The sequence below is a fragment of the Sebastes fasciatus genome, chromosome 4 (genome assembly GCF_043250625.1).
Source record: "Sebastes fasciatus isolate fSebFas1 chromosome 4, fSebFas1.pri, whole genome shotgun sequence".
Classification (NCBI taxonomy): domain Eukaryota; kingdom Metazoa; phylum Chordata; class Actinopteri; order Perciformes; family Sebastidae; genus Sebastes; species Sebastes fasciatus.
In genome coordinates this window covers 18,869,531-18,924,223 of record NC_133798.1, presented here as the reverse complement: position 1 = coordinate 18,924,223, position 54,693 = coordinate 18,869,531, and the positions used below count along the sequence as shown (strand labels likewise).

The following is a 54,693-nucleotide window of genomic DNA, read 5'->3' as shown; positions in this document are numbered from 1 at the left end:
AGGCCTAATTATTGTGAATTTCCATGATTTTGGCACAGTGTAGGTGTCTAGGATATATAATTAATTAGGCTTTTTTAGGTACAGTATGTATTTATTTAGCCTATTTATCTTCTACTGTTACCTCGATCATGTGCTTAAATAATCATACACTTTTATAATATGACCACACTATCTTCTTGGCTTTTATTTTGACATGTTTGCCTTCACTTCCTGGTCACGTGACTGCCGTTCTCCGCTCCTCGATTCAAAAGAGAAAATGACAGAAAGAAACTTGAAGAAACTAAATCGGATCGTTTTTTTAATTTGTTTTTTTCGTTTTTCGTTTGGAAACAAAAAACAAACAGAGCACCACGTGATTCCGTTTTTCGTTTGTGGTTTAAAACGAAAAAACGAAAAACCCACGTGACTTCCGTTCTTCAATTAAAAACGAATAATGAGAAAAGGAATTCGCAAAAATAAAAAAACGGCCCGGTTTGGGTTCGTTTTTCATTTTTTGATTCAGAAACGAAAAACGAGAAAACGTCCGTTTTCTGGTTTTTGGTTTAAAACGAAAAAATAAAAAAAGTTTTTTCCTTTCTGAATTCCAAAGGAAAAACGGATTATCCGATGATACCCAGACCGTTTACCCAATGGCTTCCGTCCACTGGGAAGACCAGGATTTTGCCCCCAGATGCACAGGATAGTTGAATCAACAGTAGAGCAAAGTTGATCAGTGACGAGTGAGGCACCTTCATACTGACGTCCCTCAGAGACCTTAAAAATGCACAAAAACAAACCAATAAGAGAGTACTGCCCGTCTGGTTTACATGTTTTGGTGTTTACAGTCATCTTATAATTTGAAATGCAGTGGCAAAAAATAACATAACACAAAATCATAATAGTACATTAACTCAAGTACTGTACTTGATTACAAGTTTGAGGTACTTATACTTTGATGCTACTTTACGGTATTCTTCTTCTCCACAATAATTCACAGGGAAATATCACAATTTTCACTCCCTACATTAATTGAATTTCCCTCGGGATCAATAAAGTTACTATCTATCTATCTATCTATCTACTTGACAGCAATAGTTATTTTCTACAAATAGAAATTTTGCATAAGAAACATATGATTATAAAATACAGTGTATTGTTAAAGATTAAACAGTGGCTGGAGTCTCATGTCATGTTTCAGATGTCTAAGATTTGTTGAACAGTTCTACCAAAAAGATATTTCCCCTCTAAACTTCTCAGATGGTCTCATTTAGTTAACAGTTTGAGGCTAAAAGACACAACACAAAAACTAATTAAATACAATTTTAAAACATAAGGTGGTTGCAATAACGGTTTGCAAGCATTACCTTCTGTTAATCTTTTCACATATAGTACACCTAACTACCAAGACTTGCACAGACCATGTTTCAACAAAATGCACAAGATAACAGAACTTTTTATTAACATTTACCCAAATCCACAGATACAGGAGAGACAATCCAACTTCCAAGTGTCCGTTAAATGACAGTATTAGTTATTTGATAAGATGGTAGGTTTTGTCCACAGATGGAAAGAACAAAAGAACAAGAGTTAATGTTTAATTTTAATCATTATACATTAACCTGTTGTACCATCTAAGGTCAAGACTGTGTGTTCACTGGTAAATTGCTCATGAATGTTTACCCGAACAGAGCAGTAATATAAACCAGGTTTTCACAGCTGCGGAACGCTATGTCCTTAAATAACACTGAGCCATAAAAACTATACTTCTCAGATACAATCTTGGGTTTTAAACATTAAGTTATAAGTATATATATATATAACTGATAACTATGATGCGAATACTAGCTAACATTGATGTTAGTCAGTGTTTAGCTGGTGGGTTTCACAAGATAGCTAACGTTACAGTCCTTTACAACAATAAATATAAAACCACATGTTGCTCTCAGTGTTGATATCAATATGCTGATTAATTTGGAAGTTAGGAAATGTTAGAAAATTAGTCTTACGGTGTACATGTTTTTGTCGAGGTGAATATCCGTGACTATCACTACAACCGGCGGCAGCATTATGAAGCTAAAGTTACTGCTGAAAGAGCACATCACCAGCATATCTTTAAAGGTACAGTGTGTAGGATTTTGTGGCATCTAGCGGTGTGGTTGCAGATTGCAGCCAACTGAGCAGCCCTCCGCTCACTCCTCCCTTTCCAAGATGCGGTAACATGAGGTGCAGAGTGCAAAAACGTGGTAACGCCGTTCGCCTCGCCCAGAGGCCATCCTTACCATAATAACACTGACACTCTAATCCAATATGGAGGCTTTAAAATGTCTACAAATTCTAATAAAAACAAATCAAACCAATAAATAAAGTGAAATAATAATATGCAATTGAAAAATGTACTTCTTTGTCATGTAGGCATTTACTGTGTCATAATTAAATAAAAACATGTTAAATGACAAATATTTAGCATTTTGTCTTTAATAAATGAAGGCATTGTTTCTAATTAATACATTAATATTTACTGGAAATTCATATTTTGTTCCTTAATGACAAACCAGGCAATAGAATTTTGCAAAAAGCGTTTAATCATCATATTCAGATCATGTTTACATTAATATTCACAACCATGAGTCATATATTAGATAACATACATTCCTAATCTATGGTCTGTTAAGAAAAAACCTTTACAGTTAATAAACTGAAAAAGCACAAAGCCATCATAAATTTGCGTATCTGGAGCGCCTACTGTGAAATTAGATAACCCAGTCATTTTTATTGTGGGCTGCCTACATTGGAAAACATGTGATTCAACAAGCCATTCAGATTTGGCTCCCCTTCCTATCTAACATGCAGTCTCCTTCAAATATATTTCCCAAGGCTTGAGAACTATACCTTTGCAAAGGTACTTTGGTATTTTTCCTAATGCTGTCAACTTTAACAACATCAGAGAATTGTTGGGTTTGGTAAATCTTGAATTCCGCCACAAGAACCAACCTGTTTAAGTTTTCATGTCATTCATGTTTAACTTTTTTCCCAATAAAAATAATTCTCCACAGTAACCTTACAACCGAAATGCAGGTGAATGTTACTAGCAAAACAACTGCCAACAGAGCAGCGATGACATCAACAGAGTTGTAAACAAACCAGGACATTTTGTTGGATTGTGTCTGCAGGTGACGGGCTCCTTTATGTCTGATGACATATTCTATCCAAAACACTGACTTGTCCAGTGGCTTCATGGGCTGATCTCTGTGCAGCCTTGAGAGCCTCTGCATGTTTTCCCTGTAAGAGGAATTGTAAAGAGCTGTCTTCAGGGCATCTGCAAAGATGTGTCTGTCAAGCTCGGCAATATCCACAATCACAGCTCCTCCCTTTGCTCTGATTCTGGAGAGATTGTCAGGCTGATCAAAGAATAAGGGAAGTCCAACTACAGGAACTCCATGGTAAATCGCCTCCTGAACCCCGTTAGTGCCTCCGTGGGCCACAAACACTCTAGTTTTGGGATGTCCTAAGAGGTCGTTCTGTGGCAGCCAGTTGACCATTAATGTGTTGTTGCCCAGGTTGGCTGGCCTTTGTCCAATATACCTCCATACAACCTTCTGAGGCAGCTGGGCAAAGGCTGCAGCAATCTCCTCAGCAACATCTTGAGGAAGCTCCCCGACTAAAGTCCCTAAGGTCATTATAATGACCCCATGGTCTCCAGAGCTCTGGACAAACTCCTCCAGGTCCACAGGGAGCGGCTTTGAGGGCTTGCACTGAAATCCACCCATGTAGATTATATTTGGCATTGTTGGACGTGGATAATCAAAGACAAAATCATTCCTCATAAGCCATATATCTGCATCCAGGAAAAACTTTGAGTAATCCACATCGGGACCAAAATACTTCTTAACTACTGGTTTGTAATGAGTTTCTGAGATGTATGACATTGTGTACATCCCAAAAATATAACTTAGTACATTCTTTATTCTTTGAGGGAAGGTCATCTTATCTGTCAACCCTGTTGTCGTGTAAGGAATGTATGACAGAGGTGAGGGGGCAATAAGGAAATGAGCTTCACCTTGAATGGTCCATCTGACATTAAAAACAAGAGGAACTTGGAGCCGACGTGCCAGCATTGCCCCTACACCGATGCCGGGATCAGTCAAAACCACATCATATTTGGCTTCATGGAAAGACTGCATCAGGTTTTCATCTTCAAACATCTGAATAACAATTTCACTCATTCCTTTGTGGAACAGAGAGAACATGTCCACAAACAGCCGTTTGAGTTGAATACGAGTCCAGATTTTATACCAAAAAGAGGCATGCTTATCCTGAAACCGGATCTCTAGCTGTCGAGACAAAAAGGCTTCAAAGTAGTTTTTCTCAAATCCACCAGAGTTGAGAACAGTGACAGAGGTGTAGAGAGGAGACTTTTCACTGATGTACCAGCTATCGGATGCCCGAACCACAGTGACCTCATGGCCTTTGGCATGCAGTTCCTCTATTAGTACTTTCATGTTTACCCAATGGCTTCCGTCTGCTGGGAAGACCAGGATTTTGCCCCCAGATGCACAGGATAGTTGAATCAACAGTAGAGCAAATGTGATCAGTGACGAGTGAGGCACCTTCATACTGACGTCCCTCAGAGACCTTAAAAATGCACAAAAACAAATTAATAAGAGAGTACTGCCTGTCTGGTTTACATGTTTTTGTGTTTACAGTCATCTTATAACATGAAATGCAGTGGCAAAAAATAACATAATACAAAATCATAATAGTACATTTACTCAAGTACTGTACTTGATTACAAGTTTGAGGTAATTGTACTTTTTCGCTACTTTACTGTATTCTTCTTCTCCACGACATTTCACAGGGAAATATCCAAATTTTCACTCCCTACATTACTTGAATTTCCCTCGGGATCAATAAAGTTACTATCTATCTATCTATCTATCTACTTGACAGCAATAGTTATTTTCTACAAATAGAAATTTTGCATAAGAAACATATGATTATAAAATACAGTGTATTGTTAAAGATTAAACAGTGGCTGGAGTCTCATGTCATGTTTCAGATGTCTAAGATTTGTTGAACAGTTCTACCAAAAAGATATTTCCCCTCTAAACTTCTCAGATGGTCTCATTTAGTTAACAGTTTGAGGCTAAAAGACACAACACAAAAACTAATTAAATACAATTTTAAAACATAAGGTGGTTGCAATAACGGTTTGCAAGCATTACCTTCTGTTAATCTTTTCACATATAGTACACCTAACTACCAAGACTTGCACAGACCATGTTTCAACAAAATGCACAAGATAACAGAACTTTTTATTAACATTTACCCAAATCCACAGATACAGGAGAGACAATCCAACTTCCAAGTGTCCGTTAAATGACAGTATTAGTTATTTGATAAGATGGTAGGTTTTGTCCACAGATGGAAAGAAAGAGCGGTGAATACACCTCCTAGTCTATTCTGCAAAATCATGAGTGGTTAGTATATATATACTGTATAAAAGAACAAGAGTTAATGTTTAATTGTAATCATTATACATTAATCTGTTGTACCATCTAAGGTCAAGACTGTGTGTTCAATGGTTAATTGCTCATGAATGTTTACCCGAACAGAGCAGTAATATAAACCAGGTTTTCACAGCTGCGGAACGCTATGTCCTTAAATAACACTGAGCCATAAAAACTATACTTCTCAGATACAATCTTGGGTTTTAAACATTAAGTTATACGTGTATATATATATATATATATATATATATATATATAAAACTGATAACTATGATGCTAATGCTAGCTAACATTAATGTTAGTCAGTATTTAGCTGGTGGGTTTCACAAGAAATCTAACGTTACAGTCCTTTACAACAATAAATATTAAACCACATGTTGCTCTCAGTGTTGATATCAATATGCTGATTAATTTGGAAGTTAGGAAATGTTAGAAAATTAGTCTTACGGTGTACATGTTTTTGTCGAGGTGAATATCCGTGACTATCACTACAACCGGCGGCAGCATTATGAAGCTAAAGTTACTGCTGAAAGAGCACATCACCAGCATATCTTTAAAGGTACAGTGTGTAGGATTTTGTGGCATCTAGTGGTGTGGTTGCAGATTGCAACCAACTGAGCACCCCTCCGCTCACTCCTCCCTTTCCAAGATGCGGTAACATGAGGTGCAGAGTGCAAAAACGTGGTAACGCCGTTCGCCTCGCCCAGAGGCCATCCTTACCATAATAACACTGACACTCTAATCCAATATGGAGGCTTTAAAATGTCTACAAATTCTAATAAAAACAAATCAAACCAATAAATAAAGTGAAATAATAGTATGCAATTGAAAAATGTACTTCTTTGTCATGTAGGCATTTACTGTGTCATAATTAAATAAAAACATGTTAAATGACAAATATTTAGCATTTTGTCTTTAATAAATGAAGGCATTGTTTCTAATTAATACATTAATATTTACTGGAAATTCATATTTAGTTCCTTAATGACAAACCAGGCAATAGAACTTTGCAAAAAGCATTTAATCATCATATTCAGATCATGTTTACATTAATATTCACAACCATGAGTCATATATTAGATAACATACATTCCTAATCTATGGTCTGTTAAGAAAAAAACCTTTACAGTTAATAAACTGAAAAAGCACAAAGCCATCATAAATATGCGTATCTGGAGTGCCTACTGTGAAATTAGATAACCCAGTCATTTTTATTGTGGGCTGCCTACATTGGAAAACATGTGATTCAACAAGCCATTCAGATTTGGCTCCCCTTCCTATCTAACATGCAGTCTCCTTCAAATATATTTCCCAAGGCTTGAGAACTATACCTTTGCAAAGGTACTTTGGTATTTTTCCTAATGCTGTCAACTTTAACAACATCAGAGAATTGTTGGGTTTGGTAAATCTTGAATTCCGCCACAAGAACCAATCTGTTTAAGTTTTCATGTCATTCATGTTTAACTTTTTTCCCAAGAAAAATAAATCTCCACAGTAACCTTACAATTGAAATGCAGATGAACGTAACTAGCAGAACAACTGCCAACAAAGCAGCGATGACATCAACAGAGTTGTAAACAAACCAGGACATTTTGTTGGACTGTGTCTGCAGGTGACGGGCTCCTTTATGTCTGATGACATATTCTATCCAAAACACTGCCTGGTCCAGTGGCTTCATGGGCTGATCTCTGTGCAGCCTTGAGAGCCTCTGCATGTTTTCCCTGTAAGAGGAATTGTAAAGAGCTGTCTTCAGGGCATCTGCAAAGATGTGTCTGTCAAGCTCGGCAATATCCACAATCACAGCTCCTCCCTTTGCTCTGATTCTGGAGAGATTGTCAGGCTGATCATAGTATAAGGGAAGTCCAACTACAGGAACTCCATGGTAAATCGCCTCCTGAACCCCGTTAGTGCCTCCGTGGGCCACAAACACTCTAGTTTTGGGATGTCCTAAGAGGTCGTTCTGTGGCAGCCAGTTGACCATTAATGTGTTGTTGCCCAGGTTGGCTGGTCTTTGTCCAATATACCTCCATACAACCTTCTGAGGCAGCTGGGCAAAGGCTGCAGCAATCTCCTCAGCAACGTCTTGAGGAAGCTCCCCGACTAAAGTTCCTAAGGACATTATAATGACCCCGTGGTCTCCAGAGCTCTGGACAAACTCCTCCAGGTCCACAGGGAGTGGCTTTGAGGGCTTGCACTGAAATCCAGCCATGTAGATTATATTTGGCATTGTTGGACGTGGATAATCAAAGACAAAATCATTCCTCATAAGCCATATATCTGCATCCAGGAAAAACGTTGAGTAATCCACATCGGGACCAAAATACTTCTGAACTACTGGTTTGTAATGAGTTTCTGAGATGTATGACATTGTGTACATCCCAAAAATATAACTCAGTACATTCTTTATTCTTTGAGAGAAGTTCATCTTATCTGTCAACCCTGTTGCCGTGTAAGGAATGTATGACAGAGGTGAGGGGGCAAGAAGGAAATGAGCTTCACCTTGAATGGTCCATCTGACATTAAAAACAAGAGGAACTTGGAGCCGACGTGCCAGCATTGCCCCTACACCTACCCAGGGATCAGTCAAAACCGCATCATATTTGGCTTCATGAAAAGACTGCATCAGATTTTCATCTTCAAACATCTGGATGACGATTTTACTCATTTTCTTATGAAGCTGAGAGCACAGGTCCAAAAGCAGCCGCTCGATCTGAATACGATTCCCAATTTTAGACCAAAGAGATGCATGCTTACCCTGAAGCTGGATCTCCATCAGTCGAGACAAAAATACTTTGTTTTTCTCAAATCCACCAGGGCTGTGAAGAGTGACAGAGGTGTAGAGAGGAGACTTTTCACTGATGTACCAGCTAGTGGATGCCCGAACCACAGTGATCTCATGGCCTTTGGCATGCAGTTCCTCAATGAGTACTTTCATGTTTACGGTCTGGGTATCATCGGATATTCCGTTTTTCCTTTGGAATTCAGAAAGGAAAAAACGTTTTTTTATTTTTTCGTTTTAAACCAAAAACGAAAAAACGGCCGTTTTCTCGTTTTTCGTTTCTGAATCAAAAAATGAAAAACGAACCCAAACCGGGCCGTTTTTTTGTTTTTGCGAATTCCTTTTCTCATTATTCGTTTTGAATTGAAAAACGGAATCACGTGGTGCTCTGTTTGTTTTTTGTTTCCAAACGAAAAACGAAAAAAACAAATTAAAAAAACGATCCGATTTAGTTTCTTCAAGTTTCTTTCTGTCATTTTCTCTTTTGAATCGAAGAGCTGAGAACGGCAGTCACGTGACCAGGAAGTTAAGGCAAACATGTCAAAATAAAAGCCAAGAAGATAGTGTGGTCATTCTATAAAAGTGTAACATTATTTAAGCACAGGATCGAGGTAACAGTAGAAGATAGATAGGCTAAATAAATACACAAATAAATACATACATAGATATTTTTTCATTAACACATGAATGTCTTTTATCCAAAAAGTGTGTGATAAATTACAGGGAGGGTCTCTACAGATGTTATACAGAACTCTCACATAATTGACAATTTTCTCTCTCACACTCTTACTATGGGCTGTTTCTTTATGTCGGCAGGTGAGAAGCACTATGTGGCTACTCCTTTCAACACACCTGACACTTCCACCTGATCCCTTCACTCCATTAGGAAGGCTTTAGCCGAGTAGTTCTACATCATGATAATGCTAATTTTTCAACAAGCAATTATGACATTAATGCCAGCTAGTGTTGGATTTATTATGTACAAAAGTGCTTACAATGACCTGAAATAACCTGATTGTTGGATTTGTTGTGCATGAAGTGTTTGCGAGGACAGGGAGGAGGCACGTTCTGTTCTTTTTGCAAGGTCAAAGAGAGAAAGGAGTCAGAAGGAGAAACAAAGAAGAAGATATGCAGCAAAAACATCACGTGCCATAATCTCATGAATATTACTATTGTGTAAACCATGAATAGGCTGGATCAGGGATAGCTCGGGGTTCAGACTTCGCGAACTGACCCATGCACTGTATGTTGTCAGGGACACGTTGATTGGATCCAGATATCTGTAAACTCTTTTATTTTACTTATGCAACATTGATTGTTCGGAATAAATTGAATCATTATGCTTTAACTCATCTGTTTGGAAATTCTCTTTGTCACACAAGATTAACCAACACGTAACTGGGCCTTGACCTCTTGGAGGTAGAAGGTTAGTTCCTTCACTAGACAGAATAAAGCTCTGTCTGTCATGACAATAGTACTGTACTGAAGGCCACTTCATCACTCCAGATACTGTAGATTTAACAGATACCTGCTGTCTTCAGACGGCTGTAAAGAGTCACCCGAGTAAAGGAAAGGCTTTCAGTACAGTTCTATTGTCATGACAGACAGAGCTTTATTCTGTCTAGCTGGCATTAATGTCATAACCACTGGTTGAAAAATCAGCCTTATCATGATGTCGAACAAATTAACTAAATTACATACACTACCAAATAGACTAGAAATGATTGAAAAGCATCATAAACCACCAAACAGAATACAGAAAGTTAGTGATTTCAGTTTTTTAGTGAACTCAGGCTGATTAATCCTCATATTAGACTACGATGTCTGAAGGTTGGCAAACATGCTGATCAACCATACTTCTCTATCATTGATCATGTTTATTGACTTGACTTTTCATCTATTAATGCGTCAAAATTCAAAATTTGACTGAAAAGAAAATCCTTGGGGATTGAGGAGTGGTGACCTCTGACCCCTGTGGTAGGTAACGTCACAGAAGGCCTACTCATAAAATGCACTGACTTCACTGATACCGAATCTCCCTCCAAACTAAATTGTAAAGCTGACGGCCCCTCAATATGATCTGATCAATACAATACAATACAACCTTATTGTCCACCAGGCTGGAAATTTGTCTTCAGCTCACAAAACACAGAAAACAACAGACATTAAAAACCAGACAGCAGTTAGTAAAAAACAGAGACAGGTTATGTTACACATTAAAAACAGTTCATGTCAGTGTCTGTGGCTCAGATCTGCTCAGTCACTGTGTTGAGTTAAGAGTATTGATGGCATTTGGGATGAAAGACTTTTTAAACACATGTTTAGTTGCCAGAGGGGCTCTATAGCGCCTCCCGACTGGCTGCAGAGAGGATGGGAGCTATCTGCCAGGATGCTCCTCGCTTTCTTCCTCGTCCTTTCTGTAAAAAGTTGAGTCAAGGGCTTTTGGGGTTTACCACCTATTTTGCCTGCCATTGACACAATCCTAGACAGTTTATTCTTCTATCTACAGTGTAGGTGACCGTACCAGGCAGGAAGGTTAAAGGTTAAAATCCTCTCAACAATAGTTTTGTACACTAATTCTAAAATCTGCCGGCTGACACCGAGGCCACTAAGTTTCCTTAGAAGATAAAGTCGCTGTGAGCATCTCTTGAAGATATACTCTGTATTTTCAGAGAAGCTCACCTGGGTGTCCAGGACTGTACCGAGGTATTTAAAGTGTTCCACAGTTTCAACATGTTGGCCATCAAGTGAAACTGGCTCTGTGATCAGATGTTGTTTTGTGCAGCATGTTGGATTTATTATTTACAAAAGTGCTTACAATAACCTGACTGTTGGATTTGTTATGAATAGAGTGATTGTGAGGAAAGGGAGGAGGCAGGTGCTGTTTTTCTTTTGCAAGGTCAAGAAGAGGAAGGAGTCAGAAGGAGATAACGAAGAAGACATGCAGCAGAAACATCACGTGCCATAAGCTCATGAATATTAATATTGTGTAAACCATGAATAGGCTGGATCAGGGATAGCTCGGGGTTCAGACTTCGCGAACTGACCCATGCACTGTATGTTGTCAGGGACACGTTGATTGGATCCAGATATCTGTATACTCTTTTATTTTTACTTATGCAACATTGATTGTTCGGAATAAATTGTATTATTATGCTTTAACCCGTCTGTTTGGAAAATCTCTTTGTCATACAAGATTAACCAACACGTAACTGGGCCTTGACCTCTTGGAGGTAGAAGGCCAGTTCCTTCAATTGGTGACCCCGACGTGATCTTCGGCATTGAGAAGCGTGTCCAAAGGACGGACAGACCGGCGAGAGAGAGAAAGGGATCCCTGAAATCTTAAAGGTAAGCAGAACCTGTTGTATCGAACTCTGCAAATTGGCTTACTCTAAATTATCTCTCTTGTTGTGCTGAATCTCCTTTGTAGTGATAAATGTTGCAGAAGTAAAGACTTTCTGTTGAAAACTGAAAGGAGGAAAGCTGCCCTTTTAGTAAAATTGAAAGGAGGAAAGCTGCCCTTTTAGTAAAACTGAAAGGAGGAAAGCTGCCCTTTTAGTAGCGTGTAAAACTAAAAGGAGGAAAGCTGCCCTTTTAGTAAAAACTGGAAGGAGGAAAGCTGCCCTTTTAGTAGCGTGAAAACTGAAAGGAGGAAAGCTGCCCTTTTAGTAAAAACTGGAAGGAGGAAAGCTGCCCTTTTAGTAACGAAAACTGGAAGGAGGAAAGCTGCCCTTTTAGAGTTTAGTGTTGAAAACTAAAAGGAGGAAAGTTGCCCTTTTAGTAACGTCTGGGACGTTAGAGTTTAGTGTTGAAAACTAAAAGGAGGAAAGTTGCCCTTTTAGTAACGTCTGAGTGTTGAAAACTAAAAGAAGGAAAGTTGCCCTTTTAGTAACGTCTGGGACGTTAGAGTTTAGTGTTGAAAACTAAAAGGAGGAAAGTTGCCCTTTTAGTAACGTCTGGGACGTTAGAGTTTAGTAAAAATAGCGCTTGGAGCGCCTGTATGAGTGTACATTAATAACTAGTATTCAGAGGAAAATTAAAACTTACTGTTGATACTTGGCCAACATCGCTGGAACATCAAAGTGTCCAGTAGAAACTTATGTTGGTAGGATCACAGCGAGGGGCATAGCGACCCATTTACTCTGAATCTAGTTACTGTCATAAACTGAATAAACCTGTGTGAAATAGTACTGGACAGAATGGACGGAGAATTTGACAAAGACTGTGAGGAACGGGGTGGCTGTGGGCCTCCCCGTTTATCATTTGGACAGCAATGGGTTAAAGTCAGGACCAATGTAATCTGTACATTTGATCCCAAGACTAGAAATAAAGAGACTCAAGACCTAGATGAGTGGTATAACATGACAGTGAAGGAAGGGCATTTTCCAGCCACGGGAAGTGAAGCCAAATTCATGCCAGTGATGAGAGCATTAATACAGGTGGTTCATAGAAAGCTGCTGCAAGCAGGACAAGACAAAGAAAAGGGACATATGTTTGTAAGGAGGAAATTGAGGAAGAAAGAAGACGAGTTGGCAAGTAAATTGGTAAAATATAATGTGATACAGATGGCTGCACTATCAGCCTTAGGCAGCCAGACGAAAGCCATCCACGCAGAAACCGCTGAAGCAAAACCACTAGTGAAACCCTCACCCAGTCCTAGCGCACCCCCACCACCAAACCCACATACTAGCCAGCCGCCACATTACATGTCCCTCCATCAGCAGTACCCACCTGGCCCACATCCCAACCCCCCTCCTTATCCTCCTCCTACCCCTAGTCCGGTACCAACCCCACAGGACAGTGATTATACAAACGAAGTTATGGCACCATTGTTTCAAGTGTTAGGTGGTACTTTGGAACTAGAAGAGGAAATAGAAAAAGAACAAGGAGCAGGTTCAGCCTCAGAGGCGGGTAGTATGTCTGATGTAGCCAGAGAAATAGACAGGCTAAGGGAAGAACTGAGAGATCAGGCTGAACAGTACAGGTTAGGACAAGCCATGTTACCACCAGACGTGCGTAATGGAGACGTAAGAAGGAGAGCTCAATCTACCCCTAAACCCCACACAGAGAGTCCAGACATAAGTGATTGGATGCAGAGAACTGAGAGAGACACAGAGAGATCCCGTGCAGAGTATCAGGATGTTCACACTAGTGGAGAGGTAGATGAGGACGCTGATGACGAGGCTGGTAGAGCAGTAGAGGAGGGTGATGATGATGAAGACGAAAACATTCCTATCACTATAGAGGGAACCATGAGAACGCACTCCAAAAGAGGGATACATAGGAGACGGGAGGGTGGGGACGAAGAGGCGAGACCATATACACCCCCAAAACTAGGTCACATAAAGTTTATGGAAAGTACGAAGACAAAGGTGACAAACAGAGGAGTCAGTGTGTTGGCATGTTTCCCATTGTGGCCAAAAGCAACGGTAGAGACGAATATCAGCCGTTCACCTTAGGTGACATTCAAGCACTGAGTGAGCTCCTCCCAGGAATTCAAGAGGGAGGCGGAGTGTGGCTCACGAGCCTGTATAACAAGACCCGAGGGAAGACTTTAGCTATGGGCGATCTCAGGGCTATTTTGGGTTTCTCGGTTTCGGACTGGGCACTGAAAGAATTAGAAGCAGCGGCCGGAACAGCCCAGGTGTTAGATAGGAGCCCCCTTAACCCCTACGCTACCTCCTTCGGTAATGCTATTAGACAAAAGTATCCCATACCAGCGGGCAAGCTCCACAGCCTGGTGTTTAAGATTAAGAACGGGGAGAGTGGACGCACGTTCATAGAAAGAGCAAAGACAGAGTGGGCGGGGGCTACGGGGGTGAACCCAGATAAAGAATCACAGCAGCCTCTGTTCAGAATAGCTCTGTTAAAACATGCTTCGGAAGGAGTTAAGAGAAAGATGCAAGAGAATCCAGATATGGCAGGGGCAAAATCATCAAGATGGGAAACACATTTCTGCCATCATCAGGATGCAGAAACCATGGAGGAGGAAGAGGAAAATGAGTCATTAAAAGAGATGGTAGCTCAGTTGACAAAGGGAGGGAAAGAGAAAGATACCCAGATGGCTCAAATTTTAACACCAGCTCCAGCCCCGCCACAGAACCCTTATCCACTGCAGGGCCCGCCACAGGCTATATATCAACCCCAGTATCATGTTCCTTCCCAAGCTGCCCCATATCAGCAGCCCCCTTATCATGAAGGCCGGAATAGAGGCAGAGGGAGAGGAGGAGGAGGCAGGGGGAGGGAGTATGCCCAACCAAGAGGAGGCAGTTGTAACATCTGCGGAAACCCGGATCACTGGGCACGTGACTGTCCTCAGAAACAACAACAGCAGATGAGAGGGCCTCCACAGCAGTCATATCAGCCAGCAATACAGACTCCACCAAACCAACAGCTAGCTCCAATGCAGGCATACAGCGGGTACTCTGCGCAGGGACCTCCACCTGGTCCATATACACCAGGAATGTTCCCATAGGGGGTGCCCGACGGAGATGGAGGGGCAGGGGCTGGCAGAGCCCTGTCTCCAGTTGACAGTGAACGGAAAACGAAGATGGTTCATGGTGGATACGGGAGCACGTTACTCCACCTTAGCTGAACCTATGTGTTCCCTTTCCTCTCACTATGTTTCCGTTTTGGGATTTTCCGGCACTGAACAAAGACTGCCTTTTACTGTTCCCCTTCCTGTCCGGCTTGGGAGACAGGTGATGGAGCACCCCTTTTTGTATGCACCTGATTGTCCACGTGATCTCCTGGGAAGAGATGTTTTGGCAGCACTGGGGGCTTCTGTACATTGTTCACCAGAAGCTGTGATAGTGAGTTTCCCCAGAGGAGAAGAAATGGTGTGCTCCTCCCCCTCCAGTGCTGATCGCATGTGCATGTTGAGTCCTGATACCTCACCTGATGCCCCACCACCCTGTGCAGACATATATTGGGCCCTGCTAGCCGACAGAAACCCTCTGATTGACTTTTACAACATGTGGCAACCATGGATTAGGGCTCTACACCCTTACCTCCCTGTTCCCGATCCTCCCCACTGCACTCTGAATTATGACAGAAATAATGATCTTACGTATCAAGATGAGTTCCAACAAAATCTGTTAGATACAACCTGGGGGGAAAAGATTCCTCCTAGTAATTGTGGACGCATTTTCACGTTGGGTGGAGGCCTACCCTACGGGAAAAGAGGACGCAAAATCAGTCATTAAATGTCTGGTGAATGAGTACATTCCGAAACATGGGTTTCCTAAATTGATCAGGTCAGATAATGGTTCACATTTCAAAAATAAAGACCTGCAATCTGTTGAAAAGGCTCTGGGACTACAACACAAATTTGGCACTGTGTATCATCCACAATAACAGGACTCACACCATTTGAGCTTACGTGTGGCCGACCTTTCCCAGGGCCGTCCCAAAACCCCTCTCCCCTTCCTGACCTCGGTTACAGACCATACTATTTGAAGGTTAATGCTCTTGTGTCAGCTCTCTCCTATACAGGTGACAAACCTGTCACCCCTGTCACAGAGGACGTTCCAGGACCTGACCCCGGACCCCCGGAACACCTTTGGTTGAAGGTGTTAAAGAGGAAGTGGTCGGAGCCACGTTGGACAGGCCCACACAAGGTTCTGGCCAGAACTGCAACAGCTGTGCAGCTTGAAGGAAAAGGACTCAACTGGTGGCACCTAACACAGTGCTCCAGCAGCAGGACAGGACCTGAAGCAGAGGAGGCAGCCCCACAAGGAGCCCAGGCTACGTGAAAAGAGGGTCACGTATAATTTTTTATTTTTCATATACTGTATAAACTGTGACTGTGATGAGATACACATAAGGGAAAGAAGGTTACAAGGTCTTGCCTGTATTTACAGTTAAATCAGGCTAACATGGTTGTTTAGGTGGACTCATCTAGGTGGTTTTTGAAAAACATTATATATCACATTGTATTAAAACTTGTTGCTTAGAATAAATGCTAAAATAGATAAAAAAAGAAACCAGGGGGTGGGGAGAATCCACCAGAGAGAAGTTTCACTTCCTTTCCCAAACCAGTATAAAATAGGACCACCCAGATAAAAGTTTTTCAGTTGCGCGCAGGAAAACAAACTAGAAGCATCATGCAGTGCGGCAACCTGCTAGTGGCGTTTGCTGTAGCATTTGTGTTTACCTCTCTTGTCCTCGTTCTTCTGTACAAACTTTCTTAATGTGATTTGTCATGTATTTTAAATGTTTTCAGCTATAATGTTTTAATATTATATATATCATATATGTTTAATGTTTTCATTTCATATTACTATCTTAATGCAATTCATCATGTATTTTCGTGTTTTCAGTTACCATTTTAGTTATTCATGATAAAAGGAGGGAATGTGAGAGAAAATACCATGACCCTTGTGTAGAATTTGTGTGTACTCAGATAAATCTGAATAACCTGGGAAAGCACAGACTGTACTAGTTTAGATACATTACTTATCATCCTCGCCTCTGCACTCTGCTAAAACTAGCTAATCACAAGTAACTCTTTAACAATAGACAATGCTTTCACTCAGAAGCAGGGTGGAAGGTGTGGGCTACAAGGGGGGGAAGGCTAAACCAAGATTATAAAGAATGATGTAGTGAGGTAGCTCCCCTAATGAATATAAACTAGCTGACCAAATAGCTGCAGGCTTTGAAAACATACCTGTAATAAGTGCTCTGATCCCTATCACTCCTAACAAAAATGTTGACCGCATTAACTACATCCACTATAATGTTCTCCGTTTGACTAATCTAACCCGTGATGCAATTGCCGGACTAGCTGAACAAATGGCTCCTACGTCACTGATGGTAATCCAAAATAGAATGGCATTAGATATGCTGCTGGCAGAGAAAGGCGGTGTATGCTCAATGTTCCAAGACTCAAGTTGTATTTTCATCCCTAACAATACAGCGCCGGACGGGACTGTAACTAAGGCGCTAGCGGGGCTCCGGACGCTGTCTGAATTGATGCACGATGACTCAGGTATCAACAGCCCCATTAACGACTGGTTAGACCATACCTTTGAGAAATGGAAGTCCATGGTGGTATCTCTATTCTCCTCAATCCTTGCTGTGTGTGCATACTTAGTATTATGCAGTTGTTGCTGTATTCCATGTATTCGCCACCTCACTGAGCGTGTGATTATTTCTGCTGTGCAACGAAAGCATCCGGATGCACCTCCTTCTTATCAGATGGCCATGTTCCAAGCTGAGAGACAGGGTCTCCTGGAAATGGTGGGGGATAGTGAAGATGTTGATCCTGAAGAGGTTGTGTGAAGATGCTTATAATTAATACATCTGTACGTAACATGATGATGCTTATAATTAATACATCTGTACGTAACATTATCTATGCTTATAATAAATATATCTGTATGTAACATTATCTGTAGGTGAACTTAGTTAAGTTCAAAAGAGGGTCTGTTGGATTTATTATGTACAAAAGTGCTTACAATAACCTGACTGTTGGATTTGTTATGAATAGAGTGATTGTGAGGAAAGGGAGGAGGCAGGTGCTGTTTTTCTTTTGCAAGGTCAAGAAGAGGAAGGAGTCAGAAGGAGATAACGAAGAAGACATGCAGCAGAAACATCACGTGCCATAAGCTCATGAATATTAATATTGTGTAAACCATGAATAGGCTGGATCAGGGATAGCTCGGGGTTCAGACTTCGCGAACTGACCCATGCACTGTATGTTGTCAGGGACACGTTGATTGGATCCAGATATCTGTATACTCTTTTATTTTTACTTATGCAACATTGATTGTTCGGAATAAATTGTATTATTATGCTTTAACCCGTCTGTTTGGAAAATCTCTTTGTCATACAAGATTAACCAACACGTAACTGGGCCTTGACCTCTTGGAGGTAGAAGGCCAGTTCCTTCAAGCACATGATTAATTCTTTCTTTTCAGCCACATTGATTTCTAGCTGGTTAGTGTGACACCATGTCTGAAGGGCTGTAGCGTGGGTCAGATAGGCAGCTTCACCTAGTGGGCCTGTTTCCTGTAAAAGGCCAACTAAGGCCATGTCATCCGCATACTTAAACAGTCTAAAATGTTTCTCATTGATCATAAATTCATTAGTAAAAAGAGAGAATAGCACAGGGGAAAGAACACAGCCTTGTGGGCAGCACGTCTGATATGTTCTCCCTGACACAGACCCTCTGATCCACACAACTAACCCTGTGTTGATGTTGAGATCAAGGAGCCTTTTCAGGAGAATATGCGTCTTCATTGAGTTAAAAGCTGAGCTAAAATCCGTGTATAAAGCTCTGGCATAACCTTTAGGATGCATAAGGTGTTTTGTGACTGTGTTAAGCAGAGTCAGCACAGCGTCGTCTGGGCCTCTGTTGCTCTTATTTAAGCGAACTGGAGCAGATCTAGCACTGTGCTGGTCAGGTGGCTGGCAAGAACTCGTTCCATGGTTTTACACAATATGGAGGTTATTGCGATAGGCCACAGATCATTTGGCTTACTTGCGTCGGCTTTTTTAGCACATGTCTAATTATTGTGAATTTCCATGATTTTGATGAAGTGGCCTTCAGTCCAGTACTATTGTCATGACAGACAGAGCTTTATTCTGTCTAGCTGGCATTAATTTCATAATCGCTGGTTGAAAAATCAGCATTATCATGATGTAGAACTACTCGGCTACAGCCTTCCTAACGGAGTGAAGGGATCAGGTGAAAGTGTCATGTGTGTTGAAAGGAGTAGCCACATAGTGCTTCTCACCTGCCGACATAAAGAAACAGCCCATAGTAAGAGTGTGAGAGAGAAAATTGTCAATTATGTGAGAGTTCTGTATAAAATCTGTAGAAACCCTCCCTGTTGTATAACATCTGTAGAGACCCTCCCTGTAATTTATCACACACTTTTTGGATAAAAGACATTCATGTGTTAATGAAAAAATATCTATGTATGTATTTATTTGTGTATTTAATTAGCCTATCTATCTTCTACTGTTACTTTGATCCTGTGCTTAAATAATGTTACACTTTTATAGAATGACCAAACTATCTTCTTGGCTTTTATTTTGACATGTTTGCCTTAACTTCCTGGTCACGTGACTGCCGTTCTCCGCACTTCGATTCAAAAGAGAAAATGACAGAAAGAAACTTGAAGAAACTAAATCGGATCGTTTTTTTAATTTGTTTTTTTCGTTTTTCGTTTGGAAACAAAAAACAAACAGAGCACCACGTGATTCCGTTTTTCGTTTGTGGTTTAAAACGAAAAAAAGAAAAACCCACGTGACTTCCGTTCTTCAATTAAAAACGAATAATGAGAAAAGGAATTCGCAAAAAAAAAAAACGGCCCGGTTTGGGTTCGTTTTTCATTTTTTGATTCAGAAACGAAAAAATAAAAAAACGTTTTTTCCTTTCTGAATTCCAAAGGAAAAACGGATTATCCGATGATACCCAGACCGTTTACCCAATGGCTTCCGTCCACTGGGAAGACCAGGATTTTGCCCCCAGATGCACAGGATAGTTGAATCAACAGTAGAGCAAAGTTGATCAGTGACGAGTGAGGCACCTTCATACTGACGTCCCTCAGAGACCTTAAAAATGCACAAAAACAAACCAATAAGAGAGTACTGTCCGTCTGGTTTACATGTTTTTGTGTTTACAGTCATCTTATAACATGAAATACAGTGGCAAAAATAACTAAGTACATTTATTCAAGTACTGTACTTGATTATAAGTTTGAGGTACGTTGTACTTTAATTTGATGCTACATTATACTTCTTCTCTACTACATTTCAGAGGGGAAATATTGCACTTTACACTCCCTACATTATTTGACAAAAACAAATTAATAAGAGAGTACTGCCTGTCTGGTTTACATGTTTTGGTGTTTACAGTCATCTTATAATTTGAAATGCAGTGGCAAAAAATAACATAACACAAAATCATAATAGTACATTAACTCAAGTACTGTACTTGATTACAAGTTTGAGGTACTTGTACTTTGATGCTACTTTACTGTATTCTTCTTCTCCACAATAATTCACAGGGAAATATCACAATTTTCACTCCCTACATTAATTGAATTTCCCTCGGGATCAATAAAGTTACTATCTATCTATCTATCTATCTATCTACTTGACAGCAATAGTTATTTTCTACAAATAGAAATTTTGAATAAGAAACATATGATTATAAAATACAGTGTATTGTTAAAGATTAAACAGTGGCTGGAGTCTCATGTCATGTTTCAGATGTCTAAGATTTGTTGAACAGTTCTACCAAAAAGATATTTCCCCTCTAAACTTCTCAGATGGTCTCATTTAGTTAACAGTTTGAGGCCAAAAGACACAACACAAAAACTAATTAAATACAATTTTAAAACATAAGGTGGTTGCAATAACGGTTTGCAAGCATTACCTTCTGTTAATCTTTTCACATATAGTACACCTAACTACCAAGACTTGCACAGACCATGTTTCAACAAAATGCACAAGATAACAGAACTTTTTATTAACATTTACCCAAATCCACAGATACAGGAGAGACAATGCAACTTCCAAGTGTCCGTTAAATGACAGTATTAGTTATTTGATAAGATGGTAGGTTTTGTCCACAGGTGGAAAGAACAAAAGAACAAGAGTTAATGTTTAATTTTAATCATTATACATTAACCTGTTGTACCATCTAAGGTCAAGGCTGTGTGTTCACTGGTAAATTGCTCATGAATGTTTACCCGAACAGAGCAGTAATATAAACCAGGTTTTCACAGCTGCGGAACGCTATGTTCTTAAATAACACTGAGCCATAAAAACTATACTTCTCAGATACAATCTTGGGTTTTAAACATTAAGTTATAAGTATATATATATATATAACTGATAACTATGATGCTAATACTAGCTAACATTGATGTTAGTCAGTGTTTAGCTGGTGGGTTTCACAAGATAGCTAACGTTACAGTCCTTTACAACAATAAATATAAAACCACATGTTGCTCTCAGTGTTGATATCAATATGCTGATTAATTTGGAAGTTAGGAAATGTTAGAAAATTAGTCTTACGGTGTACATGTTTTTGTCGAGGTGAATATCCGTGACTATCACTACAACGGCGGCAGCATTATGAAGCTAAAGTTACTGCTGAAAGAGCACATCACCAGCATATCTTTAAAGGTACAGTTTGTAGGATTTTGTGGCATCTATAGGTGTGGTTTCAGATTGCAACCAACTGAGCACCCCTCCCCTCACTCCTCCCTTTCCAAGATGCGGTAACATGAGGTGCAGAGTGCAAAAACGTGGTAACGCCGTTCGCCTCGCCCAGAGGCCATCCTTACCATAATAACACTGACACTCTAATCCAATATGGAGGCTTTAAAATGTCTACAAATTCTAATAAAAACAAATCAAACCAATAAATAAAGTGAAATAATAATATGCAATTGAAAAATGTACTTCTTTGTCATGTAGGCATTTACTGTGTCATAATTAAATAAAAACATGTTAAATGACAAATATTTAGCATTTTGTCTTTAATAAATGAAGGCATTGTTTCTAATTAATACATTAATATTTACTGGAAATTCATATTTTGTTCCTTAATGACAAACCAGGCAATAGAATTTTGCAAAAAGCGTTTAATCATCATATTCAGATCATGTTTACATTAATATTCACAACCATGAGTCATATATTAGATAACATACATTCCTAATCTATGGTCTGTTAAGAAAAAACCTTTACAGTTAATAAACTGAAAAAGCACAAAGCCATCATAAATTTGCGTATCTGGAGTGCCTACTGTGAAATTAGATAACCCAGTCATTTTTATTGTGGGCTGCCTACATTGGAAAACATGTGATTCAACAAGCCATTCAGATTTGGCTCCCCTTCCTATCTAACATGCAGTCTCCTTCAAATATATTTCCCAAGGCTTGAGAACTATACCTTTGCAAAGGTACTTTGGTATTTTTCCTAATGCTGTCAACTTTAACAACATCAGAGAATTGTTGGGTTTGGTAAATCTTGAATTCCGCCACAAGAACCAATCTGTTTAAGTTTTCATGTCATTCATGTTTAACTTTTTTCCCAAGAAAAATAAATCTCCACAGTAACCTTACAACCGAAATGCAGGTGAATGTTACTAGCAAAACAACTGCCAACAGAGCAGCGATGACATCAACAGAGTTGTAAACAAACCAGGACATTTTGTTGGATTGTGTCTGCAGGTGACGGGCTCCTTTATGTCTGATGACATATTCTATCCAAAACACTGCCTGGTCCAGTGGCTTCATGGGCTGATCTCTGTGCAGCCTTGAGAGCCTCTGCATGTTTTCCCTGTAAGAGGAATTGTAAAGAGCTGTCTTCAGGGCATCTGCAAAGATGTGTCTGTCAAGCTCGGCAATATCCACAATCACAGCTCCTCCCTTTGCTCTGATTCTGGAGAGATTGTCAGGCTGATCAAAGAATATTGGAAGTCCAACTACAGGAACTCCGTGGTAAATCGCCTCCTGAACCCCGTTAGTGCCTCCGTGGGCCACAAACACTCTAGTTTTGGGATGTCCTAAGAGGTCGTTCTGTGGCAGCCAGTTGACCATTAATGTGTTGTTGCCCAGGTTGGCTGGCCTTTGTCCAATATACCTCCATACAACCTTCTGAGGCAGCTGGGCAAAGGCTGCAGCAATCTCCTCAGCAACGTCTTGAGGAAGCTCCCCGACTAAAGTCCCTAAGGTCATTATAATGACCCCATGGTCTCCAGAGCTCTGGACAAACTCCTCCAGGTCCACAGGGAGCGGCTTTGAGGGCTTGCACTGAAATCCACCCATGTAGATTATATTTGGCATTGTTGGACGTGGATAATCAAAGACAAAATCATTCCTCATAAGCCATATATCTGCATCCAGGAAAAATGTTGAGTAATCCACATCGGGACCAAAGTACTTCTTAACTACTGGTTTGTAATGAGTTTCTGAGATGTATGACATTGTGTACATCCCAAAAATATAACTTAGTACATTCTTTATTCTTTGAGGGAAGGTCATCTTATCTGTCAACTCTGTTTCAGTAAAGGGAATGTATGACAGAGGTGAGGGGGCAATAAGGAAATGAGCTTCACCTTGAATGGTCCATCTGACATTAAAAACAAGAGGAACTTGGAGCCGACGTGCCAGCATTGCCCCTACACCTACCCAGGGGTCAGTCAAAACCACATCATATTTGGCTTCATGGAAAGACTGCATCAGGTTTTCATCTTCAAACATCTGAATAACAATTTCACTCATTCCTTTGTGGAGCAGAGAGAACTGGTCCACAACCAGCCGTTTGAGTTGAATATGAGTCCAGATTTTATACCAAAAAGAGGCATGCTTATCCTGAAACCGGATCTCTAGCAGTCGAGACAAAAAGGCTTCAAAGTTGTTTTTCTTAAATTCACCAGAGCTGTGAAGAGTGACAGAGGTGTAGAGAGGAGACTTTTCACTGATGTACCAGCTAGTGGATGCCCGAACCACAGTGACCTCATGGCCTTTGGCATGCAGTTCCTCAATAAGTACTTTCATGTTTACCCAATGGCTTCCGTCTGCTGGGAAGACCAGGATTTTGCCCCCAGATGCACAGGATAGTTGAATCAACAGTAGAGCAAATGTGATCAGTGACGAGTGAGGCACCTTCATACTGACGTCCCTCAGAGACCTTAAAAATGCACAAAAACAAATTAATAAGAGAGTACTGCCTGTCTGGTTAACATGTTTTGGTGTTTACAGTCATCTTATAATTTGAAATGCAGTGGCAAAAAATAACATAATACAAAATCATAATAGTACATTTACTCAAGTACTGTACTTGATTACAAGTTTGAGGTAATTGTACTTTTTCGCTACTTTACTGTATTCTTCTTCTCCACGACATTTCACAGGGAAATATCCAAATTTTCACTCCCTACATTACTTGAATTTCCCTCGGGATCAATAAAGTTACTATCTATCTATCTATCTATCTACTTGACAGCAATAGTTATTTTCTACAAATAGAAATTTTGCATAAGAAACATATGATTATAAAATACAGTGTATTGTTAAAGATTAAACAGTGGCTGGAGTCTCATATCACGTTTCAGATGTCTAAGATTTGTTGAACAGTTCTACCAAAAAGATATTTCCCCTCTAAACTTCTCAGATGGTCTCATTTAGTTAACAGTTTGAGGCCAAAAGACACAACACAAAAAACTAATTAAATACAATTTTAAAACATAAGGTGGTTGCAATAAGTGTTTGCAAGCATTGCCTTCTGTTAATCTTTTCACATATAGTACACATAACTACCAAGACTTGCACAGACCATGTTTCAACAAAATGCACAAGATAACAGAACTTTTTATTAACACTTACCCAAATCCACAGATACAGGAGAGACAATCCAACTTCCAAGTGTCCGTTCAATGACAGTATTAGTTATTTGATAAGATGGTAGGTTTTGTCCACAGATGGAAAGAAAGAGCGGTGAATACACCTCCTAGTCTATTCTGCAAAATCATGAGTGGTTAGTATATATATACTGTATAAAAGAACAAGAGTTAATGTTTAATTGTAATCATTATACATTAATCTGTTGTACCATCTAAGGTCAAGACTGTGTGTTCAATGGTAAATTGCTCATGAATGTTTACCCGAACAGAGCAGTAATATAAACCAGGTTTTCACAGCTGCAGAACGCTATGTCCTTAAATAACACTGAGCCATAAAAACTATACTTCTCAGATACAATCTTGGGTTTTAAACATTAAGTTATAAGTATATATATGTATATATATATATATATATATATACATATAAAACTGATAACTATGATGCTAATGCTAGCTAACATTGATGTTAGTCAGTGTTTAGCTGGTGGGTTTCACAAGATAGCTAACGTTACAGTCCTTTACAACAATAAATATAAAACCACATGTTGCTCTCAGTGTTGATATCAATATGCTGATTAATTTGGAAGTTAGGAAATGTTAGAAAATTAGTCTTACGGTGTACATGTTTTTGTCGAGGTGAATATCCGTGACTATCACTACAACGGCGGCAGCATTATGAAGCTAAAGTTACTGCTGAAAGAGCACATCACCAGCATATCTTTAAAGGTACAGTTTGTAGGATTTTGTGGCATCTAGTGGTGTGGTTGCAGATTGCAGCCAACTGAGCAGCCCTCCGCTCACTCCTCCCTTTCCAAGATGCGGTAACATGAGGTGCAGAGTGCAAAAACGTGGTAACTCCGTTCGCCTCGCCCAGAGGCCATCCTTACCATAATAACACTGACACTCTAATCCAATATGGAGGCTTTAAAATGTCTACAAATTCTAATAAAAACAAATCAAACCAATAAATAAAGTGAAATAATAATATGCAATTGAAAAATGTACTTCTTTGTCATGTAGGCATTTACTGTGTCATAATTAAATAAAAACATGTTAAATGACAAATATTTGGCATTTTGTCTTTAATAAATGAAGGCATTGTTTCTAATTAATACATTAATATTTACTGGAAATTCATATTTAGTTCCTTAATGACAAACTAGGCAATAGAATTTTGCAAAAAGCATTTAATCATCATATTCAGATCATGTTTACATTAATATTCACAACCATGAGTCATATATTAGATAATATACATTCCTAATCTATGGTCTGTTAAGAAAAAACCTTTACAGTTAATAAACTGAAAAAGCACAAAGCCATCATAAATTTGCGTATCTGGAGTGCCTACTGTGAAATTAGATAACCCAGTCATTTTTATTGTGGGCTGCCTACATTGGAAAACATGTGATTCAACAAGCCATTCAGATTTGGCTCCCCTTCCTATCTAACATGCAGTCTCCTTCAAATATATTTCCCAAGGCTTGAGAACTATACCTTTGCAAAGGTACTTTGGTATTTTTCCTAATGCTGTCAACTTTAACAACATCAGAGAATTGTTGGGTTTGGTAAATCTTGAATTCCGCCACAAGAACCAATCTGTTTAAGTTTTCATGTCATTCATGTTTAACTTTTTTCCCAAGAAAAATAAATCTCCACAGTAACCTTACAACCGAAATGCAGGTGAATGTTACTAGCAAAACAACTGCCAACAGAGCAGCGATGACATCAACAGAGTTGTAAACAAACCAGGACATTTTGTTGGATTGTGTCTGCAGGTGACGGGCTCCTTTATGTCTGATGACATATTCTATCCAAAACACTGCCTGGTCCAGTGGCTTCATGGGCTGATCTCTGTGCAGCCTTGAGAGCCTCTGCATGTTTTCCCTGTAAGAGGAATTGTAAAGAGCTGTCTTCAGGGCATCTGCAAAGATGTGTCTGTCAAGCTCGGCAATATCCACAATCACAGCTCCTCCCTTTGCTCTGATTCTGGAGAGATTGTCAGGCTGATCAAAGAATATTGGAAGTCCAACTACAGGAACTCCGTGGTAAATCGCCTCCTGAACCCCGTTAGTGCCTCCGTGGGCCACAAACACTCTAGTTTTGGGATGTCCTAAGAGGTCGTTCTGTGGCAGCCAGTTGACCATTAATGTGTTGTTGCCCAGGTTGGCTGGCCTTTGTCCAATATACCTCCATACAACCTTCTGAGGCAGCTGGGCAAAGGCTGCAGCAATCTCCTCAGCAACGTCTTGAGGAAGCTCCCCGACTAAAGTCCCTAAGGTCATTATAATGACCCCATGGTCTCCAGAGCTCTGGACAAACTCCTCCAGGTCCACAGGGAGCGGCTTTGAGGGCTTGCACTGAAATCCACCCATGTAGATTATATTTGGCATTGTTGGACGTGGATAATCAAAGACAAAATCATTCCTCATAAGCCATATATCTGCATCCAGGAAAAATGTTGAGTAATCCACATCGGGACCAAAGTACTTCTTAACTACTGGTTTGTAATGAGTTTCTGAGATGTATGACATTGTGTACATCCCAAAAATATAACTTAGTACATTCTTTATTCTTTGAGGGAAGGTCATCTTATCTGTCAACTCTGTTTCAGTAAAGGGAATGTATGACAGAGGTGAGGGGGCAATAAGGAAATGAGCTTCACCTTGAATGGTCCATCTGACATTAAAAACAAGAGGAACTTGGAGCCGACGTGCCAGCATTGCCCCTACACCTACCCAGGGGTCAGTCAAAACCACATCATATTTGGCTTCATGGAAAGACTGCATCAGGTTTTCATCTTCAAACATCTGAATAACAATTTCACTCATTCCTTTGTGGAGCAGAGAGAACTGGTCCACAACCAGCCGTTTGAGTTGAATATGAGTCCAGATTTTATACCAAAAAGAGGCATGCTTATCCTGAAACCGGATCTCTAGCAGTCGAGACAAAAAGGCTTCAAAGTTGTTTTTCTTAAATTCACCAGAGCTGTGAAGAGTGACAGAGGTGTAGAGAGGAGACTTTTCACTGATGTACCAGCTAGTGGATGCCCGAACCACAGTGACCTCATGGCCTTTGGCATGCAGTTCCTCAATAAGTACTTTCATGTTTACCCAATGGCTTCCGTCTGCTGGGAAGACCAGGATTTTGCCCCCAGATGCACAGGATAGTTGAATCAACAGTAGAGCAAATGTGATCAGTGACGAGTGAGGCACCTTCATACTGACGTCCCTCAGAGACCTTAAAAATGCACAAAAACTAATTAATAAGAGAGTACTGCCTGTCTGGTTAACATGTTTTGGTGTTTACAGTCATCTTATAATTTGAAATGCAGTGGCAAAAAATAACATAATACAAAATCATAATAGTACATTTACTCAAGTACTGTACTTGATTACAAGTTTGAGGTAATTGTACTTTTTCGCTACTTTACTGTATTCTTCTTCTCCACGACATTTCACAGGGAAATATCCAAATTTTCACTCCCTACATTACTTGAATTTCCCTCGGGATCAATAAAGTTACTATCTATCTATCTATCTATCTACTTGACAGCAATAGTTATTTTCTACAAATAGAAATTTTGCATAAGAAACATATGATTATAAAATACAGTGTATTGTTAAAGATTAAACAGTGGCTGGAGTCTCATATCACGTTTCAGATGTCTAAGATTTGTTGAACAGTTCTACCAAAAAGATATTTCCCCTCTAAACTTCTCAGATGGTCTCATTTAGTTAACAGTTTGAGGCCAAAAGACACAACACAAAAAACTAATTAAATACAATTTTAAAACATAAGGTGGTTGCAATAAGTGTTTGCAAGCATTGCCTTCTGTTAATCTTTTCACATATAGTACACATAACTACCAAGACTTGCACAGACCATGTTTCAACAAAATGCACAAGATAACAGAACTTTTTATTAACACTTACCCAAATCCACAGATACAGGAGAGACAATCCAACTTCCAAGTGTCCGTTCAATGACAGTATTAGTTATTTGATAAGATGGTAGGTTTTGTCCACAGATGGAAAGAAAGAGCGGTGAATACACCTCCTAGTCTATTCTGCAAAATCATGAGTGGTTAGTATATATATACTGTATAAAAGAACAAGAGTTAATGTTTAATTGTAATCATTATACATTAATCTGTTGTACCATCTAAGGTCAAGACTGTGTGTTCAATGGTAAATTGCTCATGAATGTTTACCCGAACAGAGCAGTAATATAAACCAGGTTTTCACAGCTGCAGAACGCTATGTCCTTAAATAACACTGAGCCATAAAAACTATACTTCTCAGATACAATCTTGGGTTTTAAACATTAAGTTATAAGTATATATATGTATATATATATATATATATATATACATATAAAACTGATAACTATGATGCTAATGCTAGCTAACATTGATGTTAGTCAGTGTTTAGCTGGTGGGTTTCACAAGATAGCTAACGTTACAGTCCTTTACAACAATAAATATAAAACCACATGTTGCTCTCAGTGTTGATATCAATATGCTGATTAATTTGGAAGTTAGGAAATGTTAGAAAATTAGTCTTACGGTGTACATGTTTTTGTCGAGGTGAATATCCGTGACTATCACTACAACGGCGGCAGCATTATGAAGCTAAAGTTACTGCTGAAAGAGCACATCACCAGCATATCTTTAAAGGTACAGTTTGTAGGATTTTGTGGCATCTAGTGGTGTGGTTGCAGATTGCAGCCAACTGAGCAGCCCTCCGCTCACTCCTCCCTTTCCAAGATGCGGTAACATGAGGTGCAGAGTGCAAAAACGTGGTAACTCCGTTCGCCTCGCCCAGAGGCCATCCTTACCATAATAACACTGACACTCTAATCCAATATGGAGGCTTTAAAATGTCTACAAATTCTAATAAAAACAAATCAAACCAATAAATAAAGTGAAATAATAATATGCAATTGAAAAATGTACTTCTTTGTCATGTAGGCATTTACTGTGTCATAATTAAATAAAAACATGTTAAATGACAAATATTTAGCATTTTGTCTTTAATAAATGAAGGCATTGTTTCTAATTAATACATTAATATTTACTGGAAATTCATATTTAGTTCCTTAATGACAAACTAGGCAATAGAATTTTGCAAAAAGCATTTAATCATCATATTCAGATCATGTTTACATTAATATTCACAACCATGAGTCATATATTAGATAATATACATTCCTAATCTATGGTCTGTTAAGAAAAAACCTTTACAGTTAATAAACTGAAAAAGCACAAAGCCATCATAAATTTGCGTATCTGGAGTGCCTACTGTGAAATTAGATAACCCAGTCATTTTTATTGTGGGCTGCCTACATTGGAAAACATGTGATTCAACAAGCCATTCAGATTTGGCTCCCCTTCCTATCTAACATGCAGTCTCCTTCAAATATATTTCCCAAGGCTTGAGAACTATACCTTTGCAAAGGTACTTTGGTATTTTTCCTAATGCTGTCAACTTTAACAACATCAGAGAATTGTTGGGTTTGGTAAATCTTGAATTCCGCCACAAGAACCAATCTGTTTAAGTTTTCATGTCATTCATGTTTAACTTTTTTCCCAATAAAAATAATTCTCCACAGTAACCTTCCAACCGAAATGCAGGTGAATGTTACTAGCAAAACAAATGCCAACAGAGCAGCGATGACATCAACAGAGTTGTAAACAAACCAGGACATTTTGTTGGACTGTGTCTGCAGGTGACGGGCTCCTTTATGTCTGATGACATATTCTATCCAAAACACTGCCTGGTCCAGTGGCTTCATGGGCTGATCTCTGTGCAGCCTTGAGAGCCTCTGCATGTTTTCCCTGTAAGAGGAATTGTAAAGAGCTGTCTTCAGGGTATCTGCAAAGATGTGTCTGTCAAGCTCGGCAATATCCACAATCACAGCTCCTCCCTTTGCTCTGATTCTGGAGAGATTGTCAGGCTGATCATAGTATAAGGGAAGTCCAACTACAGGAACTCCATGGTAAATTGCCTCCTGAACCCCGTTAGTGCCTCCGTGGGCCACAAACACTCTAGTTTTGGGATGTCCTAAGAGGTCGTTCTGTGGCAGCCAGTTGACCATTAATGTGTTGTTGCCCAGGTTGGCTGGTCTTTGTCCAATATACCTCCATACAACCTTCTGAGGCAGCTGGGCAAAGGCTGCAGCAATCTCCTCAGCAACGTCTTGAGGAAGCTCCCCGACTAAAGTTCCTAAGGACATTATAATGACCCCGTGGTCTCCAGAGCTCTGGACAAACTCCTCCAGGTCCACAGGGAGTGGCTTTGAGGGCTTGCACTGAAATCCAGCCATGTAGATTATATTTGGCATTGTTGGACGTGGATAATCAAAGACAAAATCATTCCTCATAAGCCATATATCTGCATCCAGGAAAAACGTTGAGTAATCCACATCGGGACCAAAATACTTCTGAACTACTGGTTTGTAATGAGTTTCTGAGATGTATGACATTGTGTACATCCCAAAAATATAATTCTTTGAGAGAAGTTCATCTTATCTGTCAACCCTGTTGCCGTGTAAGGAATGTATGACAGAGGTGAGGGGGCAAGAAGGAAATGAGCTTCACCTTGAATGGTCCATCTGACATTAAAAACAAGAGGAACTTGGAGCCGACGTGCCAGCATTGCCCCTACACCTACCCAGGGATCAGTCAAAACCGCATCATATTTGGCTTCATGAAAAGACTGCATCAGATTTTCATCTTCAAACATCTAGATGACGATTTTACTCATTTTCTTATGAAGCTGAGAGCACAGGTCCAAAAGCAGCCGCTCGATCTGAATACGATTCCCAATTTTAGACCAAAGAGATGCATGCTTACCCTGAAGCTGGATCTCCATCAGTCGAGACAAAAATACTTTGTTTTTCTCAAATCCACCAGGGCTGTGAAGAGTGACAGAGGTGTAGAGAGGAGACTTTTCACTGATGTACCAGCTAGTGGATGCCCGAACCACAGTGATCTCATGGCCTTTGGCATGCAGTTCCTCAATGAGTACTTTCATGTTTACGGTCTGGGTATCATCGGATATTCCGTTTTTCCTTTGGAATTCAGAAAGGAAAAAACGTTTTTTTATTTTTTCGTTTTAAACCAAAAACGAAAAAACGGCCGTTTTCTCGTTTTTCGTTTCTGAATCAAAAAATGAAAAACGAACCCAAACCGGGCCGTTTTTTTGTTTTTGCGAATTCCTTTTCTCATTATTCGTTTTGAATTGAAAAACGGAATCACGTGGTGCTCTGTTTGTTTTTTGTTTCCAAACGAAAAACGAAAAAAACAAATTAAAAAAACGATCCGATTTAGTTTCTTCAAGTTTCTTTCTGTCATTTTCTCTTTTGAATCGAAGAGCTGAGAACGGCAGTCACGTGACCAGGAAGTTAAGGCAAACATGTCAAAATAAAAGCCAAGAAGATAGTGTGGTCATTCTATAAAAGTGTAACATTATTTAAGCACAGGATCGAGGTAACAGTAGAAGATAGATAGGCTAAATAAATACACAAATAAATACATACATAGATATTTTTTCATTAACACATGAATGTCTTTTATCCAAAAAGTGTGTGATAAATTACAGGGAGGGTCTCTACAGATGTTATACAGAACTCTCACATAATTGACAATTTTCTCTCTCACACTCTTACTATGGGCTGTTTCTTTATGTCGGCAGGTGAGAAGCACTATGTGGCTACTCCTTTCAACACACCTGACACTTCCACCTGATCCCTTCACTCCATTAGGAAGGCTTTAGCCGAGTAGTTCTACATCATGATAATGCTAATTTTTCAACAAGCAATTATGACATTAATGCCAGCTAGTGTTGGATTTATTATGTACAAAAGTGCTTACAATGACCTGAAATAACCTGATTGTTGGATTTGTTGTGCATGAAGTGTTTGCGAGGACAGGGAGGAGGCACGTTCTGTTCTTTTTGCAAGGTCAAAGAGAGAAAGGAGTCAGAAGGAGAAACAAAGAAGAAGATATGCAGCAAAAACATCACGTGCCATAATCTCATGAATATTACTATTGTGTAAACCATGAATAGGCTGGATCAGGGATAGCTCGGGGTTCAGACTTCGCGAACTGACCCATGCACTGTATGTTGTCAGGGACACGTTGATTGGATCCAGATATCTGTAAACTCTTTTATTTTACTTATGCAACATTGATTGTTCGGAATAAATTGAATCATTATGCTTTAACTCATCTGTTTGGAAATTCTCTTTGTCACACAAGATTAACCAACACGTAACTGGGCCTTGACCTCTTGGAGGTAGAAGGCCAGTTCCTTCACTAGACAGAATAAAGCTCTGTCTGTCATGACAAGAGTACTGTACTGAAGGCCACTTCATCACTCCAGATACTGTAGATTTAACAGATACCTGCTGTCTTCAGACGGCTGTAAAGAGTCACCCGAGTAAAGGAAAGGCTTTCAGTACAGTTCTATTGTCATGACAGACAGAGCTTTATTCTGTCTAGCTGGCATTAATGTCATAACCACTGGTTGAAAAATCAGCCTTATCATGATGTCGAACAAATTAACTAAATTACATACACTACCAAATAGACTAGAAATGATTGAAAAGCATCATAAACCACCAAACAGAATACAGAAAGTTAGTGATTTCAGTTTTTTAGTGAACTCAGGCTGATTAATCCTCATATTAGACTATGATGTCTGAAGGTTGGCAAACATGCTGATCAACCATACTTCTCTATCATTGATCATGTTTATTGACTTGACTTTTCATCTATTAATGCGTCAAAATTCAAAATTTGACTGAAAAGAAAATCCTTGGGGATTGAGGAGTGGTGACCTCTGACCCCTGTGGTGGGTAACGTCACAGAAGGCCTACTCATAAAATGCACTGACTTCACTGATACCGAATCTCCCTCCAAACTAAATTGTAAAGCTGACGGCCCCTCAATATGATCTGATCAATACAATACAATACAACCTTATTGTCCACCAGGCTGGAAATTTGTCTTCAGCTCACAAAACACAGAAAACAACAGACATTAAAAACCAGACAGCAGTTAGTAAAAAACAGAGACAGGTTATGTTACACATTAAAACAGTTCATGTCAGTGTCTGTGGCTCAGATCTGCTCAGTCACTGTGTTGAGTTTAGAATATTGATGGCATTTGGGATGAAAGACTTTTTAAACACATGTATAGTTGCCAGAGGGGCTCTATAGCTCCTCCCGACTGGCTGCAGAGAGGATGGGAGCTATCTGCCAGGATGCTCCTCGCCTTCTTCCTCGTCCTTTCTGTAAAAAGTTGAGTCAAGGGCTTTTGGGGTTTACCAACTATTTTGCCTGCCATTGACACAATCCTAGACAGTTTATTCTTCTATCTACAGTGTAGGTGACCGTACCAGGCAGGAAGGTTAAAGGTTAAAACACTCTCAACAATAGTTTTGTACACTAATTCTAAAATCTGCCGGCTGACACCGAGGCCACTAAGTTTCCTTAGAAGATAAAGTCGCTGTGAGCATCTCTTGAAAATATACTCTGTATTTACAGAGAAGCTCACCTGGGTGTCCAGGACTGTACCGAGGTATTTAAAGTGTCCCACAGTTTCAACATGTTGGCCATCAAGTGAAACTGGCTCTGTGATCAGATGTTGTTTTGTGCAGCATGTTGGATTTATTATTTACAAAAGTGCTTACAATAACCTGACTGTTGGATTTGTTATGAATAGAGTGATTGTGAGGAAAGGGAGGAGGCAGGTGCTGTTTTTCTTTTGCAAGGTCAAGAAGAGGAAGGAGTCAGAAGGAGATAACGAAGAAGACATGCAGCAGAAACATCACGTGCCATAAGCTCATGAATATTAATATTGTGTAAACCATGAATAGGCTGGATCAGGGATAGTTCGGGGTTCAGACTTCGCAAACTGACCCATGCACTGTATGTTGTCAGGGACACGTTGATTGGATCCAGATATCTGTATACTCTTTTATTTTTACTTATGCAACATTGATTGTTCGGAATAAATTGTATTATTATGCTTTAACCCGTCTGTTTGGAAAATCTCTTTGTCATACAAGATTAACCAACACGTAACTGGGCCTTGACCTCTTGGAGGTAGAAGGCCAGTTCCTTCAATTGGTGACCCCGACGTGATCTTCGGCATTGAGAAGCGTGTCCAAAGGACGGACAGACCGGCGAGAGAGAGAAAGGGATCCCTGAAATCTTAAAGGTAAGCAGAACCTGTTGTATCGAACTCTGCAAATTGGCTTACTCTAAATTATCTCTCTTGTTGTGCTGAATCTCCTTTGTAGTGATAAATGTTGCAGAAGTAAAGACTTTCTGTTGAAAACTGAAAGGAGGAAAGCTGCCCTTTTAGTAAAATTGAAAGGAGGAAAGCTGCCCTTTTAGTAAAACTGAAAGGAGGAAAGCTGCCCTTTTAGTAGCGTGTAAAACTAAAAGGAGGAAAGCTGCCCTTTTAGTAAAAACTGGAAGGAGGAAAGCTGCCCTTTTAGTAGCGTGAAAACTGAAAGGAGGAAAGCTGCCCTTTTAGTAAAAACTGGAAGGAGGAAAGCTGCTCTTTTAGTAACAAAAACTGGAAGGAGGAAAGCTGCCCTTTTAGAGTTTAGTGTTGAAAACTAAAAGGAGGAAAGTTGCCCTTTTAGTAACGTCTGGGACGTTAGAGTTTAGTGTTGAAAACTAAAAGGAGGAAAGTTGCCCTTTTAGTAACGTCTGGGACGTTAGAGTTTAGTGTTGAAAACTAAAAGGAGGAAAGTTGCCCTTTTAGTAACGTCTGAGTGTTGAAAACTAAAAGAAGGAAAGTTGCCCTTTTAGTAACGTCTGGGACGTTAGAGTTTAGTGTTGAAAACTAAAAGGAGGAAAGTTGCCCTTTTAGTAACGTCTGGGACGTTAGAGTTTAGTAAAAATAGCGCTTGGAGCGCCTGTATGAGTGTACATTAATAACTAGTATTCAGAGGAAAATTAAAACTTACTGTTGATACTGGGCCAACATCGCTGGAACATCAAAGTGTCCAGTAGAAGCTTATGTTGGTAGGATCACAGCGAGGGGCATAGCGACCCATTTACTCTGAATCTAGTTACTGTCATAAACTGAATAAACCTGTGTGAAATAGTACTGGACAGAATGGACGGAGAATTTGACAAAGACTGTGAGGAACGGGGTGGCTGTGGGCCTCCCCGTTTATCATTTGGACAGCAATGGGTTAAAGTCAGGACCAATGTAATCTGTACATTTGATCCCAAGACTAGAAATAAAGAGACTCAAGACCTAGATGAGTGGTATAACATGACAGTGAAGGAAGGGCATTTTCCAGCCACGGGAAGTGAAGCCAAATTCATGCCAGTGATGAGAGCATTAATACAGGTGGTTCATAGAAAGCTGCTGCAAGCAGGACAAGACAAAGAAAAGGGACATATGTTTGTAAGGAGGAAATTGAGGAAGAAAGAAGACGAGTTGGCAAGTAAATTGGTCAAATATAATGTGATACAGATGGCTGCACTATCAGCCTTAGGCAGCCAGACGAAAGCCACCCACGCAGAAACCGCTGAAGCAAAACCACTAGTGAAACCCTCACCCAGTCCTAGCGCACCCCCACCACCAAACCCACATACTAGCCAGCCTCCACATTACATGTCCCTCCATCAGCAGTACCCACCTGGCCCACATCCCAACCCCCCTCCTTATCCTCCTCCTACCCCTAGTCCGGTACCAACCCCACAGGACAGTGATTATACAAACGAAGTTATGGCACCATTGTTTCAAGTGTTAGGTGGTACTTTGGAACTAGAAGAGGAAATAGAAAAAGAACAAGGAGCAGGTTCAGCCTCAGAGGCGGGTAGTATGTCTGATGTAGCCAGAGAAATAGACAGGCTAAGGGAAGAACTGAGAGATCAGGCTGAACAGTACAGGTTAGGACAAGCCATGTTACCACCAGACTTGCGTAATGGAGACGTAAGAAGGAGAGCTCAATCTACCCCTAAACCCCACACAGAGAGTCCAGACATAAGTGATTGGATGCAGAGAACTGAGAGAGACACAGAGAGATCCCGTGCAGAGTATCAGGATGTTCACACTAGTGGAGAGGTAGATGAGGACGCTGATGACGAGGCTGGTAGAGCAGTAGAGGAGGGTGATGATGATGAAGACGAAAACATTCCTATCACTATAGAGGGAACCATGAGAACGCACTCCAAAAGAGGGATACATAGGAGACGGGAGGGTGGGGACGAAGAGGCGAGACCATATACACCCCCAAAACTAGGTCACATAAAGTTTATGGAAAGTACGAAGACAAAGGTGACAAACAGAGGAGTCAGTGTGTTGGCATGTTTCCCATTGTGGCCAAAAGCAACGGTAGAGACGAATATCAGCCGTTCACCTTAGGTGACATTCAAGCACTGAGTGAGCTCCTCCCAGGAATTCAAGAGGGAGGCGGAGTGTGGCTCACGAGCCTGTATAACAAGACCCGAGGGAAGACTTTAGCTATGGGCGATCTCAGGGCTATTTTGGGTTTCTCGGTTTCGGACTGGGCACTGAAAGAATTAGAAGCAGCGGCCGGAACAGCCCAGGTGTTAGATAGGAGCCCCCTTAACCCCTACGCTACCTCCTTCGGTAATGCTATTAGACAAAAGTATCCCATACCAGCGGGCAAGCTCCACAGCCTGGTGTTTAAGATTAAGAACGGGGAGAGTGGACGCACGTTCATAGAAAGAGCAAAGACAGAGTGGGCGGGGGCTACGGGGGTGAACCCAGATAAAGAATCACAGCAGCCTCTGTTCAGAATAGCTCTGTTAAAACATGCTTCGGAAGGAGTTAAGAGAAAGATGCAAGAGAATCCAGATATGGCAGGGGCAAAATCATCAAGATGGGAAACACATTTCTGCCATCATCAGGATGCAGAAACCAAGGAGGAGGAAGAGGAAAATGAGTCATTAAAAGAGATGGTAGCTCAGTTGACAAAGGGAGGGAAAGAGAAAGATACCCAGATGGCTCAAATTTTAACACCAGCTCCAGCCCCGCCACAGAACCCTTATCCACTGCAGGGCCCGCCACAGGCTATATATCAACCCCAGTATCATGTTCCTTCCCAAGCTGCCCCATATCAGCAGCCCCCTTATCATGAAGGCCGGAATAGAGGCAGAGGGAGAGGAGGAGGAGGCAGGGGGAGGGGGTATGCCCAACCAAGAGGAGGCAGTTGTAACATCTGCGGAAACCCGGATCACTGGGCACGTGACTGTCCTCAGAAACAACAACAGCAGATGAGAGGGCCTCCACAGCAGTCATATCAGCCAGCAATACAGACTCCACCAAACCAACAGCTAGCTCCAATGCAGGCATACAGCGGGTACTCTGCGCAGGGACCTCCACCTGGTCCATATACACCAGGAATGTTCCCATAGGGGTGCCCGACGGAGATGGAGGGGCAGGGGCTGGCAGAGCCCTGTCTCCAGTTGACAGTGAACGGAAAACGAAGATGGTTCATGGTGGATACGGGAGCACGTTACTCCACCTTAGCTGAACCTATGTGTTCCCTTTCCTCTCACTATGTTTCCGTTTTGGGATTTTCCGGCACTGAACAAAGACTGCCTTTTACTGTTCCCCTTCCTGTCCGGCTTGGGAGACAGGTGATGGAGCACCCCTTTTTGTATGCACCTGATTGTCCACGTGATTTCCTGGGAAGAGATGTTTTGGCAGCACTGGGGGCTTCTGTACATTGTTCACCAGAAGCTGTGATAGTGAGTCTCCCCGGAGGAGAAGAAATGGTGTGCTCCTCCCCCTCCAGTGCTGATCGCATGTGCATGTTGAGTCCTGATACCTCACCTGATGCCCCACCACCCTGTGCAGACATATATTGGGCCCTGCTAGCCGACAGAAACCCTCTGATTGACTTTTACAACATGTGGCAACCATGGATTAGGGCTCTACACCCTTACCTCCCTGTTCCCGATCCTCCCCACTGCACTCTGAATTATGACAGAAATAATGATCTTACGTATCAAGATGAGTTCCAACAAAATCTGTTAGATACAACCTGGGGGGAAAAGATTCCTCCTAGTAATTGTGGACGCATTTTCACGTTGGGTGGAGGCCTACCCTACGGGAAAAGAGGACGCAAAATCAGTCATTAAATGTCTGGTGAATGAGTACATTCCGAAACATGGGTTTCCTAAATTGATCAGGTCAGATAATGGTTCACATTTCAAAAATAAAGACCTGCAATCTGTTGAAAAGGCTCTGGGACTACAACACAAATTTGGCACTGTGTATCATCCACAATAACAGGACTCACACCATTTGAGCTTACGTGTGGCCGACCTTTCCCAGGGCCGTCCCAAAACCCCTCTCCCCTTCCTGACCTCGGTTACAGACCATACTATTTGAAGGTTAATGCTCTTGTGTCAGCTCTCTCCTATACAGGTGACAAACCTGTCACCCCTGTCACAGAGGACGTTCCAGGACCTGACCCCGGACCCCCGGAACACCTTTGGTTGAAGGTGTTAAAGAGGAAGTGGTCGGAGCCACGTTGGACAGGCCCACACAAGGTTCTGGCCAGAACTGCAACAGCTGTGCAGCTTGAAGGAAAAGGACTCAACTGGTGGCACCTAACACAGTGCTCCAGCAGCAGGACAGGACCTGAAGCAGAGGAGGCAGCCCCACAAGGAGCCCAGGCTACGTGAAAAGAGGGTCACGTATAATTTTTTATTTTTCATATACTGTATAAACTGTGACTGTGATGAGATACACATAAGGGAAAGAAGGTTACAAGGTCTTGCCTGTATTTACAGTTAAATCAGGCTAACATGGTTGTTTAGGTGGACTCATCTAGGTGGTTTTTGAAAAACATTATATATCACATTGTATTAAAACTTGTTGCTTAGAATAAATGCTAAAATAGATAAAAAAAGAAACCAGGGGGTGGGGAGAATCCACCAGAGAGAAGTTTCACTTCCTTTCCCAAACCAGTATAAAATAGGACCACCCAGATAAAAGTTTTTCAGTTGCGCGCAGGAAAACAAACTAGAAGCATCATGCAGTGCGGCAACCTGCTAGTGGCGTTTGCTGTAGCATTTGTGTTTACCTCTCTTGTCCTCGTTCTTCTGTACAAACTTTCTTAATGTGATTTGTCATGTATTTTAAATGTTTTCATTTCATATTACTATCTTAATGCAATGCATCATGTATTTTCATGTTTTCAGTTACCATTTTAGTTATTCATGATAAAAGGAGGGAATGTGAGAGAAAATACCATGACCCTTGTGTAGAATTTGTGTACTCAGATAAATCTGAATAACCTGGGAAAGCACAGACTGTACTAGTTTAGATACATTACTTATCATCCTCGCCTCTGCACTCTGCTAAAACTAGCTAATCACAAGTAACTCTTTAACAATAGACAATGCTTTCACTCAGAAGCAGGGTGGAAGGTGTGGGCTACAAGGGGGGGAAGGCTAAACCAAGATTATAAAGAATGATGTAGTGAGGTAGCTCCCCTAATGAATATAAACTAGCTGACCAAATAGCTGCAGGCTTTGAAAACATACCTGTAATAAGTGCTCTGATCCCTATCACTCCTAACAAAAATGTTGACCGCATTAACTACATCCACTATAATGTTCTCCGTTTGACTAATCTAACCCGTGATGCAATTGCCGGACTAGCTGAACAAATGGCTCCTACGTCACTGATGGTAATCCAAAATAGAATGGCTTTAGATATGCTGCTGGCAGAGAAAGGCGGTGTATGCTCAATGTTCCAAGACTCATGTTGTATTTTCATCCCTAACAATACAGCGCCGGACGGGACTGTAACTAAGGCGCTAGAGGGGCTCCGGACGCTGTCTGAATCGATGCACGATGACTCAGGTATCAACAGCCCCATTAACGACTGGTTAGACCATACCTTTGGGAAATGGAAGTCCATGGTGGTATCTCTATTCTCCTCAATCCTTGCTGTGTGTGCATGCTTAGTATTATGCAGTTGTTGCTGTATTCCATGTATTCGCCACCTCACTGAGCGTGTGATTATTTCTGCTGTGCAACGAAAGCATCCGGATGCACCTCCTTCTTATCAGATGGCCATGTTCCAAGCTGAGAGACAGGGTCTCCTGGAAATGGTGGGGGATAGTGAAGATGTTGATCCTGAAGAGGTTGTGTGAAGATGCTTATAATTAATACATCTGTACGTAACATGATGATGCTTATAATTAATACATCTGTACGTAACATTATCTATGCTTATAATAAATATATCTGTATGTAACATTATCTGTAGGTGAACTTAGTTAAGTTCAAAAGAGGGTCTGTTGGATTTATTATGTACAAAAGTGCTTACAATAACCTGACTGTTGGATTTGTTATGAATAGAGTGATTGTGAGGAAAGGGAGGAGGCAGGTGCTGTTTTTCTTTTGCAAGGTCAAGAAGAGGAAGGAGTCAGAAGGAGATAACGAAGAAGACATGCAGCAGAAACATCACGTGCCATAAGCTCATGAATATTAATATTGTGTAAACCATGAATAGGCTGGATCAGGGATAGCTCGGGGTTCAGACTTCGCGAACTGACCCATGCACTGTATGTTGTCAGGGACACGTTGATTGGATCCAGATATCTGTATACTCTTTTATTTTTACTTATGCAACATTGATTGTTCGGAATAAATTGTATTATTATGCTTTAACCCGTCTGTTTGGAAAATCTCTTTGTCATACAAGATTAACCAACACGTAACTGGGCCTTGACCTCTTGGAGGTAGAAGGCCAGTTCCTTCAAGCACATGATTAATTCTTTCTTTTCAGCCACATTGATTTCTAGCTGGTTAGTGTGACACCATGTCTGAAGGGCTGTAGCGTGGGTCAGATAGGCAGCTTCACCTAGTGGGCCTGTTTCCTGTAAAAGGCCAACTAAGGCCATGTCATCCGCATACTTAAACAGTCTAAAATGTTTCTCATTGATCATAAATTCATTAGTAAAAAGAGAGAATAGCACAGGGGAAAGAACACAGCCTTGTGGGCAGCACGTCTGATATGTTCTCCCTGACACAGACCCTCTGATCCACACAACTAACCCTGTGTTGATGTTGAGATCAAGGAGCCTTTTCAGGAGAATATGCGTCTTCATTGAGTTAAAAGCTGAGCTAAAATCCGTGTATAAAGCTCTGGCATAACCTTTAGGATGCATAAGGTGTTTTGTGACTGTGTTAAGCAGAGTCAGCACAGCGTCGTCTGGGCCTCTGTTGCTCTTATTTAAGCGAACTGGAGCAGATCTAGCACTGTGCTGGTCAGGTGGCTGGCAAGAACTCGTTCCATGGTTTTACACAATATGGAGGTTATTGCGATAGGCCACAGATCATTTGGCTTACTTGCGTCGGCTTTTTTAGCACATGCCTAATTATTGTGAATTTCCATGATTTTGATGAAGTGGCCTTCAGTCCAGTACTATTGTCATGACAGACAGAGCTTTATTCTGTCTAGCTGGCATTAATTTCATAATCGCTGGTTGAAAAATCAGCATTATCATGATGTAGAACTACTCGGCTACAGCCTTCCTAACGGAGTGAAGGGATCAGGTGAAAGTGTCATGTGTGTTGAAAGGAGTAGCCACATAGTGCTTCTCACCTGCCGACATAAAGAAACAGCCCATAGTAAGAGTGTGAGAGAGAAAATTGTCAATTATGTGAGAGTTCTGTATAAAATCTGTAGAAACCCTCCCTGTTGTATAACATCTGTAGAGACCCTCCCTGTAATTTATCACACACTTTTTGGATAAAAGACATTTGTGTGTTAATGAAAAGAACAAAACAAAAAAATATCTATGTATGTATTTATTTGTGTATTTATTTAGCCTATTTATCTTCTACTGTTACTTTGATCCTGTGCTTAAATAATGTTACACTTTTATAGAATGACAAAACTATCTTCTTGGCTTTTATTTTGACATGTTTGCCTTAACTTCCTGGTCACGTGACTGCCGTTCTCCGCTCTTCGATTGAAAAGAGAAAATGACAGAAAGAAACTTGAAGAAACTAAATCGGATCGTTTTTTTAATTTGTTTTTTTCGTTTTTCGTTTGGAAACAAAAAACAAACAGAGCACCACGTGATTCCGTTTTTCGTTTGTGGTTTAAAACGAAAAAACGAAAAACCCACGTGACTTCCGTTCTTCAATTCAAAATGAATAATGAGAAAAGGAATTCGCAAAAACAAACAAACGGCCCGGTTTGGGTTCGTTTTTCATTTTTTGATTCAGAAACGAAAAACGAGAAAACGGCCGTTTCCTGGTTTTTGGTTTAAAACGAAAAAATAAAAAAAAGTTTTTTCCTTTCTGAATTCCAAAGGAAAAACGGAATATCCGATGATACCCAGACCCAAAAGCAGCCGCTCGATCTGAATACGATTCCCAATTTTAGACCAAAGAGATGCATGCTTACCCTGAAGCTGGATCTCCATCAGTCGAGACAAAAATACTTTAATGTTTTTCTCAAATCCACCAGGGCTGTGAAGAGTGACAGAGGTGTAGAGAGGAGACTTTTCACTGATGTACCAGCTAGTGGATGCCCGAACCACAGTGATCTCATGGCCTTTGGCATGCAGTTCCTCAATGAGTACTTTCATGTTTACGGTCTGGGTATCATCGGATATTCCGTTTTTCCTTTGGAATTCAGAAAGGAAAAATCGTTTTTTTATTTTTTCGTTTTAAACCAAAAACCAGAAAACGGCCGTTTTCTCGTTTTTCGTTTCTGAATCAAAAAATGAAAAACGAACCCAAACCGGGCCGTTTGTTTGTTTTTGCGAATTCCTTTTCTCATTATTCGTTTTGAATTGAAGAACGGAAGTCACGTGGGTTTTTCGTTTTTTCGTTTTAAACCACAAACGAAAAACGGAATCACGTGGTGCTCTGTTTGTTTTTTGTTTCCAAACGAAAAACGAAAAAAACAAATTAAAAAAACGATCCGATTTAGTTTCTTCAAGTTTCTTTCTGTCATTTTCTCTTCTGAATCGAAGTGCGTAGAACGGCAGTCACGTGACCAGGAAGTGAAGGCAAACATGTCAAAATAAAAGCCAAGAAGATAGTTTGGTCATTCTATAAAAGTGTAACATTATTTAAGCACATGATCAAAGTAACAGTAGAAGATAAATATGCTAAATAAATACACAAATAAGTACATACATAGATATTTTTTTGTTTTGTTCTTTTCATTAACACATGAATGTCTTTTATCCAAAAAGTGTGTGATAAATTACAGGGAGGGTCTCTACAGATGTTATACAACAGGGAGGGTCTCTACAGATGTTATACAGAACTCTCACATAATTGACACTTTTCTCTCTCACACTCTTACTATGGGCTGTTTCTTTATGTCGGCAGGTGAGAAGCACTATGTGGCTAATCCTTTCAACACACCTGACACTTCCACCTGAAGATCCCCTGCACTCCATTAGGAAGACTGTAGCCGAGTAGTTCTACATCATGATAATGATGATTTTTCAACCAGCGATTATGACATTAATGCCAGCTAGACAGAATAAAGCTCTGTCTGTCATGACAATACTGTACTGGACTGAAGGCCACTCCATCACTCTAGATACTGTAGATTTAACAGATACCTGCTGTCTTCAGACGGCTGTAAAGAGTCACCCGAGTAAAGGAAAGGCTTTCAGTACAGTTCTATTGTCATGACAGACAGAGCTTTATTCTGTCTAGCTGGCATTAATGTCATAACCACTGGTTGAAAAATCAGCCTTATCATGATGTCGAACAAATTAACTAAATTACATATTATACCAAATAGACTAGAAATGATTGAAAAGCCTCATAAACCACCAAACAGAATACAGAAAGTTAGTGATTTCAGTTTTTTAGTGAACTGTTGGATTTATTATGTACAAAAGTGCTTACAATGACCTGAAATAACCTGCTTATAAGGGAAGCTGAAAACTGTTGTATTGTTTCATGATTGCTCAATAACTGTCTCTCAATTATTAGCTTCTAAGGGCATAACTCAGGGTGAAGGAATGAAGGACTTGGGGCTGTTCAGTTGTTGTTGCACTGTTTTGTTCCTTGAGGAGGTGATTCGGTGACTGTAGATTTCTATATAGTCACATTGTAATAATCTCCGGCAGCATTTGGAGAGGCTTTGAACTACTCAAGGGCGAGGACAGGGGGGAGGCACACGGGACTGCATGTTCTGTTCTTTTCACAAGGTCACGGGAGGATGGAGTCAGAAGAAGAAACAAAAAAGAAGATATGCAGCAAAAACATCACGTGCCATAAGCTCATGAATATTGATATTGTGTAAACCATAAAAACGCTGGATCAGGGATAGCTCGGGGTTCAGACTTCGCGAACTGACCCATGCATTGTATGTTGTCAGGGACACGTTGATTGGATCCAGAATTCTGTAAACTCTGTTATCTTACTTATGCAACATTAATTGTTCGGAATAAATTGTATTATTATGCTTTAACCCGTCTTTTTGGAAAATCTCTTTGTCACACAAGATTAACCAACACGTAACTGTGCCCTGACCTCTTGGAGGTAGAGGGCCGGTTCCTTCAGAACTCAGGCTGATTAATCCTCATATTAGACTATGATGTCTGAAGGTTGGCAAACATGCTGATCAACCATACTTCTCTATCATTGACCATGTTTATTGACTCGACTTTTCATCTATAAATGCGTCAAAATTGAAAATTTGACTGAAAAGAAAATCCTTGGGGATTGAGGAGTGGTGACCTCTGACCCCTGCGGTGGGTAACGTCACAGAAGGCCCACTCATAAAATGCACTGACTTCACTGGTACCGAATCTCCCTCCAAACTAAATTGTAAAGCTGACGGCCCCTCAATATGAACTGATCAATACAATCAAACTTTATTGTCCACCAGGGTGGATTTTTCTCTTCGGCTCACAAAACACAGAAAACAACAGACAGCAGTTAGTAAAAAACAGAGACAGGTTATGTTACACATTAAAAACAGTTCATGTCAGTGTCTGTGGCTCAGATCTGCTCAGTCACTGTGTTGAGTTAAGAGTATTGATGGCATTTGGGATGAAAGACTTTTTAAACACATGTTTAGTTGCCAGAGGGGCTCTATAGCGCCTCCCGACTGGCTGCAGAGAGGATGGGAGCTATCTGCCAGGATGCTCCTCGCTTTCTTCCTCGTCCTTTCTGTAAAAAGTTGAGTCAAGGGCTTTTGGGGTTTACCAACTATTTTGCCTGCCATTGACACAATCCTAGACAGTTTATTCTTCTATCTACAGTGTAGGTGACCGTACCAGGCAGGAAGGTTAAAGGTTAAAATCCTCTCAACAATAGTTTTGTACACTAATTCTAAAATCTGCCGGCTGACACCGAGGCCACTAAGTTTCCTTAGAAGATAAAGTCGCTGTGAGCATCTCTTGAAGATATACTCTGTATTTTCAGAGAAGCTCACCTGGGTGTCAAGGACTGTACCGAGGTATTTAAAGTGTCCCACAGTTTCAACATGTTGGCCATCAAGTGAAACTGGCTCTGTGATCAAATGTTGTTTTGTGCAGCACATGATTAATTCTTTCTTCTCAGCCACATTGATTTCTAGCTGGCTAGTGTGACACCGTGTTTGAAGGGCTGTAGTGTGGGCCAGATAGGCAGCTTCACCTAGTGGGCCTGTTTCCTGTAAAAGGCCAACTAAGGCCATGTCATCCACATACTTAAACAGTCTAAAATGTTTCTCATTGGTCATAAATTCATTAGTAAAAAGAGAGAATAGCACAGGGGAAAGAAAACAGCCTTGTGGGCAGCCTGTCTGACATGTTCTCCCTGACACAGACCCTCTGATCCACACAACTAACCCTGTGTTGATGTTGAGATCAAGGAGCCTTTTCAGGAGAATATGTGTCTTCATTGAGTTAAAAGCTGAGCTAAAATCCACAAATAAAGCTCTGGCATAACCTTTAGGATGCATAAGGTGTTTTGTGGACGGTGTTAAGCAGTCAGCACAGCGTCGTCTGGGACTCTGTCGCTCTTATTTAAGCGAACTGGAGCAGATCTAGCTTAGTAGCCACTGTGCTGGTCAGGTGGCTGGCAAGAACTCGTTCCATGGTTTTACACAATATGGAGGTTATTGCGATGGGCCACAGATCATTTGGCTTACTTGCGCCTGGCTTTTTTAGCACAGGCCTAATTATTGTGAATTTCCATGATTTTGGCACAGTGTAGGTGTCTAAGATATATAATTAATTAGGCTTTTTTAGGTACAGTATGTATTTATTTAGCCTATTTATCTTCTACTGTTACCTCGATCATGTGCTTAAATAATGTTACACTTTTATAATATGACCACACTATCTTCTTGGCTTTTATTTTGACATGTTTGCCTTCACTTCCTGGTCACGTGACTGCCGTTCTCCGCACTTCGATTCAAAAGAGAAAATGACAGAAAGAAACTTGAAGAAACTAAATCGGATCGTTTTTTTAATTTGTTTTTTTCGTTTTTCGTTTGGAAACAAAAAACAAACAGAGCACCACGTGATTCCGTTTTTCGTTTGTGGTTTAAAACGAAAAAACGAAAAACCCACGTGACTTCCGTTCTTCAATTCAAAACGAATAATGAGAAAAGGAATTCGCAAAAACAAAAAAACGGCCCGGTTTGGGTTCGTTTTTCATTTTTTGATTCAGAAACGAAAAACGAGAAAACGGCCGTTTTCTGGTTTTTGGTTTAAAACGAAAAAATAAAAAAAGTTTTTTCCTTTCTGAATTCCAAAGGAAAAACGGATTATCCGATGATACCCAGACCGTTTACCCAATGGCTTCCGTCCACTGGGAAGACCAGGATTTTGCCCCCAGATGCACAGGATAGTTGAATCAACAGTAGAGCAAAGTTGATCAGTGACGAGTGAGGCACCTTCATACTGACGTCCCTCAGAGACCTTAAAAATGCACAAAAACAAACCAATAAGAGAGTACTGCCCGTCTGGTTTACATGTTTTTGTGTTTACAGTCATCTTATAACATGAAATACAGTGGCAAAAATAACTAAGTACATTTATTCAAGTACTGTACTTGATTATAAGTTTGAGGTACGTTGTACTTTAATTTGATGCTACATTATACTTCTTCTCTACTACATTTCAGAGGGGAAATATTGCACTTTACACTCCCTACATTATTTGACAAAAACAAATTAATAAGAGAGTACTGCCTGTCTGGTTAACATGTTTTGGTGTTTACAGTCATCTTATAATTTGAAATGCAGTGGCAAAAAATAACATAACACAAAATCATAATAGTACATTAACTCAAGTACTGTACTTGATTACAAGTTTGAGGTACTTGTACTTTGATGCTACTTTACTGTATTCTTCTTCTCCACAATAATTCACAGGGAAATATCACAATTTTCACTCCCTACATTAATTGAATTTCCCTCGGGATCAATAAAGTTACTATCTATCTATCTATCTATCTACTTGACAGCAATAGTTATTTTCTACAAATAGAAATTTTGCATAAGAAACATATGATTATAAAATACAGTGTATTGTTAAAGATTAAACAGTGGCTGGAGTCTCATGTCATGTTTCAGATGTCTAAGATTTGTTGAACAGTTCTACCAAAAAGATATTTCCCCTCTAAACTTCTCAGATGGTCTCATTTAGTTAACAGTTTGAGGCCAAAAGACACAACACAAAAACTAATTAAATACAATTTTAAAACATAAGGTGGTTGCAATAACGGTTTGCAAGCATTACCTTCTGTTAATCTTTTCACATATAGTACACCTAACTACCAAGACTTGCACAGACCATGTTTCAACAAAATGCACAAGATAACAGAACTTTTTATTAACATTTACCCAAATCCACAGATACAGGAGAGACAATGCAAATTCCAAGTGTCCGTTAAATGACAGTATTAGTTATTTGATAAGATGGTAGGTTTTGTCCACAGATGGAAAGAACAAAAGAACAAGAGTTAATGTTTAATTTTAATCATTATACATTAACCTGTTGTACCATCTAAGGTCAAGGCTGTGTGTTCACTGGTAAATTGCTCATGAATGTTTACCCGAACAGAGCAGTAATATAAACCAGGTTTTCACAGCTGCGGAACGCTATGTCCTTAAATAACACTGAGCCATAAAAACTATACTTCTCAGATACAATCTTGGGTTTTAAACATTAAGTTATAAGTATATATATATATAACTGATAACTATGATGCGAATACTAGCTAACATTGATGTTAGTCAGTGTTTAGCTGGTGGGTTTCACAAGATAGCTAACGTTACAGTCCTTTACAACAATAAATATAAAACCACATGTTGCTCTCAGTGTTGATATCAATATGCTGATTAATTTGGAAGTTAGGAAATGTTAGAAAATTAGTCTTACGGTGTACATGTTTTTGTCGAGGTGAATATCCGTGACTATCACTACAACCGGCGGCAGCATTATGAAGCTAAAGTTACTGCTGAAAGAGCACATCACCAGCATATCTTTAAAGGTACAGTGTGTAGGATTTTGTGGCATCTAGCGGTGTGGTTGCAGATTGCAGCCAACTGAGCAGCCCTCCGCTCACTCCTCCCTTTCCAAGATGCGGTAACATGAGGTGCAGAGTGCAAAAACGTGGTAACTCCGTTCGCCTCGCCCAGAGGCCATCCTTACCATAATAACACTGACACTCTAATCCAATATGGAGGCTTTAAAATGTCTACAAATTCTAATAAAAACAAATCAAACCAATAAATAAAGTGAAATAATAATATGCAATTGAAAAATGTACTTCTTTGTCATGTAGGCATTTACTGTGTCATAATTAAATAAAAACATGTTAAATGACAAATATTTAGCATTTTGTCTTTAATAAATGAAGGCATTGTTTCTAATTAATACATTAATATTTACTGGAAATTCATATTTTGTTCCTTAATGACAAACCAGGCAATAGAATTTTGCAAAAAGCGTTTAATCATCATATTCAGATCATGTTTACATTAATATTCACAACCATGAGTCATATATTAGATAACATACATTCCTAATCTATGGTCTGTTAAGAAAAAACCTTTACAGTTAATAAACTGAAAAAGCACAAAGCCATCATAAATTTGCGTATCTGGAGTGCCTACTGTGAAATTAGATAACCCAGTCATTTTTATTGTGGGCTGCCTACATTGGAAAACATGTGATTCAACAAGCCATTCAGATTTGGCTCCCCTTCCTATCTAACATGCAGTCTCCTTCAATTATATTTCCCAAGGCTTGAGAACTATACCTTTGCAAAGGTACTTTGGTATTTTTCCTAATGCTGTCAACTTTAACAACATCAGAGAATTGTTGGGTTTGGTAAATCTTGAATTCCACCACAAGAACCAACCTGTTTAAGTTTTCATGTCATTCATGTTTAACTTTTTTCCCAATAAAAATAATTCTCCACAGTAATCTTACAACCGAAATGCAGGTGAATGTTACTAGCAAAACAACTGCCAACAGAGCAGCGATGACATCAACAGAGTTGTAAACAAACCAGGACATTTTGTTGGATTGTGTCTGCAGGTGACGGGCTCCTTTATGTCTGATGACATATTCTATCCAAAACACTGCCTGGTCCAGTGGCTTCATGGGCTGATCTCTGTGCAGCCTTGAGAGCCTCTGCATGTTTTCCCTGTAAGAGGAATTGTAAAGAGCTGTCTTCAGGGCATCTGCAAAGATGTGTCTGTCAAGCTCGGCAATATCCACAATCACAGCTCCTCCCTTTGCTCTGATTCTGGAGAGATTGTCAGGCTGATCAAAGAATAAGGGAAGTCCAACTACAGGAACTCCGTGGTAAATCGCCTCCTGAACCCCGTTAGTGCCTCCGTGGGCCACAAACACTCTAGTTTTGGGATGTCCTAAGAGGTCGTTCTGTGGCAGCCAGTTGACCATTAATGTGTTGTTGCCCAGGTTGGCTGGCCTTTGTCCAATATACCTCCATACAACCTTCTGAGGCAGCTGGGCAAAGGCTGCAGCAATCTCCTCAGCAACATCTTGAGGAAGCTCCCCGACTAAAGTCCCTAAGGTCATTATAATGACCCCATGGTCTCCAGAGCTCTGGACAAACTCCTCCAGGTCCACAGGGAGCGGCTTTGAGGGCTTGCACTGAAATCCACCCATGTAGATTATATTTGGCATTGTTGGACGTGGATAATCAAAGACAAAATCATTCCTCATGAACCAGGATTTTGCCCCCAGATGCACAGGATAGTTGAATCAACAGTAGAGCAAATGTGATCAGTGACGAGTGAGGCACCATCATACTGACGTCCCTCAGAGACCTTAAAAATGCACAAAAACAAATTAATAAGAGAGTACTGCCTGTCTGGTTTACATGTTTTTGTGTTTACAGTCATCTTATAACATGAAATGCAGTGGCAAAAAATAACTAAGTACATTTACTCAAGTACTGTACTTGATTATAAGTTTGAAGTACTTGTACTTTGATGCTTCTTAACTGTATACTTCTTCTCCACGACAACGCAATACAATTTTAAAACATAAGGTGATTGTAATAACCGTTTACAAGCATTACCTTCTGTTAAAATTTACACATATAGTACATGCAACTACCAAAACTTGCACAGACCATGTTTCAACACACATTCGCACATTCCATGGCTGTTTTTACTTTACGTGTGCATAAGTTAACAGATTATTATCAACATTTTATTAACACAGGTACACAGGTACAGGAAAGACAATCCAACTTCAGAGTGTCAGTTCAATGACAGTACTAGTTATTCGATAAGATGGCAGGTTTTGCGCACAGATGGAAAGAGCAAAAGAACAAGATTTAATGTTTAATTTTAATCATTATACATTAATCTGTTGTACAATCTAAGGTCAAGGCAGTGTTCAATGGTTCATTGCTCATGAATGTTTACACGAACAGAGCAGTATGTGTGCAAATTTATGCAAAGTCATGGCTGGCAAAGAGTTAATGTTTAGTTGTAAAAAAACACACATTCATTTGTTGTGCCATCTAGGGTCAAGTCAGTTTGTTAATGTTAGATTGCTCATTAATGTTTACCTCAACAGAGCAGTAATATAAACCAGTTTTTCCCAGCCTCTGCACCCATGTCCTGAAAAAACAATTTCCAAAAAGCACTGAGCCATAAACCGGGAACACAATTTGTGCTGGTTTCACATTAATGCCTTGTGTTAAACTGTGAATACCATGTAAGATACAGGCCAACTGTCTCATCCTTGGTGGCAGGATGTGGAAAGGGGGGCAGGTGCAGCAGAGGACAACAACGCACTGCTCTCTGTCTTTGGTGCCGTGATGTAGCCCTCTCCCATGACTCCATGAGGGCTGATGCATATGCTTAAGGAAGGAAACGTCTTTGGATCACATTCAGTGATATTATAGTTGGCTCACACATAATAAGTAATATTTAGGGACTCAGTGAAATGGCTGACTGCATTATGATGGAGACTACTTGATAGGGCGAACATCAGACGTCACCATCACTGGTTCGATGTCTCAGCTGCTATCATAGTTGAAATGAAAGGCTGTCAAGAGAAGCCTGTAGAAAAAGCAGATTATGCAGTTTACAAGTCTTGAGAGTAAACCCAAAATAGTGACAGCATATAGAAAATTTGTAAAAACACATTTTCTTGTACTGTGTAGAGTAGTGCACGGCTGCCATCCTTTTGACTAAAAAGAGGCTTTCCCAATTTATTACGTACACAAATTAAAACTAATGCAGTCTGATACAACAGCCCTTTAATACATTATATCATCATGCAGTTTATAAAGCTTTTTGCTCAAACTGTTTTAGAGATTCAACTTTATGGTTATTTCTGAGTCTGCTGTTGAATTGTATTGTGTAATACTGAGAGGTGTTTCTTATATTTTGTCCACCTAATTTTTGCTGCTGTAGGGCTGCAACTACAATTATTTTCATTGTCGATTATTTTCTTGATTAATTGATTAGTTGTTTGCTGGTGTTTCCGATTAGCTTTAAAGGGACTATTTGTAACTTTCAGAAATGCTTCTTAACAGCGACACCTGTGGCCGTGAAATCAACGAAAGTCAGCGTCGGGCTCGCGCTTGCTCGCTCTCAATATACCTGAACGAGCATCACTCAACACAGTGAGGCGACACACGTCAGCTAAAACCACAATATCACTCTATATTTCAGCTGCTTGGCAGTAATGTTAGCTGACCAGACGAAGGTCTCTTCATGAACATGATTTAGATCTGATCCTAGTGTTGGCTTTTCCTGCCTAAGTGCAGGCTGAGGCAGCGGGGCTCTGCAGCGTGTCTCCCTGCTCTCTCCTCCCTACACCATGAAGCTAACGTTACTGCTGACGGAGCCAATCAAGCACCTGTGTGAACTGAAGGAGCCGCTTCAACTATGAGTCCTGGCCTTCAGCATACCATCCTGAACTCAATCATATCACTGGGTAAATAATCCTACTGTCCATAAGGAGCGCCGTAACGATGACCGTGTTTTCCGTTACAGATGCAGCAGTGAAGTCCCGTCTCTTCACCTGAACACACCCAGACACGAAAGCTAGCTCCACGCTTCTTCATGTAAATTACAGACTCCACGTCCTGATAGGTTGGAGTTTGTGTATCATGCACAAATGACTAATTAATTAACTACTTGACTAATTAAACATGATGACAAATGTGAAATTTAATGTCAAACTACCGAAAAAAATCCAGACTCACTAAACTACAACTGTTGAAACGCTCTACCACTTACTACTGCACATTGCGCTGAGGCAGAGTCGAGGACAAGGCCCCCCCGTGGCGTAGTATGATGCGTTTGACGTAAGCCGTTAGAAAAAAGTGTTCAAAAGTACTCAAAAGCTATTTTCCCCTCTGAATTTATGCCCTCATGTCTTGTAAAACATATAAAATCCTGCATCAGCTTTTGAAATGGCAATTTTCAGGAAAGGTTAAGCGTAAATTAGTGAAAAAATCAACCTGCAAACTCCTCTTTAACCTAGTTACTTTTCAAGGAGCATGTAGAGGAATGAAAACATAGTTTTATAAGTATAGTTTGCTGTTCTTTTTTATCCTGCCCTAAGTTGGGAAGATCAGTGTCTTTTCCTTGCCCTCCCCAACCAACTCAAGTTGAGGAGAAAATTAAACTTCATAAATAATTCACTGCTCTGAGAAAATAACAAACCAAATCAAATAATAATAATAATAATAATAATAGCTTGGATTTATATAGCGCCTTTCATGAAACCCAAGGACGCTTAACAAAGACATAAATAAACACAACAAATGTAACAGTAGCTAGAGGCCATAGGCCTTGGTGAAGAGGTGGGTTTTGAGGAGTCTTTTGAAGGTGTCCAGAGATGGTGCGTTGCGGAGCTCTATGGGGAGAGAGTTCCAGAGGGTGGGGGCTGTCACACTGAAGGCTCTGTCCCCAAAAGTTCTCATTCTTGTGTGAGGGACGGAGAGCTGACCCGTGCCTGAGGATCTAAGGTTCCGGGGCTGTGTGTAAGGGTGGAGGAGGTCAGATAAATACTGAGGAGCCAGGGCATTGAGGGATTTGTAGGTGAGGAGGAGGATCTTGTAGGTGATGCGGGACTTGACCGGGAGCCAGTGGAGGTGGATGAGGGTGGGGGTGATGTGCTGCCAGGGCTTGGTGCGGGTGAGAACCCTGGCAGCCGAGTTTTGCACATACTGGAGCCTGTCCAGGGCTTTGCTGGGAACCCCGGACAGAACTCCATTGCAATAGTCCAAACGGGAGGTGACGAAAGCGTGGATGAGGGTTTCTGCCACAGAGTCAGAGAGTGATTGCCGGAGACGTGAGATGTTTTTGAGGTGGAAGAAGGCGGATTTGGTGATGAACCTGATATGAGATTGGAATGATAGTGTTGGGTCCAGGATGACACCCAGGTTGCGGACTTCCGAGGATGGGGAGAAGGAACAGCCGTCAACGTCCAGGTGGAGATCTCCAACCTTCCGGAGCAGGGCCTTGGGAGCCACAACCATGAGCTCGGTTTTGTTGCTGTTGAGTTTTAGGAAGTTTGATGACATCCAGATTTTTATTGCATGTAGGCAGT

At 40.4% G+C, this 54,693-nt stretch overlaps 1 protein-coding gene, 5 long non-coding RNA genes and 5 pseudogenes across 6 annotated transcripts; 3 read left to right on the top strand and 8 right to left on the bottom strand.

Moving 5' to 3' along the window:
* Positions 1–2,711: 2,711 nt before the first annotated feature.
* LOC141766039 (UDP-glucuronosyltransferase 2C1 pseudogene) lies at positions 2,712–5,981 on the bottom strand (annotated as a pseudogene).
* A 533-nt stretch (positions 5,982–6,514) lies between these two features.
* On the bottom strand, positions 6,515–8,421 carry LOC141766040 (UDP-glucuronosyltransferase 2C1 pseudogene; annotated as a pseudogene).
* A 2,987-nt stretch (positions 8,422–11,408) lies between these two features.
* LOC141766046 (uncharacterized) lies at positions 11,409–12,001 on the bottom strand. Its single transcript, XR_012593565.1, has 2 exons — positions 11,909–12,001; positions 11,409–11,869 (listed from the first exon to the last, which is right to left on the bottom strand). It is a non-coding gene; the product is annotated as an uncharacterized LOC141766046 (long non-coding RNA).
* A 5,551-nt stretch (positions 12,002–17,552) lies between these two features.
* On the top strand, positions 17,553–32,630 carry LOC141766042 (uncharacterized). Its single transcript, XR_012593561.1, has 2 exons — positions 17,553–17,693; positions 32,480–32,630. It is a non-coding gene; the product is annotated as an uncharacterized LOC141766042 (long non-coding RNA).
* LOC141766043 (uncharacterized) lies at positions 17,639–32,641 on the bottom strand. Its single transcript, XR_012593562.1, has 2 exons — positions 32,517–32,641; positions 17,639–17,729 (listed from the first exon to the last, which is right to left on the bottom strand). It is a non-coding gene; the product is annotated as an uncharacterized LOC141766043 (long non-coding RNA).
* LOC141766037 (UDP-glucuronosyltransferase 2C1 pseudogene) lies at positions 21,852–25,340 on the bottom strand (annotated as a pseudogene).
* LOC141766038 (UDP-glucuronosyltransferase 2C1 pseudogene) lies at positions 25,898–29,292 on the bottom strand (annotated as a pseudogene).
* LOC141766854 (UDP-glucuronosyltransferase 2C1 pseudogene) lies at positions 30,203–31,671 on the bottom strand (annotated as a pseudogene).
* Positions 32,642–34,727: 2,086 nt separating the features above from the next.
* LOC141766044 (uncharacterized) lies at positions 34,728–39,122 on the top strand. The gene is made up of 2 exons (XR_012593563.1): positions 34,728–34,862; positions 39,054–39,122. It is a non-coding gene; the product is annotated as an uncharacterized LOC141766044 (long non-coding RNA).
* Positions 39,123–39,787: 665 nt separating this feature from the next.
* On the top strand, positions 39,788–41,326 carry LOC141766045 (uncharacterized). The gene is made up of 2 exons (XR_012593564.1): positions 39,788–40,124; positions 40,160–41,326. It is a non-coding gene; the product is annotated as an uncharacterized LOC141766045 (long non-coding RNA).
* An 8,337-nt stretch (positions 41,327–49,663) lies between these two features.
* On the bottom strand, positions 49,664–50,835 carry LOC141766853 (UDP-glucuronosyltransferase 2C1-like). The gene is made up of 2 exons (XM_074634031.1): positions 50,098–50,835; positions 49,664–49,675 (listed from the first exon to the last, which is right to left on the bottom strand). Exons 1-2 carry the CDS (start codon positions 50,833–50,835, stop codon positions 49,664–49,666), a joined length of 750 nt encoding a protein of 249 aa, XP_074490132.1.
* Positions 50,836–54,693: the final 3,858 nt, after the last annotated feature.

What these genes read in the sequence shown, in the direction of transcription:
- LOC141766853 (XM_074634031.1), bottom strand. Translation starts at nt 50,835, where the DNA reads ATGAGGAATGATTTTGTCTTTGATTATCCACGTCCAACAATGCCAAAT.